The sequence below is a fragment of the Callospermophilus lateralis genome, chromosome 13, assembly GCF_048772815.1.
Source record: "Callospermophilus lateralis isolate mCalLat2 chromosome 13, mCalLat2.hap1, whole genome shotgun sequence".
NCBI lineage: Eukaryota > Metazoa > Chordata > Mammalia > Rodentia > Sciuridae > Callospermophilus > Callospermophilus lateralis.
This window is the reverse complement of record NC_135317.1, coordinates 8596349-8668437: the sequence shown is the minus strand read 5'-3', so window position 1 is coordinate 8668437 and position 72089 is coordinate 8596349. Positions and strand designations below refer to the sequence as shown.

Here is a 72089-nt window from a genome sequence, read left to right as displayed (position 1 = left end):
GTTTAAGTAACTGCTTTTACTTAAGTGATTATACTTTTGTTCCAATTGATGCTTAATAGAATTATAATTCTTAAGATAAAATGTTGTAAATAAAGATGGCTTATATATGAATCTGATGAGTAAATTTGTTTCCATTTTATCTTATTCTAGAGAGTATAACTTTTAATTTGATTAATCCACTATTATATGAGCAACAAACAGAGTTTTATATATGTAATCTTGCAGTGGAGGATATTTTAAACTCCAATCAAAGGGTGTCCCTTTATACAAAAAAAACATATTTACTGTGATTGTTGCAAATGTGAAAGTAACTCTATGCTAAATGAAAGATCTTAATTGATTTAAAGTCTTTTTTGGCATTGAAAATGCCAATAAATCAGCTAGTTTTTCCATTAAAAAAAATAATAACTAGAGCATATTAAGAGTAAACCAAAAAACACAATTAAACATGTCATGGAAATAGGAGGTAGTCATAAAATGACTCTGCTAAACTACTATAAAATGCTTGAAGTAATTACTCTCAATTTCAATATCACTGCAAATAAGGAGCAATTTGCAAAACTGCACTAATCCAGAGATGACACTTCAAACAATGTTTCCCTGATAGAGACCAAAAAAGAACATTTATTAAAAATACCCTAATTAAGAATTAGTGGTTAAGGTTTTTTCAAGTGTTAAATATGCTCCTCAGTTTTTTGTGAAGAGTATACATTTTAGACTAAAATAAATGCAGTAATATAACTTTCTTCTTAAATATAAGAAGCAGCTTTATCACAAATAATGGCCAGTGAATACATTTTTTTTTCTTTTATTTATTTATTTACTTTTATTGGTTGTTCAAAACATTACAAAGCTCTTGACATATCATATTTCATGCATTTGATTCAAGTGGGTTATGAACTCCCATTTTTACCCCGTATAGAGATTGCAGAATCACATCGGATACACATCCACATTTTTACATATTGCCATACTAGTGACTGTTGTATCCTGCTACCATTCCTATCCTCTACTATCCCCCCTCCCCTCACCTCCCATCTTCTCTCTCTACCCCATCTACTGTAATTCATTTCTCTCCCTTGTTTTTTTTTATTTTATCCCTTTCCCCTCACATCCTCTTATATGTAATTTTATATAACAATGAGGGCCTCCTTCCATTTTCATGCAATTTCCCTTCTCTCTCCCTTTCCCTCCCACCTCTTGTCCCTGTTTAATGTTAATCTTTTTCTCATGCTCTTCCTCCATGCGCTGTTCTTAGTTGCTCTCCTTATATCAAAGAAGACATTTGGCATTTGTTTTTTAGGGATTGGCTAGCTTAACTTAGCACAACCTGCTCTAATGACATCCATTTCCCTGCAAATGCCATGATTTTGTCATTTTTTAGTGCTGAGTAATATTCCATGGTGTATAAATGCCACATTTTTATCCATTCATCTATTGAAGGACATCTAGATTGGTTCCACAGTCTAGCTACTGTGAATTGTGCTGCTATGAACATCAATGTGGCAGTATCCCTGTAGTATGCTCTTTTAAGTTCTTCAGGGAATAGCCCAAGAAGGGCAAGAGCTGGGTCCACTGGTTCCATTCCCAGCTTTCCCAGGAATCTTTATACTGCTTTCCAAATTGGCCACACCAATTTGCAGTCCCACCAGCAATGTACAAGTGTACCCTTTTCCCCACATCCTCGCCAGCACTTGTTGTTGTTTGACTTCATAATGGCTGCCAATCTTCCTGGAGTGAGATGGTATCTTAGGGTGGTTTTGATTTGCATTTCTCTGACTGCTAGAGATGGTGAGAATTTTTTCATGTACTTGTTGATTGATTGTATGTCCTCCTCTGAGAGGTGTCTGTTCAGGTTCTTGGAGCATTTGTTGATTGGGTTATTTGTTTTATTATTGTTTAATTTTTGAGTTCATTGTATACTCTGGGTATTAGGGCTCTATCTGAAGTGTGAGGAGTAAAAATTGTTCCCAGGATGTAGGCTCCATATTTACCTCTCTTATTGTTTCTCTTGCTGAGAAAAAACGTTTTAGTTTGAGTAAGTCCCATTTGTTGATTCTTGTTTTTAACTCTTGTGCTATGGGTGTCCTATTAAGGAATTTGGAGCCCGATCCCACAATATGTTGATCAGAGCCAACTTTTTCTTCTATCAGATGCAGCGTCTCTGATTTGATATCAAGCTCTTTGATCCATTTTGAGTTAATTTTTGTGCATAACGAGAGAAAGGGATTCAGTTTCATTTTGTTGCATATGGATTTCCAGTTTTCCCAGTACCATTTGTTAAAGATGCTATCCTTCCTCCATTGCATGCTTTTAGCCCCTTTATCAAACATAAGATAGTTGTTATTTTGTGGATTGGTCTCTGTATCCTCTATTCTGTACCATTGGTCCACCAGCCTGTTTTGGTACCAGTACCATGCTATTTTTGTTACTATTGCTCTGTAGTACAGTTTAAAATCTGGTATCGCTATACCTCCTGATTCACACTTCCTGCTTAGAATTGCTTTTGCTATTCTGGGTCTTTTATTTTTCCATATGAATTTCGTGATTGCTTTATCTATTTCTACAAGAAATGCCATTGGGATTTTTATTGGCATTGCATTGAACCTATAGAGAACTTTTGGTAATATCGCCATTTTGATGATGTTAGTTCTGCCTATCCATGAACAGGGTATATTTTTCCATCTTCTAAGATCTTCTATTTCTCTCTTTAGGGTTCTGTAGGTTTCATTGTATGAATCTTTCACCTCTTTTGTTAGGTTGATTCCCAAGTATTTTAATTTTTTTGAGGATATTGTGAATGGGGTGGTTTTCCTCATTTTCATTTCAGAAGATTTGTTGCTGATATACAGGAATGCCTTTAATTTATGTGTGTTGATTTTATATCCTGCCACTTTGCTGAATTTATTTATTAGCTCTAGTAGTTTCTTTGTAGACCCTTTTGGGTCTTCTAGGTATTGGATCATATCATCTGCAAAAGTGATAATTTAAGTTCTTCTTTTCCTATCTTAATGCCTTTAATTTCTTTTGTCTGTCTAATTGCTCTGACCAGTATTTCGAGAACTATATTGAATAGAAGTGGTGAGAGAGGGAATCCCTGTCTTGTTCCAGATTTTAGAAGGAATGCCTTCGGTTTTTCTCCATTTAGAATGATGCTAGCCTAAGGCTTAGCATAGATAGCTTCTGCAATTTTGAGGTAAGTTCCTGTTATCCCTAGTTTTTCTAGTTTTTTGAACATAAAGGGATGCTGTACTTTGTTGAATGCTTTTTCTGCATCTATCGAGATGATCATATGGTTCTTATCCTTAAGTCTATTGATGTGGTGAATAACGTTTATTGATTTCCGTATATTGAACCAGCCTTGCATCCCAGGGATGAATCCTACTTGATCATGGTGCACGATCTTTTTGGTATGTTTTTGTATCCGATTTTCCAGAATTTTATTGAGGATTTTTGCATCTAAATTCATTAGGGATATTGGTCTGTAGTTTTCTTTCTTTGAGGTGTCTTTATCTGGTTTGGGAATCAGGGTGATATTGGCCTCATAAAATGAATTTGGAAGTTCTCCCTCTTTTTCTATCTCCTGAAATAGCTTGTAGAGTATTGGTATTAGTTCTTCTTTAAAGTTCTTGTAAAACTCTGCTGTATATCCATCCGGTCCTGGGCTTTTCTTCGTTGGTAGTCTTTTGATAGCTTCTTCTATTTCCTCACTTGATATTGGTGTGTTTCGGTTGTTTATATCATCCTGACTCAATCTGGGTAGCTCATATGTGTTAAGGAATTTATTGATGCCTTCACTATCTTCTATTTTATTAGAGTATAGGGTTTCAAAATAATTTCTAATTATCTTCTGTATTTCTGAATTGTCTGTTGTGATGTTGCCTTTTTCATCCTGTAAGCTAGTAATTTGGATTTTCTCTCTTCTTCTCTACTAGCGTGGATAGTGATCTATCAATCTTATTTATTTTTTCAAAGAACCAACTTTTAGTTTTGTCAATTTTTTCGATTGTTTCTTTTGTTTTGATTTCATTGATTTCAGCTCTGATTTTAATTATTTCTTGCCTTCTTCTGTATTTGCTGCTGATTTGTTCTTTTTTTCCTAAGGCTTCAAGGTGTAGTGTTAGGTCATTCATTTGTTGGCTTTTCCTTCTTTTAAGGAATGATCTCCATGAAATGAATTTTCCTCTTAGTACTACTTTCATAGTGTCCCAGAGATTTCGATATGTTGTGTCTGTTTTTATTTAAATTTCTAAGAATTTTTTAAATTTCCTCTTTGATGTCTTCTGTAACCCTTTGTTCATTCAGTAGCATATTGTTTAATCTCCATGTGATGTAGGATTTTTTTTTCTCATTTTATTATTGATTTCTAATTTAATTCCATTATGATAAGATAAAATGCATGGTAGTATCTTTACTTGTAATTGCTAAGATTTGCCCTGTGACATAATATATGGTCTATTTTTGAGAAGGATCCATGTTCTGCTGAGAATAAAGTGTATCTGCTTGATGTTGGGTGGTATATTCTTTATATATCAATTAAGTCTAAGTTATTAATTTTATTATTGAGCTCTATGGTTTCTTTATTCAACTTTTGTTTGGAAGATCTGTCCAGTAGTGAGAGAGGTGTGTTAAAATTTCCCATGATTATTGTGTTGTGGTCTATTTGACTCTTGAACTCGAGAAGAGTTTGTTTGATGAACATAGCTTCACCATTGTTTGGGGCATATATATTAATGATCGTCAAGTCTTGTTGGTGTATGATTCCCTTGAGCAGTATGTAGTGTCCTTGTTTATCCCTTTTGATTAACTTTGGCTTGAAGTCTATTTTATTTGATACAAGTATGGACACCCCTGCTTGCTTCCGGGGTCCATATGAGTGGTATGATTTTTCTCAACCTTTCACCTTCAGTCTGTGTATGTCTTTTCCTATCAGATGAGTCTCCTGTAGGCAGCATATTGTTGGATCTTTTTTTTAATCCATTCTACTAGTCTATGTCTTTTGATTGGTGCATTTAAGCCATTAACATTTAGGGTTACTATTGAGATATGGTTTGTATTTCCAGCCATATTTGATTATGTATGTTATTTAACATGATATGTTTTTCCTCTATGATTAGTTTTTCCTTTACTGTACTACCTCCCGCTGTTGGCTTTCATTGTTATTTTTCATTTCCTCTTCCTGTAATGTTTTGCCAAGGATGTTTTGAAGAGCTGATTTTCTAGCTGCAAATTCTTTTAACTTTTGTTTATCATGGAAGATTTTTATTTCATCTTCAATCCTGAAGCTTAATTTCACTGGATACATGATTCTTGGTTGGAACCCTTTTTCTTTCAGTGTTTGAAATATGTTGTTCCAGGATCTTCTAGCTTTCAGAGTCTGTGTTGAAATATCAGCAGTTATCCTGATTGGTTTACCCCTAAATGTAATCTGCTTCCTTTCTCTTGTGGCTTTTAAGATTCTCTTCTTATTCTGTGTATTGGGCATCTTCATTATTATGTGTCTTGGTGTGGATCTCTTATGATTTTGTACATTTGGTGTCCTGTAGGTTTCTAGTATTTGGATTTCTTTTTCATTCTTTTAGTCTGGGAAGTTTTCTAGTATTATTTCATTGAATAGATTGCTCATTCCCTTGGTTTGCACCTCTATACCCTCTTGTATCCCAATAACTCTTAAGTTTGGTTTCTTTGTGTTATCCCATAATTCTTGGATGTTCTGCTCATAATTTCTTAACATTCTTGCTGAGCTGTCTATGTTCTTTTCAAGTTGAAAAACTTTGTCTTTGTTGTCTGAAGTTCTATCTTTTAAGTGTTGTACTCTGCTGGTAATACTCTCATTTGAGTTTTTAATTTGGTTTATTGTTTTCTGCATTTCCAGGATTTCTGTTTGTTTGTTTTTTATATCCTCTATCTCCCAATAGAGTTTATCTTTTGCTTCATGGATTTGTTTATGTAATTCATTGTCAAAGTGATCTTTCATTATCTGAATTTGCTATATAATGTCTTCCTTGAGACTCCACATCATCTGAAGCATGTATATCCTGAACTCTTTATCTGACATTTCATCAGCTGCATATATTACCTCATCTAATGTTGAATTGACCTGTGTTGTTTGTGGTCCTTTCTTTCCTTGTCTTTTCATACTGCTCATGATTCTCTATAGCTTTGTGAAACTGTTGTGTTAATGTTTTTCCCCTTATGTATTTGCATTGTTATTGTATACCTCCAAAATCCCTCTTTTGTGGAGAAAGACAATGTTAACAGTACCCAATATCAACAGTACATCATCTAAGCACAAGTTTTCATTATTAATACATTTATACTTAGATTCTAAGTCTATAGATATTGGTTTTAATTATTATTTAAGAATATAGTCATTAGTTTCATAAAAGGCATACCATATCTGGTGGCATATAGAAAACTTAATTTCAGACGAAGGATGTTATACTTAGAGGGAAAGGAGTGAGGGTATGAGGTTAAACTAACTTAGCACCTTTGGAGAACTCTAACCAATAGGCTGGTAATTTATGGAAGAATGTATAGACTCAACCTCCTTTCTGTATTTAGATAGTTACCCTATGTAGTTAGAAGATTGAAAGTGGGATACAGGGAATACAAATGAAGAAAAGAAAAAAATAACAAGGAAGAAAAGAGAAATAAGAGAGAAGAAAAAGGAAAGTAAGATAGAAATAAAGAAAAATATGGGGGGAAGGTGGGGTATATGTAATTCCTATATATTATATTACTTTCGTAAATCGGTTGTGCATGCACAGTTCTTGGTTTCACATATGTTGAAGTTGTGGAAGAGAGAGAAGAAAAGAGAGAAAGAGAAAAGAAAAGTCTCTCAGAACACAGTTTTCCTTGCTTCCAGTAGGTGACGATGTCTATTCCTAGCTTGAGCCTCTGTTTTCAGGGTGGTGGGTATAGCCAATGTGAAAGGACATGAGCTTCCACCTGTATCTTCCCTACTCTAGTCTCTGAGGTAGATACCAGGTGCCTGTACAGTTGTTGTTTTTCATTGATAGCTACACCCCCAAAAGCTTGTGGGAAATATTTTGAGTTATCGGAGCTAAGAGTGGGGGACTTGGAAACCGGGTACCTGGATCAGCCACAGAACCGTGCTGGTAGCCACACCCCCTTTGATGGGTTTTAAGGGTTGATGGGCTTCCTCCAGACTAGCAGGCGGGGCGGGACTGGGCTTCCTCCTCCCGTCTGGGCATGGCGCCAGGTTTCCTCCTCCAGTCTGGGCTGGGGTGGCGCTGGGCTTCCTTCTTCTGTCCCAGTGAAGACTTTTAATGATACTTGAGCCCACAATTAATTTAAATGAGAAAAAAGTTGAACCTTGAGAAAAAAACTTTACAAGTTCAATAAATCTAATCTGTTTTCACTCAAGAGTAATACTGGTTGTTAAATCAATCCTACAAATAATTTTCACTTTCCAGCATAAAACATTACTCGCTCTAAATGAGTGGATGGCAGTCTATATCCATGGTCCGTCTGTATAAAACAGAGTGATGATCCCCCACTGATGTGAATCCAGAACTCTTCTGCCCTAACTACTATGGGAGAATAGTTGCTAGTATTGTTGTTTTACAGCAAGAAACTGGAAATAAGGTAATTCAAGTTGAAAACAGAACTGAAATGCCTGAATACCATGATATAGTCCTAGAAAAAGTTATAGCTTCAGAAGAAAAACCTGAAAGGCCCTTCTAAATATGACACAATTTATTGAATCAGGTTCCAACTTTGTTTACAGCTCTAAAAATGATAGTTAAATAAGATAAAACAATATTTAAAATTGGTAATTTGTATGGGCTGGTGTTATAGCTCAGTGGTAGAACGCTTGGTTTGCACATGTAAGGCACTGGGTTCGATCCTCTGCACCACATAAAAATAAATAAAATAAAGATATTGTGTCCATCAAAAATTGGCAATTTATAGAAAAATAAGGAAGTTTTAAGTCTAAAAATGAAGTCATATATATAGTACATATTTATATGTAATTTACCTAAATAATTTGGCTGTTATTGTAACAATCAAAATTCACACAACTTAAGAAGAATCCTCCTCCTGATATTTGAACTGTCATAATTAAAGGAATAATCTTTTTTACAAGACTTATGTGGAGAAATATAGCATGAGTGAATGAAACTAATACATATATGATCAAGTGTTTTATTTATAAACATTTTTAGTTGTTGACATTTATTTATATGTAGTACAGAGAATCAAACCCAGGGCCTCACACATGCTCTTCCACTGAGCCACAACCCCAGCCCATGATTATTAATAACTATGAACACTAATCTAAAAAGGAAATGAGTATATCTCCATTATCAAAGAAATACAAGCCAAAAATAGATAACCAATAACAATTAGACCTGAATTATTTTCTAATGTTCTATTCATTACAGGGATTCTTTGATTCTATAGTAGTTTTACCAAAGGCCTGAAATATTTCCTAGCACTTGATCAGCATCTACTCTTCTACAATAGAGGAAATGGGTATGGTAGAATTTTGCTTAAATGAGTTAAATTCATATATTCAGGGATCTCAATATTCCTCAAATATGCTATGGACCTGAGAGCATTGATACTGAGTAAAAGAATTGTGTTAAAAAAATTGAGGGCTGGGGTTGTGACTCAGTGATAGAGCACTCACCTAGAACTATGAGGTCCTGGATTTAATCCAGCTCAAAGCCTCTGGGTTTGGAGGCCATTCAAGATCTCTGCAGCTCAGATACTAGAGATGCTGCCAGGGAGTGGGTTAGGATAGCCAAAGAGGAGGGGGATCCACCAAGAGATCCAGAAGTCAAGCTCTGGCCCACTTCAGGCCTTTCTCCACCAGGAAACATTCCTCACAATGGTGACCTGCCAGGCAGGAACACCTGTGCTTGCAGTCAGAGAGCTGTTCACTGCTAACATCACTTGAAGTTGTTCTTTGTTTCAGAAACAGCTCTTTTGAAAAGATCTGGAAGAACCAGCTTAAACCAGCAAAAGATAGAAGCTTCTCTTCTCGTTGATCCAAGTGACCTAGGAGAAACTTTGCTCACTCTGATTCATTATAATGCTAAGTTCTCTGCCCTAAATGAAATGCATCTGCCATTTGTTTGATTTGCTTTGGTTTGGTACTGAGAATAGAAGCCAGAGGTGCTTTACCACTGAGCTACTTCCCCAGACCTTTTGTTTTTGTAGTAGAGATTTCTCAGAACAAAAGAAAGGCTCTCAGTATCACTGTGAGCCTTCCACAACTCAGTTGTAACATTTTTTCTACTTTGTAGTATAGAAATAGAATGCCCAAACAGGAATGTGTATTACCTCATTTGAGAGACCAAGAACTAATATGTAAAAGGAAACTAATAAGAATGTCTATGGCTATGACTCCCTACACCAAATGCTCAACCTTTACAAAAGAATCCACTGAGGCTGTATCTGCAAATAAACACTGCTTCCTGCTGATAATCCTGGTGTCCTCTATCTCTGTGCGAGAATCCCATGCAACATTTTATTTTGAGGCAGGATATCACTAAGTTACTGAGCTCCTTGCTCTCTTGCTGAAGCTGGCCTCCAACTTATGATCCTCCTGCCTTAGCCTCCAGAAGAACTAGGATTACAAGTGTGCACCATCATGTGACCATCTGCCATTTGGAAACATGCCATGTATGAAAAAGTGTGACCTTGAACTGCACATGGGAAGGTATGTGCCCACCTCTGTGGTGTTGGAGTCCAACTCCAACAGGGGGTCTCAGGAGATGAACCGATGGTGAGGAGTCGGTGAAAGGGGGGTGGAGAAACAACACAGACACCAAGTGAAGGTGCTGAATCCCAATCTTTACTTGTGAAGTTAATCATATGTACTTTTCATTTTGGCAGGCTCACAGTACTTTGTGGTTACAAAACAGGAATCATTATTCAAAGAAACAAAATATTAGGTAGCTACAACTAGATAAGAAGAATGTATCTTGGCTTTGCATAACAAGCATTTTTACTTTCAGTTCACATTTTGCTTTGAGCTGTTTCTGCTTAGTTAACTTTTAATAATAGTTAGAAGTCCCAGACTATTGGCCTATACCTTGACTATTCTTTCTTGACTTACTGACTAGAATTGGCACCATGGTTATGACAAGTGGTTAACTTGAAAAGAGAGGCTACTAATTTTAATCAAACAAGAATAAGAGCACAAACCATTGTGCACAGGAACAAGAACGAGTTGCCCAGTACTAAGCACTAATCTGTCTTCTTAACATTAATTCTTCTTCTATAGATTTTAATTTAATTTCTCAAAAACTTCCTTGACTGTTTTTCCTACAGGGGGGTTTTCATTTAACATTAACAATTAATATTCCACAGTTGAATCATTGCATTTAGAGGAAACAGATCTATTCTTTAGAAGTAGTTGCATTAATTGGGAAAGTCATGTTTTTTCCTTCATACTTAATGGTCATATGAGAAGTCCCAACTATACTTATTAAAGAAATACAAAAACAAACCAGCCCATTCCCAGAAACATACTGCACTCCTCCAGAGGATGGATGCCTTGTGCCTTCCACCTCAGTAGGGCCTTGCCATTGCCTGAGTCAGGGGAGGAGCGCAGCACTCTGGGCCATAACAGGTCTCACTAGCACAAACATGCATAGGTCCCCGGTAACATTCCCATGCTCCTTTGTTCCAGGACATACTGCTTAGGTACTTCTCCAGTGCTCTACTTACTTGTTCTGAGTAATGACCCTCCCTCACTCTTCTCTCATGGCTGTGCTTACAGCTTTGACTCCCTAAGGCGTAAAACCCCCTGATTGGTTAACAAGTTTCCTAAGTTAGAAAAAATAACAGATGGATCCAGTCAAGGTGGACTAATGGGGTTTTTCAGTATTTTTTAGCCCTGTCCAGGAGACAAACTTGCCATTATGGATCCTCCTGGACAGGTGAGGAAAGGAGTGTTGCAGGAAGACCTCTGCAGCCTGTAGGATAAGGTCTACTCCATGCAGGAAGTGGCTCAGCCCACTCACTTGTCCACTCAAGCTGGCTGCACTCCCTGCCCTCCAGTAAATCAGCATCCTTTTAAAGCCACAGGACTGGGATTAGGTATACCTGCCACTCTTGTCTTTGTTCTGGAGGTGGCTACAGGAACCCTGGCAGCTGGTGATAGAAGTGGTTCATGACACCCTCCCATGGGCTGACCCCATGGGCCCTTTTCCCAGACACTTTAAGCCCCTCCAAGTCCTTGATGACCAAGCCTGGGTCTGCCAAACAGTGCCTCTCAGATATCCATCCTCTCATCAACCATGCAAGCAGCCTGGCATTGGGTGCACACTGCTGGGATCACACACCATAACCTACTGATCAGGCTAGCAGAATTGGTGGAATGGTAGCTCTGGAAAGTGTCACCTTATCAAAAGAGCCACTGGAAGGACAGGGGCTGGGCCTCAGCTGACAAGTCATGTCCACTTTCCAAAATTTAGCCTCTTACTTTGCACAAACCTGACCATTTACTGGAGCCTGAGAGTCACGAATGATTAAGAACTATCAGTCTATGAAGAACCAGAAGAATAAGGGCAACCCTAGAAACCTCCCACCTGTGCCTTCCTGTGGGTGACTTGACATGAATCTGGAGGAGAGGGCCACAAATGTCCTGCCCTGTGATGGCCTTGGCCTGGAGAGGTGGCCCAATGGCTCCAGGCACTCCTCACATCTGCACAGGCTCTGGCAGTAAGGGTGGGGGACCACAGAATCTCTCACTGGCAAGAGGGTGCCCCCTCCCAGCACCCATAGTGGTTCTCACACAGGGCCTCTAGGACCTACACATCCCTGTCCACCTCAGAGCCTTTTCTATCTGCTGCTCTGTGAGGTTAATCCAAGGCACTGTAGCTTTCATCGTGACCACAGGGGAGGGGCACAGGTACCCAGGTAGCCCTCAAGGGTGTGGAGAGGAGGGCTGTTCTGCATTCAGGGTAGTCAGCAGAGGTGCAGGGTAAAGGCTAAAGTGTCAGAGATCCTGGGCTGTTTACCTTGGACCTGGGCTACATGGAGTCTTTGCTGCAGAGAGCTTAAAGCTCACTCTGAGGCCTGTTCAGCATCACCATATACTAGGCCATTGGTCCTAACACCAGCCATCTAGGCCAGGGAAAGGGTAAGGCAGGGCTGGAGAGGGGGTGTAACATTGAGTGCTCCCAGTGCTTATGGCAGGACCCCAAACCCAAGGCCCACCCAGAGAGCACCTGCCCAAGTGAAGGGGAGGCAAGTACAGGCATCTGTGCAGGGCTCAGGTCCTCCAGGGCTGCCAGGTGTGCCTCCCAAGAGAACCTGGCTGGCAGAGCGACCTCACCAAGTACTTGTTGTGCTGAATTGTGCAGTTGGAGCGGGAATTCCTCAGGGTGAGAATGGGCCCTAGTTCCAGGCAAAGGTAGGGATGTATATGTATGTGTGTGTGTATGTGTGTGTGTACGTGTGTGCGCGCACACACACATGCGCACATGCACAGCACATGCAAGGCCCAGATGTAGCCTTTTTGGCCTAATGTGTGAAATTCAGGGGAGGGGTGAACCCCAGAATGTGGGGGCACATTGCTGCACTTCTAGAAATCTCTCATTGCCATGCATGCAGCTCGGCTGTCTTGGTGCCCCGCTGCCGAGGGTCCTGAACACACTGCCCCAGGAGGAACATTTTGGAGGCAGAGTGCTTGCCAGGTGTCAGAATGGAGAGCCAGGGCTGAGGCCCCAGGTGTGGAATCCCACCCTAAGGCTGCGAGGATGGAGGGTGTGAGGAGCTGATGCCCGAGTCTGGGCAGGCCCAGCACTCTGGGGCACTGCAGTACAGAGTGTGTCCCACCCCAAGGAGGCCAGCTAACCAGTTCCCAGGGAACACAGCCTGGCCAACTGATGGGGCCAGTAAGGAGAGACTGATCATCTTTTCTCCACATTTATTTCTTCATTTTCACCCTGCCTGCCTCGAGGTGATCTGGGAAGCACCATCAAAGGAAAGAAGTACATGAAAACTCCCCTCCCTTCTGATCACAAATTAGATAAAGGAGGAAGAGCTCCATTCTAACAACCTCCATGATGTAGTGATCCACGCAGGGACACGTACCCCCAAGAACTGGCCAGGTGCCTGAAGGCAAGGAGTGAGACCCTTAAGATAGGGGAGCAGCTCTGAGACCCCATGAGTCAGCCTCACCCACTAAGAAGCCAGCCTTCTCTAGAGGTTCTATCAAGGATGGGGAAGCTCTTTAATGTTTTTCTTAACCCTTTAGACAGTGACCATGGGAATGAACTTATGCAGCCAAATGTTCCCACATGAAGAGGAACAGGGCTCACACAGAAGAGATAGAAGGCCTCCTGTTTTAGTCAGCTTTTTTACTGTTGTGACTTAAAGACCCAACAAGAACAAATTTAGGGAGGAAAAGTTGATTTGGGGAATCATGATTTCAGAGGTCTCAGTCCAAAGGCAGCTGGTTCCATTCCTCAGGTCTGGAGGTGAGGCTGAACATCATGACAGAAGAGAGTGGCAGAAGAAAGCAGCTCACAAGATGATCAGGCAGCAGATAAAGAGAGACTCCACTTACCAGATAACCAAATATATACCCCAAAGACACACCCCCAGGGACCCACCTCCTGCAGCCACACCCTACAAGCCTTCAATTACCACCCAGTTAATCCTACCAATTGGGTTAAGGCCCTCATAACCCAATCATTTCTCCTCTAAACCTTCTTGCATTATCTCACACATGAGCTTTTGGGGGACACCTCATGTTTAACCATAACACCTTCCCACTGAACCTGCTTCAAGGGCATCCCTCACTGCTCTAGCAGCACTCCACAGTGTCACTTCTGCCTGGAAACCACTGCCCATTTCGCCACAACAGAAGAAGGTGTTGGGAGGAGAAAAGAAGGAGAGCAAGAGAGAAGTAGATGGTGGATGGGCTCACAGAGCCTTTACATCTTTCTCTCCTCCCTCCATGTGGCCTCCCACACTTCCCCCTTGTACCCAAGCTTCACTGACAGAGGTGGGAGAGCTGGGGATTCAAAAGCTGCTCAAGGGATGTTTTTGGTGGTAGCAGCAGGAACAGCATTCGGGTAACCCACAGGAACATAGAGCCTGGGAGATTACTCACAGACACAGCCTGTCAAGAGCCACCCATTAAACATGTGTAGACCTTTTCAGCACTGAAGTCATTGAGGAGGAAGATATGGAACTTACAGCAGCAATACTGATGGCGAGATGGCCTGATACACATGAACTCCCACTTAGCACTGCCAAAAGGTCCCACACAGCACCGGAGATGGGGTGACCTACTGGAGCCACACAGCCACACAGCCTCTCAGGGATGGGTATAGCCTGCCAAGATGCCAGTTAACCTGTTGACTGCAGAACATCATGAAGCAAGATCTACCCCTGAAATCTTATCCTTGCCTTTTATGCTCTCCCTTTAAATAAAGAATCAAAGCCATTTTTAAACTGGTCTGTTCCAGCTCCTACCAGGACTGGAAGAAGCTATCAGGTGCTCTGCTTTAAACACTAATTCTGACTTTGTCTCTTATTCTTCACTAATTACTTCAGACTATATTTTTCTCAGGTGGCTCACCCTGTCTTGAACATGAAGAATCACCCTGGTGAGGTACTGGCCACTGGTAATAATAGCCTACTTCTCTGCCAGCTTGTCCCCTGCAGACAGCAAAAAGGAAGGATATGATTCAATACTGTGGGTTGCTGTCTGTGGTGCTGAAGGCCAAACAACTTCAGCTGGTGGGAGCCAAGAGGGTTACTGTAGATCACTTTCCCCCAGTGCCCCAGTGTTGATGAGAAAGCAGAAGCATAGACAAGGACAGTGATTCAATCAAGGTCACACAGACCTTTAGAATTGGTCTGGTAGCAGCCTTTAGCTGTTTCCTCAGACACAGTTCATTTCCTGAAAGAATCCCTGCGTGACCTCAGCTGGAGAGAATCACCATTGGTTCTGAAAATCCAGAGAGGCATTTCCAGGGTACATTGGAATACATGCAGCTCCAGGTTGGTCCCCAAGGCCAAATGCATGGGCCACTGTTCCTCTATCTGATCCCATCCTCAGGGGCTCTTCCCTACTGCCTTGCTCCCTCACTAGCTGCCTTTGCAAACCTCTGCCAACAAGAGTGTGCACACTAGAGACTCTGGATCGAGTACACCTTCTGGTGTTTTCAGGCTTTTCAGGTTTGTTTATATACTAAGAACAATAAAAAGAAGAACACTGCCTCATGACAAGTGAAAAATATATGAAATCCCCCCATTTAACATCCATTTAGCAAGCATTCTTTGAGCACATCCACCCCTGGTCATTTAGGTGTTGCCAATGCTGGTTTTGAATGACAATGGCAGAACTGAACAGTTGAGACCAAGGACTATGGCCCTCAAAAGCTGGAATATTTACCATCTGGCTCTTGACAAGTATTCACAACCTCTTTTCAGGAACCCCACGGTGCTCTAACATCAGAAATTTTGAAGTAGCTGCCCTCAGAATGGGCCACTCTTCCTCTGATGGCCACAGGACATGACCTTACTTCCATTTGGCACCTCCTCATAAGGACTGTCTCTGTCCACCTCCCTGTACTTCCATGAATGCTATTAGATCCATTTACCCCACTCAATTTATTTCTGTTTTCCCTAGAGACTCAGTTCCTTGAGGGCAGGAATACCATCATTCCTTAGGATCCCTGTCCTCACAAACAGCATATGCTCAGTGAATGTTTGCTGACTGAATAACTGATGCAACAAAAGAAGCAGGCCTAGAAACCCAGAACAGATCCCAGATTCAACCTTCACACAGGAAATCTTAAATTTTTGGTTGTGAAATGGGTGTGAGAAGGGAAGAAGTACTGCTGTGAATTCCTCTGTGAAGAGAAACTCTGGGGTATGTCAAGAACAGTATAAATGGGCAGGGCAGAGAGAAAACAGCATCTCCATTGTGAACCCTGCCAACAGGCATGTTAGGCTGTGCCACCTGGAAACAAGGTAAACTGCTTTCAAGGCAACTGGGAGAGAGAGGTTAGGTAGCTGCAATCTGGCCAAACAGCAGAAAGGATCCTCCCTGTCCACAATTATTACCAACTGTATTCAATCACACTGCATAGGCTGGGCCCAGAGCTAGAAGCATTGGGGGAGGGATGCAGAATGTGTTAGTGGCCATTCTGTCACCTTGAAGGCAGGGCCCTCTGAGGAGTGACACCCATTCACAGTTCAGCAAGCAGGTCAGAAGAGGTGATTCTTGCTGACATCACCCAGCTCCCAGATACAGACTTGTTTCAGGTCATCTGCCATTGGACACTTTAGTTTCTCTGATCATTCTCCCTGATTTTTTTTTGCTGGCTTGTCTGTGATAATTTAAAATCATTTCTGTCACTTTCCAGCCAAAGAGTTCTATAGTTTCTACCAGTTCACTAAACAGAGAATCCTGGAACTCCAAGAGCTTGTACTTAGGCTATCTTCCAAAAGGAACTTCTTAATAGCACTTTAGGGCTCCTAAACTGATGTCCACTGGGCTCTAATTGGAGAATCCAACACATTGAAGCAATATCTTTGATGGGATGACTACTGGCTGGCCTATTTGTGTTGTCAATGTGACTCCTCAAAGGGTTAACCCTGTTAAGCCACTAGTTCACATCTGCCACTTTAGAGAACAAAACTGACGTTCATGTCCATAATCCCAGGGGCTTGATAAGGGGGTTGCTGAGTCAGGAGGATCACAAGTTCAAAGCCAGTTCAGTGAGACCCCATCTCTAAATAAAGTACAAAATAGGGCTGGAGATGTGGCTCAGTGGACGAGTACCCTGAGTTCAATTCCTGGCATTAAAACAAAAAACAACACACCCTGAGGTTCAGAGAAGGAAAAAAAGAGGCCAAGAGCCATCATGTGTATATCAAGATTATAAACCCAGCTTGTGTTCTGCAAATCCACATGCCGTGGGAGTGTCTGTTTGATGGGGATTCAGGCATCTGGCCCACTCCCCTCACTGTGGATGTCTAAGCCTGTAGCCACCATGGAACTTGGTTGAGATGCCCAAATGCATCCACGCTGAAGGGAGGTGGGAAGAGATGTGAGTCTCCACATGATATTCCCTCACACCCAGCCTCGCTTTGCCTCACTTTTCTTGACAATGACAGTCATGCTTATGACACCACAGGGCTGGCTGAGCCTTCATCCTTCAGCAGATGTTTGGACATCCCCTCACTCTGGGTCTTGTGGACTCAGTGCCCCACTGGCATGCCAGAGGCCTTGGGAAGTGGGTGAACCCTCCCCATCCTCCCACATCTCCCTTGACATTCAGCTCATGCATCCCCTTCCCTGCAGGGTAGCTTCCACAGTTGCTTCATGAGACACAGAAGAGCTGATGAGAAATCAGCACCTAGGCCCCTGTAGGGATGAAGGGGCGAGATTTGACTGCAAGGAAGCTCCTGTGACCAAAGAAGACAAAAGACACAGTTTTCAGACTGACAAGGCTGGAGAAGCCTCTGGAGTCTAGCTCCAGTCATTGGGCCACAGGGGATCCAGAGGCTGTGGAGAGTTGGAGGCTTCTGGCCACAGGGGAGTACAGCAAGGCTCTGAGATGAACTGCAGGAACAGTGTGTGCAGATTCCAGAGCACACAAAATAACAGGCAGAGCTCTCACCCCAAGATCCACACAAACCCCATGGCACAGGCCAACAGTCAGTGCTAGACAGGCAGAATGGACTGATGAGCTGCTTCAATATGTGAGGGCAGGGAAAGGGACAGTGCCCCAGGCTACTAGAGAACTATTTATTACTACACCATTTGTAATTAAGTTTGTTTATTTGTTTTTTGGTACCAGGGATTGAACCCATGGGTGCTTAATCACCAAGCCACATCTCCAGCCTTTTTTAATATTTTATTACAGACAAGGTCTCTCTGAGTTGCTCAGGGCCTCACTAAGTTGCTGAGGCTGGGTTTGAACTTGTGATATGTTGAGAGCCCCAGGGGTTCCAAACGCTGCGTAGAAGGCAAGGCGCCCTCGGAGGGAGAAAGCAGGAGGCTTAGAAGGGCATCCCCCTCCCCACGTTCCTGGGCCACCCTGAACATTCCCCAGATGCCGCAGACTGACTTTGATCAGGACCACAAGGCACAAGGGGCGGCTGTCTGAACAGCCGCGGCCCCACACAGAACCCCCTCCGCATGTCCCACACCTCCAGCGAAGCATGTGCATTCGGTGCCATGGCGCTGCCATCGGGCGTTCCCTTCTGGGTCCCTTTCTGCAGGGAGAAGTGACCCAGTGACCTCTCCAAGTGCAGGAAGTGAATCCGTGCGCAGGAGCCTCCAGATCCGAGGGAAAAGGGTGGTGCGAGTGTTGAGAACCATGGCCAGGTAAAGATGGTTCCTGGCATTTTGCCAGAAAGGGTGGCTCCTGCTGCCTCAGGAGGCCACTACTTTTGAGTTCTCATGGAATTCCCGTTGAGTTCGCGTGAGTTTGGGAATAAAGTTCATTCCTGCTTGATTCTACAAGTGGCTCGTGACCTCCAAGTTTTTTGTGCCCAGCCAGACTGCGGCATTTGGTGGCCCATACGGGGAATGCCTGAAGCTTGGGGGTAAGTGAAACTGCTCGCCCCTGAGGGCAGGGCGAGAGAATGGGTGACCATTTCAAAAAACCATGTGTTCTTGTTTTGATTTGTTTTGTTTTTGTTTCAAGCTGCCTGCCCCTAGAACTTTCTTAGGCAAACTGGGGAAAGTGGTTGGCTCAAGGTTTGAAGTTGTTTGGCCCTGAGGAAGAGATAAAGATAGACCATGGATACACATGTCCAGAAAATAGAAAAACTGATACAACAAATTTTTGTTCCGCTTTTGTTTCATTTTGTTTCGGTTTTGTTTTGTGTTATCTTGTTGGGTTGCATTATCTTTATAGCAGAAATGTGGAATTAAAAATTAGTAAAAACCAAACCGAAAGGGTGTTAAGTAAATTACTAGAGGAAGGAGGCATCTCAGTAAAATCAAGAACAGTTAGGGCATACATTAAGACAATACAAAGGTGTAGCCCATGGTTAATTAAGGAGGGGTTGTTAAATATATCACAATGGAATCATCATGGTGAAGATTTTAAAAGGATAGAAAAGGAAAGCCCAGGAACTCTGCCAGTTGGCATATTACCATTATGGACATTGCTACAATCTTGTTTGCTTAGTCAAGGAGAAGACATTTTAGATCAAGTAAAAGAGGAAGTCTCTCGAGTTAGACAGGGGAAGAAAGTTTAGAGAAGGAAAGGCTATCAGGGGACAAGTTACAACAGGAGGTTGCTACTAACACCTTTCTATCACCAAAGGGCATGGGTGTCCAACCAACAGCTCCACCTATGGAGACAACATATGCTGAGTGGCCCTCAACCCCCGTAGTTGATAGATGGGATCCTGTGACAGGACCTTAAAGATTAGCATGCGCTGTATTTGAGGAGGCAGGAGGGCAGTGAATTCACCATGCTTTAGATTTCAAAACAGTGAAGCAGATGAAAGAGGCTGTAACAACCTATGGTCCTCAAGCACCCTTCACTGTAAGAATGGTTGAATCCATTGCCAACTTGAACATGATGCCAGCAGATTGGACTAGTATGTGCAAAGCTGTGCTAAATGAAAGACAATATCAGTTATGAAAGGTTGCCCATCAGGAATTTTGCACAGAGACAGCTAGGCAAAATGCAGCAGCCGGTTATCCTCAGAAAAATCTAGATATTTGTTAGGAGAAGGACCTTATGAGGGTCAGCTGCAACAAATTAGATATGATCCTGCCATATACTCACAAATCACTTCAGCTGTGGTTAGGGCATGGAAAACTTTACAGGGGAATGGAGATTTACAAAGTCAATTATCTAAGGAAATACAAGGACCTAATGAACCTTATTGAATTTGTAGATAGGCTTATACAAACAGCTACTAGAATCTTTGGGGATGTAGAACAAGTGATGACATTAATAAAACAACAAGCCTACTAACAAGCAAACAGATAGTGCAGGGAGGCCATTACACCATGGAAACATGGAGATTTAAACACATATATTAAATTATGTAGAGACATTAATGAACAGGGGCAAGCCTTGGCAGCTGCAGTACAACAGGCTTTAGATGGCAGGCCAAAAACATGCTACAATTGTGGACAAACAGGACATTTTAGAAGGAGTTGCTCAATAGGAGGAGGGTTTAAGAAAACTGGATATGATCAAAGGGGTAGAATACTGGGTATTTGCCCACGATGCCATAGAGGAAGACATTGGGCTAATGAATGCCATTCTCAAACCACCGTAGAGGGTACTCCATTATCAAAAAATGGACAAGGAACAGGTATTTACCCATGATATTGTGGAGGAAAAAATTGGACTCCATTGCCAAAAAATGGACAGGGGGGCCCAATGCTCCAGGGCCCATGACCACAAACTTACAGGGCAATGGAGGAACCCAACAACACCATCAGGGTAGTGCCCAGGACACATTATCCATTAGATCTCTCATTAGACAAACCAGAGGGAGTGCAGGGTTGGACATCTGTGCCTCTGCCAGAGCAGTACTAACTCCAGAGATGGGAGTTCAAATCATTCCCACAGGGGTTAAAGGACCTCTTCCCCAAGGAACAGTAGGTTTATTATTAGGACACAGCTCTTCTACTCTAAAAGGACTTATGATAAGTCCTAGGGTAATTGATTCCGATTATGAAGGTGAAAAAAAATTATAGCCAGTTGTCCAAGGGGTATATCAGTAATTTCACCAGGAGATAGAATAGCACAGTTACTAATACCCAGCCTACATGATAAATTTTCCAGTTGTACTATAGAAAGAGGTTCCAGGGGATTAGGCTCCACAGGTGTAGATTGGGCTATACTTTCTTTAAATTTAGATTCTCGCTCCATGCTAAAACTAAATATTCAAAGACATGAATTTAGTGGGCTACTGTATACAGGTGCAGACCTTAGCATTATCTCTCATCAAGAGCCACTCAAACACTTCAAGGCCTAGGAGTGGCAACTAATCCCCATAGAAGTGCGATGGTATTAGATTGGAAGGATCCTGAAGAATGTGAAGGAACAATACAGCCATATGTATTGGATCATATTCCTATAAACTTATGGGGATGAGATGTCCTAGATCAATTAGGTTTGACATTAACAAATAACATCAATCCAAATGCACCCAATATTATGGCTAGACAAGGTTTTAGGAAAGGAAAAGGATTAGGAGAAAAAGGACAAAGTATAGTGGCACCAATACAAATAGATCAAGAAGTAGATAGACATAGATTGGGTTTTCAGGAGGGGTCACAAAGACAATAAAAATTACTTGGAAATGAGAAAACCAGTATGGGTTCCTCAGTGGCCCCTGACTAAAGAAAAGATACAAGCAGCCCATGACCTGGTCAAACAACAATTAGCAGAGGGACATATACAACCTTCTGTATCTGCTATAATATGCCCATTTTTGTCATCAAAAAGAAATCTGGTAAATGAAGATTACTGCAAGATTTAAGAGCTATTAATAACAAGATGGTTATTATGGGACCTGCTCAATCAGGGATTCCTCAATTGTCTGCTTTGCCAAAAACCTGGTATGTTTTAGTTATAGATATTAAAGATTGTTTTTAATCCCAATTCATCCTGAGGATAGTCCACGTTTTGCATTTACTATCCCTGCACTGAATCATGAAGGTCCTGATCAGAGATATGAATGGAAAGTACTCCCTCAAGGGATGGCTAATAGCCCAACTATGTGTTAAATTTATGTTAACAAAGCAATCCAGCCACTTAGAAATCAAAATCCTGAACTACAAATATTTCACTATATGGACGATGTATTATTAGCACACAAAGATAAAAGCACATTGCTAGAATGTTATGCCACACTTACAAACTTATTAAAAAATTATAATCTAAAGATAGAAATAGATAAAGTACAATTAAATTTTCCAATTAATTATTTAGGAGTTCTATTAACCTCAACCATGGTTCGTCCACCAAAAATTCAAATATGAGTAGATCAACTCAAATCACTTAACGACTTTCAAAAGCTATTAGGAGACATAAATTGCATAAGGCCTTTTCTAGGCATACCAACAGGAGAGTTGGGACCTTTATTTGATATCCTAAAAGGTCCAGCAGATCCAAATTCACCCCACATGTTAACACCTGAAGCAAGAAAGACATTAAAAATCATTGAAATATATATGGAAAATATGCATTTGGATAGAATTGATATAAGTTTGCCTTTATTATTTATTGTACTACCAACAAAAAAATATTCCTACAGGAGTATTTTGCCAAGAAGGTTCATTATTATGGATACGTGTACTTTATTCTCCTAACACTATTCTTACTAGGTATCCTGAGGCTGTAGGACAATTAACACTCAAAGGAAGAAAAGCTGCAAAGGGAGTGTTTGGAATTTCTCCCAATAAAAATTTTACTCCATATACTATGGATCAAATTGATGAGTTAGCTAATGAGTTAAATACTTGGACAATAATCATGTGCAAATCTAATGTTTCATTTGATAACCACTTACCATCTAATCCTTTGTTGTCTTTTCGGTCTTCGCATCCTGCAGTTTTTCCAAAAATGACAAGAAAAACCCCTATCATGAATGCTCCAAATATATTCACTGATGGGTCAAATAGTGGTACAGCAGCAATAGTTACCCCTGATCAAACTTTTACATTTTTAGTACCCAAATAATCAGCTCAAAGGGTGGAGCTTAATGCAGTATTACAAGCTTTTGTGATGTTTAAAGATTCTGTATTTAATTTATTTTCCGAAAGTCAGTATATAGTTAATTCTATAGTCTCCCTTGAAGATGCTGGTAGGATTTCCCCTTCCTCTGCTGTTTTCTCTTTGCTTTCCACTATACAAAGTCTAATCTGGGACAGAAAAGATCCATTCTTTATAGAACATATCAGGGCACATACAGGATTGCCTGGAGCCCTTAGTTTGGGCAATGATTTAGCAGATAAAACTACAAATGACATACATATTTTTTCTACGCTAGAAGAAGCTACAAATTTTTATTAATCCTTCCATGTCATTGCAAATACTTTAAAAAAGCATTTTAAAATAACTAAGGAACAAGCTAGACAAATAATAAAACAATGCCAAAATTGTGTGACCTTTTTACCACAAGTTAATCTTGGAGTCAATCCTAGAGGACCGATACCTAACCATATTTGGCAGATGGATGTCACATACTTGCCAGAATTTGGAAAATTAAAATATTTGCATGTTAGAGTTGATACTTCTTCCAGATTTTTGATGGGCTCCCTTCATGTCAGAGAAAAAACTAGAGATATTATAGCTCATTGCTTACAAAATTTTGCCACTTTGTTCATTCCAAAACAGTTAAAAACAAATAATGGCCCTGGCTATACTTCTACCTCTTTTAAACAATTTTGCTCATCATTTGGCATTACTCATATAACAGGAATCTCATACAATCCACAGGGATAAGACATAGTTTAAAGAGCTCATCAAACTATTAAATTGTACTTATTAAAGCAAAAAGAGGAAATTGGGAAAGGGTATATATCCCCCAAAAATAAACTTAAAATAACCCTTTTTACTCTAAACTTTTAAAATTTGGATTCATCAAGGCTTAGTGCACCATAAAGGCACGTGTGTCCAAAAGATGTACATAAGCCCAAGGTACTTTGGAAGGATATTCTAACAGGACAATGGAAAGGTCCTGACCCAGTGATTGTCTGGAGTTGAGGGTCTGTTTGTGTGCTTCCACAGGGAGAACAGCAGCTGATTTGGATTCCAGAGAGACTAACTAAAGCAATTTCTACAGACTAAAAAGAAGATGACTTGGGTCAAATCCATAACGGCTGATATCCAGAACTTCAGTTTAGCTATCCTTACCTCTGCGACAGTGTTTCTACCACACCTGGAGGCTAATGAAAAAGGAATACCATTAAGGCCTATTTCAAATGTAAAAAACCTTAGGGCTTGCTTGTGGGAATATTTTCAGACCCATATGCAAGTTACATGAAGAAGGATGGGATATCAAAGAAGAGTCAAACCCAGGTGGTAACCAGGATGTAATTTTCAATATCTATTTTATTATTGCCCTTTCCCACATCATGAAGTTCTCTTTTGTTTTTTGAGCTCATACAGACATAGGTTAATGTTTTTCTTATCAGTTCTATTTTTTGACTGTGGAGTTTTTAAACATTGCAATGGAGATTTCACCTGTAAAAAGCTACAAGGCCTTTACAATTATTTTATGTGTTGTATGTATTGTGTTATCTGTGCACACTTGTGTTTTGTGTTGTATGTCTGTATGTGTGTATGTCCATATGTCATATATGAAGAGTGCTCATGAAAAAATGGATCCAAATATTTTTTTTATTCACGTGATTTAAATTGTTTAATTTAAATTGGGTAAACATCTGTTGAAGATTGTTTTAAAATGTGAACAAAAAAGGTGGTTAGCAGATCTGTTTGTTTACTTTCACCTTTCCTTTTCATTATATCTAATTCTATTCAGGATACTAAATTGTTTAGAAAATTGCTTTTTTTAGTGCCTGCTGGAATGTTACATATATTTTTTAGCCATCATTGCCAGAATTTCTATCTTCATCCCAGTGTCGGTGAAGACAAAGATAAAACCTAACTACAGCTTCTGTGATAGTTATCACAACAAACTCTATAAACTGATGCATGAATGAATAATGTAACTCAACAAGTGATACTCTATCAAGGAGTCGATTTACTTTGGGAGAAAATGGACATATTAATGGATTCCTCTGCTTTGAACTACTTGCAAAGCTTGCCTGGACTATGTATCACTTGTATGCATTGTGAATTTTCTGTTGGTGCAGCGAATTGTGGTAGTACCAGGGTATCTTTGCTGATGGTGTCATTGATGGTACAATTTTTCCAAAAGGAGCCGTCAATGGCTTGATATTGTGGCATTTTGTATCCTCCCCTTTCTGCTTGTAGCAGGTTGTTTTTGGTGTTTATGTAAAAACCACTGTCCACAAGTATGGCTAAATAATTCTGGGCCGGTAATCAATGACTGGTAAGATCCAATTGCAATGGTAACAACCTAAGACAGGAGGCTGACCCCTTGAGGTCAGCTCATCTGATGATGGGTAAGAACCATATGTAGTATTAGACAACCTAAGACAGGCACGGTTCCTAAGCCACAGACTTGTTGTTTAATTAAACAAAAGGGGAGAGAGGTTGAGAGGCCACAGGTGTTCCAAACGCTGCGCAGAATGCAGGGCGCCCTCAGAGGAAGAAAGCAGGAGGGTTAGAAGGGCGTCCCACTCGCAGCGCTCCTGGGCCACCCTGAACTTTCCCCAGATGCCGCGGACTGACTTTGATTGGGACCACCAGTCTCAAGGGGCGGCTGTCTGGCCAGCCGTGACCCCGCGCAGAACCCAAGACGCCTCCGGCGTGGTGTGCGCACCTGGTCCATGGTGCTGCCATTGGGCATTCCCTACCGGGTTCCTCTCTGCAGGGAGAAGTGGCCCAATGACCTCTCCAAGTGCAAGAAGTGAATCCATTTGCAGGAGCCTCCAGATCCAAGGAAAAAGGGTGGCACAGGTTTTGAGAGCCACGGCCAGGTTAAGTTGGTGCCTGGCATTTTGCCAGAAGGGATGTGTTGGAGACCAGCTCCAACAGGGGGTCTTAGGAGATGAACAGATGGTGAGGAGTCGGCGAAAGAGGGGTGGAGAAACAACACAGACACCAAAGTGCAGGTGTTGATCCCAATCTTTACTTGTGAAGTTGATCATATATACTTTTCATTTTGGCAGGCTCACAGTACTTTGTGGTTACAAAACAGGAATCATTATTCAAAGAAACAAAATATTACCTAACTACAATCAGAATAGAAGAATGTATCTTGGCTTATGCATAACCAAACATTTGTACTTTCAGTTCGTGTTTTGCTTTGAGCTGTTTCTGCTTAGTTAACCTTTAATAATAATTACAAATGTCCCAAACTATTTGCCTATACCTTGACTATTCTTTCTTGACTTACTGACTGGAACTGGTGCCATGGTTATGGCAAGTGGTTGACTTGTTATTAATTTTAATCAAACAAGAGTAGGAGCACAAACCATTGTGCACAGGAACAAGAACAAGTTGCCCAGTACTAAGCACTAATCTGCCTTCTTAACATTAATTTTTCTTCTCTAGATTTTAATTTAATTTCTCAAAAACTTTTTCATTAGACATTAACAATTTACACTTCACAGCTGAATCATTGCATTTAGAGCAAACAGATCCATTCTTTAGAAGTAGTTGTATTAATTGGGAAAGTCATGTTTTTTCCTTCATACTTAATGGTCATATGAGAAATCACAACTATACTTATTAAAGGAATACAAAAACAAATCAGCCCATTCCCAGAAACATACTGCGCTCCTCCAGAGGATGGACGGCTTGCGCCATCCACCTCAGTAGGGCCTTGCCATTGCCTGAGTCAGGGGAGGGGCGCAGCAGGTGTGGCTCCTGCTGCCTCGGGTGCGGGCTATTTTTGAGTTCCGCGGAGTTTCCATTGAGTTCACATGGGTTCATGAATAAAGTTTGTTCCTGCTTGAATCTACAAGTGCCTAGTGACCTCCAGGTTTTTTGTGCCCAGTCAGACTGTGGCAGTGATCCTCCTGCCTCAGCCTCCTTGTTGCTGGGATTACAAGCATGCACCACTGCAGTCATCCGTAATTGAGTTTTGAAGGCTGAATCTGGTATGAATACATTGGCTTGAAGTACCATAAAACCTCCTAACAATGGCTTAGTCTGCAAAACCATCTGAAGTATGGTATTAATGAGGAGGTGTGAAGGGAGGTCCAAGATAGGCAGCTCTGTGGATGGTCAGGTGGCCCAAGAATATTCTTAGTAGCCCAGATGCCACCCACTTCTGCCTCACTAACAGGACATTAGTGGCACTGTTTCATGATTGCACTTTGGCTGACTCCACTCCAACCATCACACCAGGAGGCTCCTTTATGCTTAACACTTCTTTCTTTTCAGAAGAGCCTATCACACAAGTCCCTGTAGATGCCTCTGATTGTCCAGAACTGAATCACAAACATCTTTCCCAACCAATCTCTAGCAAAAAGGAAAGAAATGGCCATGACCCACGTGGGCCAAACCTGATTCCTCCACATTGACCTTCCATAGCAAGAAGTGAGCAGGAGGTCAAGACTACTGTGTGAGCTCCTAACCTCCCTGTCCTCAGGAGTCCTGTGTTGATAGCCACAGCCGAAGGGGCCCCAGCAAACTTCCAGCTGCCAGCAAACTTCCAGCTGCCAGCTGATGTTTGGCTCACAGTGGCCCCAGCAAACTTCTAGCTGCCAACTGATTGGCTCCTCTGCGGTGATGCTCATTGGGCTGTTTCCCCGCCCTTTCAGACCACAGAGCTGCTCATTGGGGGACTTTTTTTGGCTCTGCCCACATGACCCAATCAATCGGCCTCAAGAGCAGAAGGAGTGGTGGAGGTTGAGAGGCTTGTGAGAAGCCGGTGGTGGCAGTTGGGCTCTGAGGGTTTTTCCCGAAGAGCTGTGTGGTGTGGTGTGTGTGTTCTAAAAATAAAGTTTGTTTCTTTTGACAAGTGGCTCCTGAAATGTGCCCAACTAGACTGCAGCATTTGGTGACTCGCACAGGGAACGAATAAGGTTGAGTGATAAGGTAAATTGTTCGCCCCTGAGGGCTGGGCGAGAGGATGGGTAGCCATTTTAAGATTCTTCTTTTGTTTTACTTCACTTTTGTTTTAAGTTGCCTGTCCCTGGAGATGTGTAAGATGAAAGAAAAACTGCTCACATCTGAGGAACAGATAGGGAGAAAGGACGGATGGACATTTCAGGACGATAGAAAGGCTATAATGATTTTCTGTTGTTCCACTTTTGTTTCATTCTGTTTCAGTCTTGTTTGGCATTAGCTTGTTGGGTTGTATTATAGTTATAGTAGAAATATTCAAATAAAAGAGAAGTTCTCTCAAGCTAGTCAGACAGAGAAAAAAATTCAAGTAAAAAAGAAGGTCTCTTGAGCTAGTCAGACAGAGGGAAAAATTCAAGTAAAAGAGAAGGCCTCTCGAACTAGTCAGACAGAGGAAAAAATTCAAGTAAAAAAGAAGACCTCTCAAGCTAGTCAGACAAAGAAAGAAAGTTTAGAGCAGAAAAAGCCATCAGGGGAAATGTTACAACAGGAAACTCCTACTAACACCTTTCTATCACCAGAGGACGTAAGTGTCCAACCAACAAGGCCACCTCCATATGCTGGGAGGCGCCCAACCCCCACAGTTGATAGTTGGGATCCTGAGACAGGATCTCAAATATTAACATGCCCTGTATTTGAGGCAGGAGGGCAGCGAATTCACAATGCTTTAAATTTCAAAACAGTGAAGTAGCTAAAAGAAGCTGTAACAACCTATGGTCCTCAAGCACCCTTCACTGTAAGCATGGTCGAATCCATTAACAACTTGAACATGATGCCAGCAGATTGGGCTAATATGTGTAAAGCTGTGCTAAATGGAGGACAATACCTGTTATGGAAGGTTGCCAATAAGGAATTTTGCAAGGAGATGGCTAGGCAAATTGCAGCAGCTGGTTATCCTCAGAGAAATCTAGATATGTTGTTAGGAAAGGGCCTTATGAGGATCAGCAGCAACAAGTTGCATATGATCCTGGCATATACGCACAAATTGCTGTAGATGCTGTTAGGGCATGGAAGACTTTACAAGGACATGGAGGTTTACAAGGTCAATTATCTAAGGTAATACAAGGAGCTAAAGAACCTTATGCTGAATTTGTAGATAGGCTAATTCAAACAGCTACCAGAGTTTTGGGGAATACAGAACAAGCAATGCCATTAATAAAACAACTGGCTTATGAGCAAGTGAATCGTTGGTGCAGAGAAGTCATTAGACCATGGAAACATGAAGATTTAAACACATATACTAAATTATGTAGAGACATTAATGAACAAGGGCAAGTCGTGGAAGCTGCAGTAAAACAGGCTTTAGATGCCAGGCCAAGAACATGCTACAATTGTGAACAAACAGGACATTTTAAAAGGAATTGCCCCATAGCAGGAGGGTTTAAGAAAACTAGGTATCAAAGGAGTAGAATACCGGGTATTTGCCCACGATGCTGTAGAGGGAGACATTGGGCTAATGAATGCTATTCTCAAACCACCATAGAGGATACTCCATTATCAAAAAACAAAAAAGGACCAGGTGTTTATCCATGATATCGTGGAGAAAGGCATCCGGTTTCATTGCCAAAAAATGGACAGGGGGGCCCAATGCTCCGGGGCCCCAAACCACAAATATACAGAGCACTGGAGGAACCCAGCAACCCCATCAGAGTAGTGCCCAGGACATATTGTCCATTAGATCCCTCATCAGACAAACCAGAGGGAGTGCAGGATTGGACATCTGCAACTCCGCCAAAGCAGTACTAACTCCAGAGATGGGAGTTAAAATCATTCCCACAGGGGTAAAAGGACCTCTTCCCCAAGGAACAGTAGGCTTATTATTGGAACATAGTTCTTCTACTCTAAAAGGACTTATGATAAGTCCTGGGGTAATTGATCCCGATTATGAAGGTGAAATAAAAATTATAGCCAGTTGTCCAAAGGGTATATCAGTAATTTCACCAGGAGATAGAATAGCACAGTTATTAATAATACCCAGCCTACATGATAAATTTTCCAGTAGTAGTATAGAAAGAGGTTCCAGGGGATTAGGTTCCACAGGTGTAGATTGGGCTATGCTGTCTTTGAATTTAGATTCTCGCCCAATGCTAAAACTAAATATTCAAGGACATGAATTTAATGGGCTACTGGATACAGGTGCAGACCTTAGCATCATATCTCATCAAGAATGGCCAAAACATTGGCCATTACAACAAGCCACTCAAACACTTTGAGGCCTAGGAGTGGCAACTAATCCCCATAGAAGTGCATTGGTATTAAATTGGAAGGATCCTGAAGGATGCGAAGGAACTATACAGCCATATGTATTGGATCATCTTCCTATAAATTTATGGGGACGAGATGTCCTAGATCAATTAGGTTTGACATTAACAAATAACATCAATCCAAATGCACCCACTATTAGGGCTAGACAAGGTTTCAGAAAAGAAAAAAGGTTAGGAGAAAAAGGTATAGCAGCACCAATTCAAATAGATCAAGGAATAAATAGACATGGACTGGGTTTTCAGAAGGGGTCACTGAGGCAATAAAAATTACTTGGAAATCAGAAAGACCAGTATGGGTTCCTCAGTGGCCCCTGACTAAAGAAAAGATACAAGCAGCCCATGACCTGGTCAAGCAACAATTAGTGGAGGGACATATACAACCTTCCGTATCTCCCTATAATACTCCCATTTTTGTCATTAAAAAGAAATCTGGTAAATGGAGATTATTGCAAGATTTAAAGAGCCATTAATAATGAGATGGTTATTATGGGACCTGCTCAATCGGGGATTCCTCAATTGTCTGCTTTGCCAAAAACCTGGTACGTTTTAGCTATAGATATTAAAGATTGTTTTTTTTTCAATTCCAATTCATCCTGAGGATAGTCCACATTTTGCATTTACTATCCCTGCACTGAATCAAGGTCCTGATCAGAGATATGAATGGAAAGTATTCCCTCAAGGGATGGCTAACAGCCCAACTATGTGTCAAATTCATGATAAAAAAGTAATCCAGCCACTTAGAAATCAAAATCCTGAACTACAAATATTTCACTATATGGATGATGTATTATTAGCACACAAAGATAAAAAAAACATTGCTAGAATGTTATTCCACACTTACAAACTTATTAAAAAATTATAATCTAGAGATAGAAAGAGATAAAGTACAATTAAATTTTCCAATTAAATATTTAAGGTTCTATTACCCTCAACCATGGTCCGTCCAACAAAAATTCAAATATGAGTAGATTAACTCAAATCATGTAATGACTTTCAAAAGTTATTAGGAGACATAAATTGCATAAGGCCTGATCTAGGTATACTAACAAGAGAGTTGGGACCTTTATTTGATATCCTAAAAGGTCCAGCAGATCCAAATTCACCCCGAATGTTAACGCCTGGAGCAAGAAAGGCATTAAAAATCATTGAAACATATATGGAAAATATGCATTTGGATAGAATTGATATAAGTTTGCCTTTATTATTTATTGTACTACCAACAAAAAATATTCCTACAGGAGTATTTTGGCAAGAAGTTTCATTATTATGGATACGTGTACCTTATTCTCCTAACACTATTCTTACTAGGTATCCTGAGGCTGTAGAACAATTAATACTCAAAGGAAGAAAAGCAGCAAAGGGAGTGTTTGGAATTTTTCCCAGTAAAATTATTACTCCATATACTATGAATCAAATTGATGAGTTAGCTAATGAGTTAAATACTTAGACAATAATCACGTGCAAATCTAATGTTTCATTTGATAAAAAACTTACCATCTAATCCTTTATTATCTTTTGGGTCATCACATCCTGTAATTTTTCCAAAAATGACAAGAAAAACACCTATCATGAATGCTCCAAATATATTCACTGATAGGTCAAATAATGGTACAGCAGCAATAGTTACCCCTGATCAAACTTTTACATTTTTAGCATCCAAACAATCAGCTCAAAAGGTAGAACTGAATGCAGTATTACATGCTTTTGTGATGTTTAAAGATTCTGTATTTAATTTATTTTCCGATAGTCAGTATATAGTTAATGCTATAGTATCCCTTGAAGATGCTGGTAGGATTTCCCCTTCCTCTGCTGTTTTCTCTTTGCTTTCAACTATACAAAGTCTAATCTGGGACAGAAAAGATCCATTCTTTATAGGACATATCAGGGCACATACAGGATTTCCTGGAGCTCTTAGTTTGGGCAATGATTTAGCAGATAAAACTACAAATGACATACATATTTTTTTTTACGCTAGAAGAAGCTACAAATTTTCATAAATCCTTCCATGTCAATGCAATACTTTTAAAAAGTCTTTTAAAAATAACTAAGGAACAAGCTAGACAAATAATAAAACAATGTCAAAATTGTGTGACCTTTTTACCACAAGTTAATCTTGGAGTCAATCCTAGAGGACTGATACCTAACCATATTTGGCAGATGGACGTCATACACTTGCCAGAATTTGGAAAATTAAAATATTTGCATGTTACAGTTGATACTTCTTCTGGATTTTTGATGGGCTTCCTTCATGCCAGAGAAAAACTAAAGATATTATAGCTCATTGCTTACAAAATTTTGCCACTGTGGGCGTTCCAAAACAGTTAAAAACAGACAATGGCCCTGGTTATATTTCTACCTCTTTTAAACAATTTTGCTCATTATTTGGCATTACACATATAACAGGAATCCCATACAATCCACAGGGACAAGGCATAGTTGAAAGACCTCATCAAACTAGTAAAATGTACTTATTAAAGCAAAAAGAGCGAATTGGGAAGGGGTATATATTACCCAAAGATAAACTTAAAATAACCCTTTTTACTCTAAACTTTTTAAATTTGGATTCATCAGGACTTAGTGTTGTGGAAAGGCATATGTGTCCAAAAAATGTACATAAGCCCAAAGGACTTTGGAAGGATATTCTAACAGGACAAAGGAAAGGTCCTGACCCAGTAATTGTCTGGAGTCGGGGGTCTGTTTGTGTGTTTCCACAGGGAGAAAAGCAGCCGATTTGGATTTCAGAGAGATTAACTAAGGTCCTGACCCAGTGATTGTCTGGAGTCAGGGGTCTGTTTGTATGTTTCCACAGGGAGAACAGCAGCTGATTTGGATTCCAGGGAGATTAACTAAAGTGATTTCTACAGACCAAAAAGAAGATGATTTTGCTCAAATCCATAACAACTGATATCCAAAACTGATGTTTTGGATATCAGTTGTTATCATCTGTTCTGTGGCAGATGTAAGGATAGTTTGACTATCCTTACATCTGCCACAGAACCAGAATGCTTTATTCAATATCTATTTTATTATTACTCTTCCCCACATCATGAAGTTCTATTTTGTTTTTTGAGCTCATACAGACCTAGGTTAATGTTTTGCTGATCAGTTCTATTTTTTGACTATAGAGTTTTTAAACATTGCAATGGAGATTTCACCTGTAAAAAGTTATAAGGCCTTTACTATTATGTTATGTGTTGTATGTATTATATTATGTGTGCACACTTGTGTTTTATGTTGTATGTTTGTATGTACATATATCCATATATCATATATGATGAGTGCTCATAAAAAAAATGGATCCAAATATTTTTTTTATTCACTTGATTTAAATGGTTTAATTTAAATTGGGTAAACAGCTGTTGAGGATTGTTTTAATATGTGAACAAAAAGAGGTTAACAGATCCGTTTGTTTACTTTCACCTTTCATTTTCATTATATTTAATAATTCTGTTCAAGATAATGTAAATTGTTCAGAAAATTGTTTTCTTTTAGTGCCTTCTGGAATGTTACATAATTTTTTTCTTTAGCCATTATTGCCAGAATTCCTATCTTCATCCCAGTGCTGGTGAAGACAAAGATAAAACCAATCTACAACTTCTGCAATAGCCTGGACTATGTGTCACTTGTATGTATTGTGAACTCACTTGTATGCATTGTGAACTATCTGTTGGTGCAGCGACTTGTGGTAGTGTTGGGGTATTTTAGCTGATGGTGTCATCGGTGGTACAATTTTTCCAAAAGGAGCCGTCAGTTGGCTTGGTGTATCTTCCTCCCTTCTGCTTGTCATGTTCGATCAGCTAAAATTTGGGGGCCAACAGAGGTGAGGCAAAGAACCTCACCCCCCCCCCGCTGGTACAAAGACCTATCCACAGGTGTGGCTGTATGCTGGACCGGTAGTCAATGACGGGTAAGATCCAATTGCAATGGTACCAAACTAAGACATGAGGCTGATGCCTTGAGGTCAGCTAATCCGATGATAGGTAAGGACCATATGTACTATTGAACAACCTAAGGCAGGCACGGTCCCTAAACACATGTTTGTTGTTTAAACAGAGAAGGGGAGATGTTGAGAGCCACAGCCGAAGGGGCCCCAGCAAACTTCCAGCTGCCAGCAAACTTCCAGCTGCCAGCTGATGTTTGGCTCACAGTGGCCCCAGCAAACTTCTAGATGCCAACTGATTGGCTACTTTGCGGTGATGCTCATTGGGCTTTTTCCCCACCCTTTCAGACCACGGAGCTGCTCATTGGGGGACGTTTTTTGGCTCTGCCCACACGACCCAGCCAATCGGCCTCAAGAGCAGGAGGAGTCGTGGAGGTTGAGAGGCTTGTGGGAAGCTGGTGGTGGCAGTTGGGCTCTGAGGGTTTTTCCTGAGGAGCTGTGTGGTGTGGTGTGTGTGTTCTAAAAATAAAGTTCATTTCTTTTGACAAGTGGCTCCTGAATTGTGCCTAGCCAGACTGCGGCATTCCTGGACAAATTGCTGGTGTTCAAAAGATTCAAATGGAGACCAATGGAGGGATGCTGTGTATGAACATGCAGAGATTCAGTGAGCTCCTGGTGCCCAGGGATTACAGGTCACTCCTAATTGGGGCTAAAGCACTGGTGGGGAGTAGAGAGCAGGGTTCCCATGGCATTCTGTCCTGGAGTGGAGCTAATGCAGTTGTTGAGCAATTATGTAAGGACACAAAGTCAAGGGACATTGCCAGACTGGGGGAGGGGGGGCTCCTATTTTTTAGAGGCTGAGCATACCTGATCTGTGACAAGCAAATGTCTCTAGTATACTCCAGAGGACTTGGCACGAACACCTGAGCCCACTGAGAAGAGGGTTAACTGGACCTTCCTGGTGATTTGCTGTGGTCTCCTCCTGTCTCTGAATATAAGAACTCTCTCTCTCTCTCTCTCTCTCTCTATATATATATATATATATATATATATATATATATATATATATATATATTTCTATCTCTACCTCTATTTCTCCCCGTCTCAGCCAGTGTGCCAGATGGCTCCAGTGTCATCTTTATAATGCTGGGGCCTCATGGGTCCCCCTGGCCTTGGCCCTGTCTCCTGACCTCACAGCCTGGGTGTCTGATATAGCCCATCACTTTGTGTGCCCCACTGGAGGGAGGAACTCTGAAGGTACCTGTGATCAAGCTTATGGAGGAGAAACTGAGGCTGGAGGGGAGAGGGAGAACTGGGGGTGTGGCACAGGGTTTGAACCCAGGGCCACTCTCTCCCTAATCTACCTGCCCCTAGTCCAGGAATAATAAGGATAAGGAGGTGGTGGGGGACTCTCCAGGTAAGCTTATTCTGCCCAGGAAGTTGTGTGGACTCCATCAGCTCAGGAGGAACCAAGCTCCTAGTGAGGGAAGGCCCAGGCTTGAGGAAGGACACATAGCCAGTATGGCAGGGCAGGTCTGTGGATGTTCACCAAACTCCAAGCCCTGGTTTCCATTCTGCAGGGCTCGCAATGTAGCACAACACACTTTAAGCCCATGAAGGGTGCTGTGAAAGTATCATTGCCCTTTGTGACTTTAGAGGGCCACCCCTACACTCCATGGGCAGGATGTGTGCTAACAGAGGGGGATTCTGCCACCTGAGTAGGATTAGAGAGGGTCTCCTCCCAGGGTGATGCTTACCTAGACAGCGGGGAAAGCATGTGAACCCACACACACACCCCTAGTCATGACATTGGAACCTCCTCTTCCCCCTAATAGATCAAGTGTAGCACCCTATGTCCACCAGGACTACATGCCATAGTGTGAACACATGATCAGGGCTTCTGTGGGCAAGGGCCTTACAGTCCAGGCCTGGCCAGTAGTTGGGTAAGTGACCACCAGACCCAAACAATGGCCTCCTGGAATTCAGGGATGCCCAAGCTCATGTTTGGCTAACTCTGGCCTTAAAGGTGCCTTCCTTTATTAAATGACACATCTAATAGTTGAGTCCCTCCCCAGCCCTCATTTTCTGAGCTTTCTTTTCTCTCTGGGACCCAGTTGTTAGAATTATAGGAAGATGCCTTCAAGGGCATAAATACTGTTCCTCCAGGTGTCAACCTCATTAGATGAGCCCACCCCTTCCTGTTGCTGGATACTGCCCAGCAGGTGATCAGGGCTCTTTACTACAGTTCTGAGGGTAAAATACATAGAAGAGATAGGTTCTGAGGAGACATCCAATGGGCAAGGTGACAGGAATGCCTCAGCCACAAAACCCCAGTCTGCTGAAATGTCAGGCAGCAATAACAACTGCAGCCAAAGGTGAGGACCTCAGTAGGACACATCAGGGCACTTCTGATTTGTTGTTGCCTGGAGCCTTTTCTACATAAAGGAACCCAAGTGTGGAAGTAGAGGCCTAGAGATGCAGGGAGCAGCAATCAGAGTAACCACTGAAATCTGAGCATTGGGGATCAAACCTGGCTCAACCATGTGGCAAATAAACAAAAGCAAAATGAGCCTCAATTTTCTAATCTGTAAATTGGAGTATTACATCCTCTCTCAGAAGGTTGGGGGCAAAGAATTAGAATAAAAGGGGTGACACCAGGAAACCCCTGGAGATGCCTGGCTAGAGATGGGAGCCCCACACTGGACAACTTATTGCTCCTGTTACCATCACTAATTTTAGATCAGGGATCCAACACTTTTGCTGTAAAGAGTCAGAATATGTCAGGCTTTGAGGGACACATAGTCTCTGTCCCCACCACTGGACTTGGTTTTCCTAGGGTAATGCCACCAGAGAACACAGGTGCATGAGCTCACAGGTTGTGTACCTACCAACCTGCACTTAATATTGGAATACAAAATGTCTACACCTGTTTCAGATGATGCATGGGTGGAGGAGGGGTGCTTTTCTGAATTCAGAAGGCAGGTGGGCCCTGCTCTGCCATACATACTTTCCAGTCTAAGTGGGATAGTAAAATTGGCACATGCTGTCCCTAGAGGGCTTTGAAGCAAACAGAAGAGAGAATGTATTCTGTTCCTTGCTGGAAAAATCTAGAGGGAATTCTCCTTAGTTGGGAAACATCAGGGTTTATTTCCTCATGTCTGTAGTCTGGGATGGCCGCCTACCAGATACAAGTCAGTTGTTGGGTGTTTGCTGCAATTTGAGTCTGAAATAAACCTCAAGTCCCTGGTGTTCAAGGCATCCTCAGTCTGTGGTGCTATTGGGAGGGGTAACATTTAGGCCTAGTGGAAGGAAGGAATATCACTGGGGGCATGGCCCTGAAGGGGATATGGGACTTTGGTCCTTTTCAGTCTCTACTTTTCCTACATTCACCATGAAGTGAGCAGTTTACTCCAAAAAAATGCTTCTGCCACAATGGCTGTGCCATCACAGGCCCAAAATCACAGGTCTAAGCCACTATGAGACCATAAGCCCAAATCAGCCTGTACCCCTTGTGAATTGGTTCCCTAAGGTCATGGGCACAGTGAGGGAAAGCTGAAGAACACAGTGCTCCCAGGGAGGAAAGGATGATGCTACTGGGAGAAAAAAAGATACCTGCACCTCACCCCTTTAACATCCCCTCTCACTCACCAGAGGCCACATTACATGAGAGAATACATAGGATGAATTCCACTGAGAAGTTTATCATGGTGAGACCAGCTGAAAATAACACCCCAGGGAGTGCTGTTCATGAGATGCACTGGCAAAACTCCAGTAGAAATTCAGCCCCAGAAATGAGTCTCTTAGGCAGGAGGAGCTGACATGTCAGAGACTTGGAGGAACAAAGCAAGGTTCCCAGTTGACACAGGAGGAGTCCCAGGAAGCTACATCCATTTTAGTTTCTTCATATCTATTGTGAAATGATGCTCTAGATAAAAGGTACTATATATATTGAACTAAGAGCAGCATGCAAAGGCCACAAAAGTACAAGCTCAGTGACCTCCAGCATATGTTCATCCTAAGGTAATACTGTGTGTGTGTGTGTGTGTGTGTGTGTGTGTGTGTGTGTGTGTGTGTGTTTGGGGGGTGATGCATCTATGGTTCAGCAAAACCACATTGAAACCCAAAGAAAGAGTCTCCATTTTGGCTTCCCACTAGTCACAATGCCAGGGACATTGCACCTGATTTGAGCAGAAAAGAATACCTGTTGCCTATGCACCCAGCAAGGATTCACACCAAGTATGAAAGTCCAGATGGTGCAGTTGCTGTGAGCCCATCAATCCTCTACACTGCTCTTGGATAAATATTTCTATATGACACCACTACTATGAATTATTTTACAATAGATATGAAGAAACTGAAAAACGTACATAGTATTTACTCAGTAAGTCTGCCTCTGGCATATTGCCAGGATAATAGCCAGAGATGTTGACAAAGACTTATATGTTCACTCCAGCATGACTTACACTGGCCCCAAGTAGAAAACAGCTTAAGTGCCCAATCAACAAGGAACAGCAAAGAAAGCAGAGGTACTACCCAAGACATCTCCTATGACATTAAATTTCATCTGCTGAATGGTGTTTGGCTGCCTGAAAAACTGAAGCTTTCTGCTGAAGCCTAGCAGGCTTTGTAGACCCCAAGGACTCTCCTGGTTTTCATACTCCCAGTGACATGGTTCCTCAGCTGCCCATCTGCACAGCCAGCCTACTGGTTCTGCCAAGAAGCGATAGCAGAGGGGTGGAATGGTGGAGTGGAAGGTGGGTTGGAGTTTGGGGCAAGCATGGCCCATGGCCACATTGGGCCTACCATAAAGGTGTGGCAGGCCTGAAGTATAGTGTGCCAGTGCCAAGCCAGAGCAATACAACCCATCACCACAGAGAAACACGGCTTGTACACAGTGGCATGTCCACTGCGGAATCACACTCTGCACCGCACTGCAGCCCCACCCCACAACCTCAAACCTCCTACTTTCTGCCCTGCCATGAAAAAATGAAAGTGGAGAAGACTTGAATGAAATTTGTGACTCAACAATGGACTAATAGCATTAGTATGTTTCCAAGCCCTAAGTCGCATAAATTTCATCCAGCAGTTTAGTACATTTCCAAATCGTAAGTAGCATAAGTGGACCAATAGTAGTGATCCAAGTGCTATCTAAACCGCTATATAAGCACACTCAGAAGGAAAAAAATCTGCTATCATGTCCCCTCTTGCACTGCAAGGGTTCTGTTCCTGTTCTTAGATAAATCCTACTCTTAAACTCACTCATCTTGGTCTGTGGATTTCATTCTTCAAATCCACAGGACAAGATACCAGAAAGAATCCAGAAAAAAGAAATTGATAGTGAGCTGTTTGGGTCTGTTGCAATACTGGAGAACATGGCCTACATTAAGAGCTGCAGCCCTTCTTGGCTACAGAGCTCTTGCAGCTTGTGCAAAACCCACCTGCCAGCAGAAACAGTGAATTCAGTTTCAATTCAAAATTCCAAAACTTTTATCTTTTGGTGCCCAGCGTTGGGCATTTTTGAAAGGGTGAGTGAAATGGACCAAAGAAAATTTTCTCTTTTTTCCCAGAGTTCTACATGTTTTTAGAAGCATCTCTATGAAAAATATCAGGCACCTGTTGACCCATGAAAAGCAGAGAAAGCAGCCATCCATTTGAAGGCACAGGTGACAGGCTTATTCGAGAAGGTTTGCTCAATCCCCTTCATCCCTGGTCAAGCTCTTCTTCAGATTCTCACTATAGAACACAAACCAAGTCAAGTGTCTGCTTCTTGCTTTCACTTTCAGATTGACGTGGCCCAATGATGGAGGGTATCCTCACCCAATGTATCTTGGATCTTAAGACAAGGTGTTAGTCTGACCCAAGGACTTTGGGAAAGAGGTGACCCACTAATCTCCTGAGCATGAACCAAGCATTCTCTGTATCTTTCTACACTCTCTTCTCATACATACTGAAAAACCATGTAGACACAGCTTTCTTTTACCCCTCTGAACCACAATTGCTTCTATAGGACCCATATAAGGTTACAGAGAATTTTTAAGTCCTTGAGCACCTTTTGGGACCCAAACATCATGTTATCTCTGGTGAGTGCTGACCCACAAGAATGGAAGATCCCATTCCCTAGGATTCCAATTCCTGCCAATTTTCCTTTGGATAATTGTAAACCCATCAAAGAGAAAACAAATACAGTTGAAACAAAGACCCTTGAGCAATTTAAGTTCAAATATTTACAACAAATAAAACAGCAGTTTGAGTGGCAAGTAAGAATGAGTATCATGGCAAATATTTCAGAAAAGACTAAGAACGTTTCTGGAGCACATGACCCTTGGGTAATGTCCCCCCTCTTAGCATAATAATTGAGTTTCTCCATTACATGCAACCCTGTCTATAGTGTTTCCATAATTAAGGGTAAATAGAAAAGAAAAATAGAGTTTCTTCTTTTGAGATGGAAATCACAAAAAGCAAACAAATTTGGGATCATGCATTGGTAAGAGCAACTAATCCAACCAGCCCAAAGGATCACAGGAGTTAAAGGAAACTTTGAATAGTAGGAAGACCCTGTTTACTGTTCCCCTGTCAATGCTACTTTACAGCCTTGAGTAGCCAGAGTAGTCATTGCCCTTTTCCCTTAATGCCAGTTAGGGGTACTTCTGAGAGGGGAGTGACATGGTTCCCAAGCTGTGAAACCATGCAGCCAGCCTACTAGATAAGAGGCCTGCAGCTTGTGCAGACCCAACTTGCAAGCAGAAGTAATGAATTCAGTTTCATCCCAAACCTCCAGATTCACCAGCAACCTCTTTCTAGCCTCCCCTCCTTAGGGAGACAATAGAAGGGCTGTCTCTCCAATTCTTCAAGTCAATAATTCATAAGGATTAGGAGTCTCCAAGCCTTCCCATACGATCTCCTGTGACAGCTGTTCCCCCTGTGAGTTCCCTCTGTGAGTCCTGCAGGGACTGTCTTTGAGCCATTACCTCTGGGCCACCCCATCCTATTTGTTACCCACCCTTGCCTCTATCCTCCCATGTATATAACCCCTTATTTCTATGCAACCCCTTTTCCCTCTACTACTCCCTTTCTTTGTCCTCCTCCTCCTCTTCCTGATCATCTCCCTCCTTTACCCCCACCCACCCATTGGCTCCCTTTATACTCTGCTCTTTCCCTCTCCTGAAGGGCTTCACTTCCACTTTCCCTCATGTTTCTGCTTTCTCTATCTTCATTTCCCACTTCTCACTCTACTGCCTCTCTCCCTTCACCTCCCCTCACTTTCTTCCTTCTCTCCCTCTTTCCTCTCCTGACACTCCCATGGCCTCCCCCAGAATCTAGTCATAAGATTTCTCCTCTCTTGGGGATGACTTTGAGTATTCTCCTACTGGGAGTATTTACACTCTCAACCCAGACTTGTAGAAAGTTTTGTTCCAAGTCTGTAAGTCTGTATTCACGATTGCCTTTTAAAGACTGTATCCTATCTACACTCAGAGTATTCAATTCCTTTTTCTTCCAAATCAAAATGATCAGTGTCCAGAGGACAGTAGCACTTATCTCACATCCTGACACTGTCACATAATGCTCTGTTCTCTAAGACACCATAGGCCAAGTAATTCACATCTAGCGGGGTGAGAGGAATGTCACCTTCATCATTTTTTTACCATAAGGTCTTCATCACATTTCTCCTCAAAAACCCTACAAACCAGAAGGTAGTGTGTTGAAACATTCAAAGTGATGGACAACCTGTCAGCCCATAATCCTATTGTCAAGCAAAGTGCCCTTCCCATAGTAGAGAGAAACAGAAGTGTTGACAAGTGCTTTATATATGTTTTTATACTTGTCAGTGGACCTTTATTTTATTTATTTATATGTGGTGCTGAGAATTGAACCCAGTGCCTCATACATGCTAGCAAGCACTCTACCACTGAGCCACAACCCCAGCCCCAGTCAGGGTTATTTTTAATAATGGAAATTGATTTCTCAAAGTGGTGGGTTCTAAGGAGTCTGACAAGTCCAAAGTCAAGGTGCCAGGAGATGAGGTATGTGGAGAGGGCTCGCTTTCTCTGACATGGGGCCTTGTTGCTGTGCCTTCAGGTAGCAAAGGAGACAGAAGGACTTAACCCACTCCCTCAAGCCTACCCCTTTCTTTGTTCCTTCCCCTTTTCCTTTAAATTATTAATGGTACTAGGGCTTAAGACATGCTGGCAAGTTCATAGAGAATTGTATTAGTCAGGTTGCTCTAAAGAAACGGAACCAACAAGAGGTATGATTATAAAAAGAGTATTTATTAGATAGGCTTATCCAACCAGAAGCTGGATAGTCCACAAGGCTGTCTGCAGGCTGGAGAGATGGAGGAACCAGTAGCTACACAGTCCAAAATGCTGAAGCCTCAGAACAAGAGGGATCAATGATGCTATCCTAGTTCAAGACTGAAGGTTTCTGGAAACTCCCTGAAGAATCATTAGTCTGCTTTGTAAGAGTGAAGAGAAGAGGTCTGAGGTCCTCAGGCAATTGCAGAAGCAATCAAGAACCCATTCCAGAAGAATTGAGTTTGCATCTGCTGTTGCTTTCTTGTTCTTCCAACCTTTATTCCATCCTATCTTCCAATTTATTGGATTGTGCTTCGCACACTAAAGGAGTATATCCACTTCAATTCACTACCCCACTTGCCAATCATCCTAGAAACACCCAGAAGCCTCTTAATTTTTGACATCTCTTTATTGATAAAATTGACAATTAAAATTAACCACTAAAACCCCTGAGCTCCCTCCCAGCTCTTTTTAATACATTTTGAGACTGGGTCTCACTAAGTTACCAGATTGGCCTTGAGATTTTATTCTATTGCCTTAGCCTCCAGAGTAGCTGGGACTGAGTCTGGGGAGCACAGTGTAGTCCATGTAGGTAACAAATAATTGAGTCAGTTTGGGACTATGGGGGCTGGTTCAAAACTAAAGGGAATAAAATGCTAATACCTCTGAATCCCTTCCCCTCCTCCTCAACCTGTTGCCAATGTTACCTGCTTTCAGAGAATTGTTCCTTTCTACAAACAGGTGTTAATGAATGCTTCCCCAACCTCTCCCTTCATGTCTGTACCCCTGGGTGGCTTAATTTTTACCCTTGGATCACTCCATATTTTGGGTCACACAGGCAGGATGCAGGGAGGAGAGAGAATGAGAGAGAAAATTTAAAATGTAAAAAAGGGCAGGACACCCCCACTTCCTCAGACACCCAGCTCTGGGTCCCCTTCTCTTTGTAGAAGTCTATCTCTATTTTATCCTTTAAATAAAACTTGCCTTCTACACGGTCTCAGCATTTCTCAGGTGTTCAATATTTATATCAGGGGAACAAGACTTGGCCCTGATTCTCATCACCAGTATCAGTATTACAGATGTGCATCACCATTCCTGGCTTAATAAGCGTGCTCATATCTGTACAAGCTTGTGTGTGTGTGTGTGTGTGTGTGTGTGTGTGTGTGTGCATGTGTGTGTTTTGCTGGGGACCAATTCACAGCCTCATACATGCTACACAAGGATTCTTTACTAAAGGCACACATCTGCTCATAATGTCTGAGCCTCATGGCCTGACCACCTCGTCAGGCCCATGTCTCCCAATACTGTTACATTTGGCTTGATCTTTCAACAGGAACTTTGGAGGGACACACATAAAATTGAACTAGAACACTGAATAAACAAGGGCTAAGGGACTTGGTCACCACTGGACATGTGGAGATTTCCTTGAGTTGAACTGAAAGACATTCAATAGGATTTTACAGCTTAATAAAGACAGAAAGTGCTCTGGTAAAGGCAAATTGATGATCACTATAAAAACTAATGTTACTTTGGTTTTCTACATGACTAAAGAGACTAATGAACAAAAAACTCCAATTATTATTCTATGTTACTGAGCACATGGTGCATGCACATGGAACATTGTGACATTCATAACTGAGTGGGAACAGGGTGGAGCTGCTTACTATAGCATTTAAAATCTCATGGAACTCACACTTCTCTTGATCCGCATAGATAAGATCACTTTCGCATGTCAATGGAACTCCATGGGAACCACAAAGAAATACTTAATGTACATGATGACAATGAGACAGATGGGAATTTAAAAATCAGCTATGCAGGAAAGAAGATAAGCATATAGGAATTTAGGGACAAAAGAACTACAGGAAGCAAACAATGAAAAGACAAGAACTCCTCCCTTATTAGGATGTGTTTTAAGTGAAAAAAATACATGAAACTCCCCCATCCAAAGACAGGGAGCAGCATAAGTAAAAGAAAACAGAATCAAATTTCTCTCTAAATGAACTAGCAGTGAAGGTACCTCCAGCCCTGGATGGATCTATGAGCACGCTCTAGACAGAGTGCTTATCTGGGACAAAGGTTGTGGACATAAATTGGCCTAGAGGGAGGAGGTACAAGAAGGCCTAAGTGTGTGAACCCACAAAAGGTCAGGAACACATGGGAAGCCAAGTACAGGTCAGATCGAGGTCAAATTGAAACCTGGGTAGTTCTATTTCCCTTTTGTAGGGGAGGAAACTGAGGCTCAGAAAAGGTGAGCCATCTTGTTCAGTCCTTCTTTCACACCCTGAGTTCAGAGGCCTCACTCCCCAGTATACGGTAGTAGATCAAACTGACACATACACGGAGGTACCTGCCTCCTAGTTATTTATTGAAGATGATGATTGCAATACACATAGATATTCAGACAGGCTGATTCAATATAACTAGTAATTCAGTGCAGTACCCCCTCCTCAAGTACATCATTAGGCTGCCTACTCCAGCAAATATCCCTGACCTATTGTCTAAAGAATCACCAGAGGGCATCTCTAAAGCATCTAGTCAGATGGTTGTTTGGGTCATCTTGAATTTGACTTGAGTCTGATTCCTGTTTCTACCTCCTGTGTCAGGAAAGAAACAAGGCCCTCCAGAATGCCCCAGACACAGTCTGAACCTGAGTGAGTAGAAAGCATGCATCAGAGCACTCTCCAAGCTGGACTAGCACATCCTGTTCTAGATACCATGGTTTACCTCAGACCCTCTGTCGACATTTGTAGAGCTGAGTCTCCTGAAACTAAGGTGGTGGAGAACAAAGAATAGCAGGAGGAAATGAATGCTAATTGAATGTTGACACATGTCACATGCTGTCCCATGATCTGCCTCATTTACATAGTCCATTGGCTGTGAGGCTAAAATCTTGGCTTCCATTTTGTCATGAGGCAGGAATTCGCTTTATCTCATGGGTTGGTGTGCCCTTGAGGGTTAGGACATAGAAATAAACACAGCAATTGCTCAATAAAGACTCTTGAAAGATAATGAACTGTGAGGCTTGTGGAGTTTAGTGTCATATCCAGTTTGCACAACAACTTTTAGAGTAAGTGGAAGAAATGGATCTGAATTGAGAACCATTTGATCCTATGCCTGCAATGAATCCACATTCTTAGCAAAGAATGCATTCTTCCTGCTATGGTTTGGATCTTAAAGGTCCCCTGATAGCTTATACTTTGCACTGGGACAATAGGAAAGCTCCTTTGAGGACCTCTCAATAACTAGCCATACCCTCTATCCCACTCAAACATAAAAGTATAAGCTCATTTGAAAGACAGTTCCAGGAAAGTGCCCCAGGGTACCCTGTTGGCACAGGGCTCTGTAGAGAATTGTTGCCCCAGAATTTTCTTCCCATTCTCCAGGTATCTAGACACTTGAGGCAGCTGTTGGCACATTCAAGTTGTGGGTGGGTATTGCTTCCATGGTGGCAGACCATGATGTCCTCTCAATGGTGCTTTTTTTTATAGGTATATGCAAAGCAAAAGTTATAGAATCCCACAAATTTCCACCAAAGATGTCAAAGGAAAGCCAAAGAGGAGACTCAGTGCATGACATAGTGAGAACCCTTGCGTACAACCTACAAGTGGGCGATCTGAGAAGCTGTGAAATGAAGGGTGAGCAGCTGTGGAGATCTGAGGAAGTTAGAGATGCCAGGAATGTGGAATGTGTGCCAAGGAAAGCTCAAGGCAATGAGCAGAGACAGCCCAGGATAGTGGTGTTGCAAGGTAATTGCGATGGGACACTGTAAAAGCTCTTTGGAGCTCAAAGCATGCCATTGTGTGACACGAATGCTCAACTGGACTTACAGGAATTGATGTTTGACCCACTTGGTTCTGGTCATGCTTTGGACTATTCCTCCTTACCATTTTCCTAATCTTTCCTTTGGGAAATGGATCTTTGCCCTGTGCCTTGTGTCTGAGGAGTATATTACTTGTGCTTTAACTTTCTTTTTTTCTTGTAGTTATAGATGGACAGAATGCCTTTTTTTATTTGTTAATTGTTATATGGTGCTGAGGATCAAACCGAATGCCTCATGCATGCTAGGCAAACACATTTCCACTGAGCTACAGCCCCAGACCTTGTGCTTTAAATTTTACAGTGGCTCACATCAAAGAGTTGGCCTTGAATTTCAGAGGAGACTTTGAACTTGGATGTTTTAGCTATGTTGAAACTATTCACTACAGAAATCTTGGAGAATAACCAAATACAGTTTGTATTATCATGTGGACATCAAGACTTCAGGAGCTATGGGCAGAATGTTATGTTTTGAATCCCTTTTTATTTGTTCTTTTTAGTTATACATGACAGTAGAATGTATTTTGGCAAATTATACATACATAGAGTATAACTTATTCCATCTAGGATGCCATTCCTGTGGTTGTATATGATTCAGAGTTACATCTCCAGTAATTAGAGAAATGCAAATTAAAACCACAATGAGATTCCATCTCACTCTAGTTAGAATGACAATTATCAAGAATATAAGTAACAATAAATGTTGGCAAGGATGTGGGGAGGAAAGCACTCTCATACATTGTTGGTGAGACTGCAAATTGGTGCGAACACTATGGAAAGAAGTATGGAGATACCTTAGAAAACTTGGAATGGAACCACCATATGACCCAGTTATCCCACTCCTCAGTCTATATACAAAGGACTTGAAAACAGAATACTACAGTGACACAGCCACATCAAAATCTAAAGTAGCTCAACTTACAATAGCCAAGATATGTTTTGAATCTTCAATGCCCCCCCAAAGCCCATGTATTGAAGACTTGGTCCCCAATGCAGCAATGCTCACATTTGTGGCCTTGGGCAGGTGACAGAATCATAAGAACTCTGACCTCATAGATGGCTTATGAGATTAACAATGAATTCATAACTTGATGGGCTATTTGGAAGGGTGAAAACCTCAGAATCTGGGAATATAGTTGGAGGACATAGGTCATTGGAGAAATACCCTAGTGGGTGCATTTTACCATTTTATCCCAGGCTCCCTTTCTCACTCCTCCTAGTTTATGCTTCCTGGCTACCATGAGGTAAACATCTTTGCTCCAGCACATGCCCCCTGCCATAATGTCCTAATGTGCCAGAGGCCCAAACCAATACGGTCAAAGTACCCATGGACAATAAACAGAAACAGTACAAAGGTACCATTATTCAGCACAGTGACAAGAGACACTACCCAGATACTCTGACCATGAAAAGTAACCAGAGACATTACAGAGACACTGGGACCAGGTAAAGAAAACACTAACAACACCCAGATACTGTGGCATTGTCCAGATACTGTGCCTAGGTACAATCACAGAGACAATACCTAGATACTATGATCAGATACAGGACACAGAGACAATATGCAGATATAATGAGCAGGAACCAAAGACACTAGCCAGACCAGGTACAGTAATCAGACATGTTAGCTAGATTTTCATGCCCAGGACTAGTATTCTGAAACAACAAATAGATTGCGAGATCAGACACAGTAACCAGAGGAAATAATCAGATACTGTGATTGCGAGATCAGGCACAGTAACCAGAGGAAATAATCAGATACTAAAGTAATCAGAGACAAAACACAGGTTCTGTGTATCAAGGTACACTGACTAGAGTCATTAGCTAGATACCTTGATCAGGTATGGTAGAGATAATCCCTAGATACTGGGAAATAATACTAGGAAAATAAGATGAGACACTATACAGATGCTGGGACAAGGTAGAGTAACCAGATGCATTAGTTAGATACTTGAACAAGTAGAGTAACCAGAGATATTAGTCAGAGAGCACAGCCAGGACCAGGAACAAGAGATATTAGCCAAGTACTAAGATTAGGTAGAGAAAACAGAGACAATACCCAGATATGGTAACCAGAGACATTGTCCTGGTACCATGGCCACTTAGAGTAACTAGAGACATTAGTCAGTTATTGTGGTCAGGTACAGTAAACAAAGACATTTGTAAAACATTAGTCTTGCTAATACCAGAGACATTAGTCACTTACAGGGACCATATACAGTAAACAGAAACAATAATCAGATGGCATAACCAGGTACAGTCAACAGAGATATTAGCAAGCTATTGGGACTAGGAACAGTACTAGAGACATTAAGGAGATACTGGAATCAGATAGAAAAACCACAGACATTAGCCATATACAGTGACAGGTAGAGTAAACAGAGACATTTGCCTGATACTGTGACCAGATTCAGTAACCTAAGCCATTGGCAAAGAAATAAATCACTACTCTAACCTTATCTGACCATGTATGTCAGAAAGCTTTGGAACTGGGTTGCAGGAAGAATTTAGAAAAGTTTGGAGAAGCAAGCTAGAAAAATCTTAGAACTCTGTGAGTGAAGTTTAATAGGTGACTGGTTGTGGCTCCAAAGAACAGAATGCTGGTAGGGATGCAAGAGTAAAGACTGTGCCGATGGGGTTCTGAATGGAAACAAGGACTCAGGAATAGGAATAGAGCATTTTCACTCATGTTACATTCCAGCAAGGAACTGTGTGTTGGGAAACTCTGTGAGGCTGAGTTGCAATGTCACAGAATAATCTGGAGAAGAAAATTTCCAGACAGCTCAGCTACAAGACATAGAAACAATATGCAGATACAATGAGCAGGAACCAAAGATACTAACCAGATCAGGTACAGTAATCAGACATGTTAGCTAGATTTTCATGCCCAGGACTAGTAATCTGAAACAACAAATAGATAACAAGATCAGGCACAGTAGTAATGTGGGTAGTGCTAGCTGATTTTAGCCAGGTTCACAGAGCAGAAAGACTTTTAAATCTTGCAGTTTGGCAAGAGAAAGTAGAAGGTTTCAGATTGAGCCCAAGGAAGGTGTGGTTGCTTAAGAGATTAGTGCCATTAAAGAGAAACCAAATATTTTTAATTGCAACTATAGAAAAGAACTTTTGAGCATCTCTCAGGAACTGGCCATGTTCCTCCATCCTAGTCAAGTGTATAAAAGTATAAACCCATTTCAAAGATTTTGTTTTAGGAAGAAATCCCCAGGGCACTCTGGGGATTTGTAGGTATGTGTAGAGAATTGTTTCCCTGGGATTCATTCCTCATGATCCAGCTGTCCAGGCAACTCAGTAGCTGCTGCAGCCACTTTCCAACTGGTCCTGGCTATTACTCCTGCCAGTGGCATGCCCTGGCATCTTCTGCAGGGTGCTCATTTTATTGGCATGAAGAAAGCACAAGTGACAGGGTCCTGGAGGCTTTCACCAAGATAGCAAAGGAAAGCCCTGGAGGCCAAGCAGTGCATGCCATGGTCAGAATCCTTAAGAACAGCCAATAAAAGAGTGATGAGAGAAGCTGTAAGAGTGAAGAGTGAGCCGCAATAGAGACCTGAGGATGTTAGAAATGCCAGGAACATAAAACCAATAAAAGCTGTAGGTAGACTGCATAACCAGCCCAAAAGATTGTCTTGCAAGGTGATAGGGATTAGGGCTGCTGAAGTCCTTTAGAGCTCACATTATGCAACCATGTGACCCAGATGCCAAACATAGAGCTACAGGAATTGATGTTTGCCCTGCTGGGGTTATGGTCTTACTTTGGACTAGTTCCTCCTTATCACTTTCCTAGTCCTTCCTGTGGATATGGGGATATTTAGCCTGTGCATTGTATCTTGGGAGTATTTAACTTGCTCTGTGGTTCACATCAGAGAGTTTGCCTTGAGTTTGAAAGAATACTTTGAACTTGGATGTTTGAACCATGTTGGAACTATTGATTCATAGGAACTCTTGGAAATGGACTGAATACAATTTGCATTGTCACAAAATAAGGTGGACATCAGATTTTGGAGATTGGAGGTTGAATGCTCTGGTATCAATCTTAAATGTCTCCCCAAAGTCCATGTGTTGAAGACTTGTTCCTCAGTGCAACAATTATCAGATCTAGGGCCTTGGGCAGGTGACTCAATCATAAGGGTTATGATGTCATAAATGAATTATGAAGATTCATGATGGATTTGTAACTTAGTGGGCTATTGGGAGGTGGTGGAAACTTCAGGAGGTGCGCCCTATTTGGAGGATATATGTCATTGGGGGAATGCCCTTGAAGGGTACATTTTGACTTTTGTCCCAGATCCCCTTTCTCAACCCTCCTACTCTGATTTCTGGCCACCATGAAGTAAACAGTTTTGACCCATCACATGCTCCCTGCCATGTTGCTCTAACTTGTCAGAGGTCCAAAGCAATAGGGCCAAGTAACCACAGACTTTAACCTCTTAAAATTATGAATCAAAATAAATTTTTTCTCCCTTTAAGTAACTTTTCTCAGGTACTTTGTCCCAGTGATGGAAAGCTAACTCATATACCACCCAAGGCCACCTCTGAATCCTGAGTCTACCTCTTTTGTCTAGCTCTGTTTACCCAGATCAACAAATATTCCCATCTTTGACTTCTAAGTTTAGCAGTTTTCATATCTCCTTGCAAACAAAATGAAATGTACATTCTCAGTTGGGTTTAGGCCAAAAAGGCAGAGTTAATTTGAAAGGCTATCTTGTCTCAGTGTGAGGAGTCAGGGAAATGTCCACAGAAAAATAGATCCATTCTGTCCAATTTTTTTTTTCTTATACATCTGAGTCCCAACTAGGGCAATATTGGTAACCAAGTATCCCTTTCCCTGGGAGCAACCCCCTGTACCCCATGAACCTGCATTTCTCATGCCCTAAACCCTGCTCCCATTCCTACACTACTTTCTAGTTCCTTTAAAAAATGTCAGCCACTAATCACAGTCTCAGGGGAATGAGCTGCAGGACTGCTTCCTTCAATTTCTCTAAGCTTCTCAAGCAAAACTCCTACATGTCTATCTGCTCACACTTATAAAGTGGGCCTGTCCAACCCGGAACATTGGCTTGCTTGAAGAATTTCTGTTGCCTTGAGAGGTGCTATGTTCAGGCTGCCCATTAGAATCACACAAAAACTTGTTAAAAATAAGCGTTACTGGGTCCCATCTGGGAACTACTGAATCAGACATGAGAAGCATGGGGGCCAGGGACCTGAGTTTTCAACAAGCACCACAGGCCATTCTGCCTTGCAAAGGCTTTCTTGTGGACATCCCAGCTCAGAGCTGGGAAGCTGTTATCTTTGGCCAGCTCATTTTCTATTTCTTGGCCTCAACTTCCCAGAGCTGAATAAATGAAGCAATAATTACTCTCTTGAAGAGTAGGGTTGGTATTGGAGATGAGATGGCCCCCACCCAGAGATAATATTCAGTAAATATTAATTATATTATTTATTAATTTTTCGTAATACTCAACATAGCTGTGTTCATTTCAAGGATTTGATGGGGGAGATGGGGGAAGTTGCCTATTTTTACTGCAGAATCTGCTTGCATTTTAAGTATAGTCTCAGTGCTCTTTCTAGCCTCCCCACTTCTCTCTATTCTTCTCAGAATCCAAACTCTACAAAAGTCTTCTCCACCTTTGATCCTCTCAGAAATACATCATTAGAGGATGCCAATTTGGGAACTCTAGAGCCTCCTTCTGAACAGAATCAAAAGCAGAAGCACCAGCCTTAGCATCAATGAGCAGAGCCTTCTGTTTGCAAAATGGCCCAAAACGAGTCATTTCATTTGAGGCAAACTAATATGTCTGATTTTGTAAATGTTCTACCTCAGCATGCATGAATTTAAAAACTGGTTTTATTCAAGTAAACAACTATCCAAGAAAATGAAATGCCCAACTCCAGCCCATCTGATCCTTCCAATCCGACTTGAGAGGAGGACAAACCTGGGAAGCTCTTACAAAAACAAACCCAGTGACAGAGGTTCACTAAAAGCCTGAGACTTCATCCCAGCAGTGTACCGCCCCTCCCCTCACCTACCTCTTACAACCACATCACTGACTGTATCTCTGCCTTATTTCCTTACCCTATAAGTCACAACCATCTTTATGATGAATACTAAAAGCAGAGATTGAAGAGACAGAACAAGTATCAGAGCCACACCAAGATAGGCAGGGATGTTAGAAATATCAAACTAGGAATTTCAGATAACTGTGATATATGTGCTAAAGACACTAAAGAAAAAAAGTAGACAACATGCAAGAACAGACAAATAATATAAACAGTGATATGAGTAGTCAAAGAAAAAGCAAAAAGATACACCAGATGTCAAAATACTCTATCAGAATTAAGAACTGCCTTTCATTGGATTGACAGTAGACCACACTTGATGAAGGGAAAGACCAGAAAGCTTGAGAATATATCAGCAGAAAATTTCAAAACTGAAAAAGGGAAAAAAGCCTGATAATAAAAATTGCTTGGGGTGGTGGCACACACTCATGATCCCTGCTACTCAGGAAAATGAGGCAGAAGCATCATAGGACAGCCTGGACAACTGAGGGAGATACTATCTTAAAATGAAAAATAAACTAATAAAAGGACTGTGGATGTAATTCAGCGGTAGAGTGCCCTGGGTTCAATCACTAGTAACACCAGAAATAAAAATAATAATAATGATAAGTTAAAGCAAAATGACTAAAAATTTCCCTAAATTAATGTCAGACACCAGACTACAGGTCCAGGAAACTCAGAACACTAAGAAGAATAAATGCCAAATATATACTAGAAAATATATATTTGCAATATTCAAATTATGTGCCCTTAAATGTTATAAAGTTCTGGCCCCCAGTACTTCAGACAGGGACTATATTTGAACACTTTTAAAGAGGAGGATAAGTTAGAATGAGGATGTTAGGGAGAGTCCTAACCCATCTGACTGATGTCCTTACAAAAAGAGGAAATTTTGACAGACACACCAGGGAGACCCACAGAGAGAAAAAGCTATGTGAGTGCAGAGTAAGAAAGGTGGCCTTCTGTGAACCTATGAGAGAGACCTTAGAAATGAAAGCTATCAATGCCTGATCTTGTGCTTTCAGCTTCCAGAATGATAAGAAAATCATTTTCTGCTGTTTAAGCCACCCAGTTTGTGGTATTTTTTAAATAGCATCTCTAACAAACCAAAAATATTGAACCTACAGATCATTTTCAGGTGAGTGCACTCAAAGCCTCACAGCAGATGTGTGTGTGTGTGTGTGTGTGTGTGTGTGTGTGTGTGTGTGTGAGAGAGAGAGAGAGAGAGAGAGAGAGAAGTGTTGATTGGAAGAATAAGTTTAAGTTTGTTCAATTACGATGTTTTTAAAACTATACACAAATTAAAAAATAAAATGTATAGGAAATTTTATCTCCATCTTCATCAGAGAAATACATGCAAAATATAATTTAACCATTTAATTTAGCCATTCATATATTAATAAAAGCTAAATGAAATTTTTCCACTAATAAGTAGTACTTCAAGAAGAGTAATATGAAGACAGACACAGTGGCACAAGCCTATAATCCCAGCTACTCAGGAAACTGTCACAGCAGGATTGCAAGTCTGAGGCCAACCTGGTCAACTTCAAGATACCCTAATTTCAAAATAAAAAGTAAAATTGAGAGCTGGGGTTGTGGCTCAGTGGTAGAGCACTTGCCTAGTGTGTGCAAGGCCCTAGGGTCGATCCTCAGCATCACATAAAAATAAAGAAAAACAAAGGTATTGTGTCCAACTACAGCTAAAAAAAATAAATAAATATTTTTTAAAAAGTAAAATTGGATGAGATTGTAGCTCAGTCATAGAGCACCAGAGTTAAATCCCCAGTTCTGGAATAAAAGAAGAGTAATATCAGCAAGATGGTGGACAACAAGTGACCTATTCATGTCCCACCCATAGCAGCTAGAATTTGGCAGCCATTTACAAATGAATGTGCCCTATGGAACTGCATGTTGTAGGTTATGGAATCCAAGACAGAGGGACACCATTTAGAAAGGACAGGTTCACATCCAAGTGGCAGGCCTGCCAAATGTTGTTCTGGCTATGGACCCAGTAACAGCCTGAATCCCTGCACATTGAACAACAGGCTCTCTTGTCCTCAGTTCTACTACCAGCACCATTGCCATGGGTTCTAGGAGGGGTCATGCCCACTCTTGAGTGACTAGCCTGCCAACCTCAGTTTCAACTGCGTATCCTGAAGCAGTCCTGTAACTTAGCCCCAACCCCTGTCTGCCTTAGCTGCAGTCTGAGAGCAACCCTGACCAACAAGGGACCCACTGGAAGTCATGTCTGTGTCCACAGAGGCAGACAGTAGGCAGCTCTGTCCCTTAACAGGGCCTCAAATAGCTCCATCCCTACAAGTTGGCTCCAACCCCCACCCTAGCCACAGACCAGGAACAAGTTGTTTTGCTCACCAGGGATTGACAGGGACACATACATATCCATACTCCTGGAGGCAGGCCAGCCAACTGTGGTCAGACTAGACCACCATGTCCCAGTTCCAGACTTGCTCAGCTGTAGTCCAGAGGTAGCCCTTGCCTGCCCAGGAGACCAGCAAGTAGTATGCCCACCTGTGCTCTCAGAAACAGGCCTTCATCACAGCTGAAGCAATGCTGTAACCACTGTAACTCAGTTCTATCTCCTCTCTGCTGAAGTCTGGAGCCAGTCTGCCAGGGCAGGGACCCATTCAGGGAACCAGCAGGAGCTCTCCCAGGGACCTAGAGAAGGCCATACTAATTTGTAGACCTGGAAAAAAATTTGACCAATGAGATGAAAGGTATGTATACTGAAAACTTCAAGATGTTGACTAAATAAGTTGAAGAAGACATAAATAAATGGAAAGATATCTCATGTTGACAACTTACAAAAAATTAATATCATCATAATGGCCATATTGGGATTGAATGCAATCCCAATCAAAATTCCAACAGGATTTTTAACAGAAATAGAAAATCTTGAAATCTATATGGGACCACAAATAAATAAAGCAATCTTAAGAAGAGAGAACAGAGGTGGAGGCATCAACTTCCTGATTTCAAACTACAATCATCCCTTGGTATCCATAGGAGACTGGCTCCTGGACCTCTCATGGATACCACGATCCATGGGATGCTCCTGCCCCTTACAGGCATAGTATTTGCATGCAGCTTATGCACATCCTCCTATATATATGAATCATATCCAGATTACTAACAATACTCAATACAATGTAAATGCTATGTAAATAATTGTTATGTTGTTTAGAGAATAATGACAAGAAAAAAGTCTGTGTATATCTTGTAAAGATGTAATTTTTAGCATAAATAAAAACAATTTTTTAATTTTATTTTTAAAATTTTTTAACTTGAAATATTTTGGATTGATTTCATTTGTCAAAAATGAATATCAAGTAGGCATCTTTTCTAAGGTATTGCATATACTAGCCTACTTTATGCTAATTAGGAATAAAATTGTTTATATCATTTAGTGACAAATGGGTTTTTTAGGAGAGGTTAGCTTTTTTTACCATTTTTTATTATTTTTTACATGACAGTAGAATATATTTTGAAATATTATACATACATAAAATAACTATAACTTGTTCTAGTTATTGTGGTTGTAATTGCTGTGGAGTTACATTGGTTGTGTATTATTCATATATGAGGATATGAGGATAGGAAAGTTGTGTCCCATTCATTCAACTATCTTTCCCATTACCAGCCCTCCTCCCTTCCCTTCAGTCCGCTTTCTCTAGTCTGATGAACTTCTAATCTTCCCCTCTCTTGTTGTAAGTTAGAATCCACATATCAAAGAGAATATTATGCTTTTGGTTTTCAATGTTTATAGCAGCTCAATTCATAACAGCCAAGCTGTGGAACCAACCTAGGTACCCTACAACAGATGAATGAATAAAGATAATGTGATATATATATATATGTATATGAGAGAGAGAGAGATACACACATACACATAATGGAATAATACTACTCAGCCATAAATAAGAACAAAATTATGGCATTTGCTGATAAATGTATGGAACTGGAGAATGTCACGCTAAGTGAAATAAGCCAGTCCCAAAAAGATTCAAAATTTTTAACACTTTCAATTTGAGAGAGGTTGAAAATGCAGATGCAGAACTCAAAGATACAAAGGGTCAACTGTATATTACAAAGTGAGCAATAATTATAACAAAAGTATGGCACTGGCATAAATATATACAAATAGAACAATGTAACAGAGTAGAAAGCCCCAAAAGAAAGCAATGCAAATATGGTCAAGTCATCTTTGACAGGGTCCTGATAATACACACCATAGGAAAGAATAACCTCTTCAGTAAATCATGTGGGGAAATCATGAATGGGATGGTTGTGATTGCTGCACAATATTATGGATGTATTTAATGACACTGATCTATACATTTAAACTGTTAAGATGGTAAATTTTATGTTTTGTATTTTACTATGAAAAAATTGAAAAGAAATTCAAAATACTTTTTTGAATTCCAAATTTTTAAAAAATCTGGAGAAAAGTTTTGAGTCTTCCCTACCCAGCTATGTAGTGACTCTGGGTGTGTGTTAGGGTAGGAAGGAGGTAAGGAGAGGCTTCCATGGCTCAAAGATCCCAAGCCATATTTCATTTTGCTGGGCAAGAGAGTTTTCTTTCATGATTTCAATTACATTTACATTGATCTCAAGAAGTCTATTTCTCTTTTCCATAAAATAGATTAAACTATCAAAAAATATATAATTGAGCTAGTTACAGTGGTGTACACCTGTAATACCAGCTACTGGAGAGGCTAAGGCAGAAGCATCACAAGTTCAAGGCCAGCCTGGATAATTTAGGAGACCCTTCTTAAAATTTTAAAATGGGTTAAGAATGTAGTTTAGTGGTGGAGCCTTTCATGCACAAGGCCCTGGGTTGAATCTCCAATACTGCAAAAATAAAATAACATTTTATATATTTTCATAAAAATATACAATATATACTATATACATGAAATTATATTAAGAATGTAATACACATATATTATATTCTTATATATAAGAATGTATACATATATTACATTTTATATGCATATGTATATATATATATATTACATTCTTAATATATTTTCATGTATTTTATAAATTGAGAAGACCTGATCATTGGTATTGCACAACATGACAGAGGGTTTTCTTTCTTTTTTTTTTTTTAATCCCACTTAGAGTTTATTTCATGTGATCCTTCTCAGCATGCAGTTTACTTTCCTGAGAATTTTTTTTTCTTTGCTTCTCTGGTTCACATTAAAAATTTATAAATATAGAGTTGTGCTAGAAACAATATTTATAAAAGTTCATATGCTTGCTCACATTCAAAATATCCTTAGAAACAGTTTTCTGTACACACAGTAGGAGAGTAGCTACTCTTTTTGGTTGTCTTTCTGTATAATGGTTAAAAAGTAATGTTGACATAATCATAATGATTTTTTTTCCACATCCTATTTCAAAATAAAGATTTTTAAAATATTTTATTTTAAAGATAATATTCTGCTTTTCCCTATTACACAGGGAAAAGGCTTTTTGTTTGTTTGGTTGGGGTATTTTTTTATAATATGCATGTGATCCTCTTTCTATTTTTCTAGACCCAGTCTAAAAATGCTCAAATCAAAGTCTAAAAACATGACACAAAGGTAACTCATTGGATGCTATCTCCATCTGAGTGGAATGCTCATAAATAAATCCAACAACCACTTTTTTAAAAATATTTATCTATTTATTTATTTATTTTTATGTGGTGCAGAGGATCCAACCCAGGGCCTCACACATGCTAGGTAAGTGCTCTACCGCTGAACCACAACCCCAGCCCCTAACCATTCATTTTTAATTAACACTTTTTAAATTACTTGCAATTCAACAAATAATGGCCCAGTGTTTGCCATGTAATGTACCAGGTCTCTGCTGGACACTGGGAGGGTGACCATGAGAGTTATTTGGGGAAAATGCCTCCAATAAGTGAAAGGGAGTGCTAAGATAATAAAAGCATTTATTATTTTTAAATTTTTTGACCACAAATGGCAGCACACTGATACAAACCATATTAAAAACTATGAAATTCCATTTTAAAACTATTTTTAATAAAATTCTAACAATACTTTGTTAAAAAATGAAATAACCAGGACAGGAGCTAAGAGGGACAGGATGTCATCAACTGATTAAGCAGTCACCGCAGGCCTTGAACTTAGGCACCAGGAGTGAGGCAGAGCTGGTGGGTGTCACCCTTTCCTGCTCGGGGGAATATCACCAGGGATTGCTATTTCAACCAGAGTCTTTGGTAGAGCGAGATCCAGCTCCTGCTATGCCTACTTACTCATGTCTGCCGATGATGCAGTTTGTTTTAGCAGCTAGGATACGGGTTACTAGCACCAGCCCTGGAGCCAGGGCCCAGCTCCACCATTTCCTCTCTGGGACCTTGGGCAAGTCACTTCTCATCTCAGAATTCCATATCCATTGCATGGAAAGAAAGCATGGGACAGGGCTCTCCCCTGCCACTCCTGCAAGGTGAGGATTCTGTGGGCTAAAGATTGGTGCCCAGGCTGCCTGACTGCACGGTTTTATTGCAATTAGTACTTCACAAGTACCAGAGTTGACCTGTGAGCTGGGTACACCTCAAGGATTTGTAGTGCTCCCAGTGGGCACTCTGATACAAACCATAACTGGGGGTCAAAGACATAAAGTTGAAGGTCTCATAATAAAGAGCTAACTACCTGTCTTTTCTAGAACAATCAGAAAGCTGCTAGACAGGAGACAGCCAAACAGCTGCTCTGCAAGCCTTTGGCTGGTGGGTCCAACCACCTGCTCCAAGTGCCAGATGCTTCGTTTCCCACCTAGCGACTTCGGGGCTTGTTCCAACTGCCTAAGTACCTCTGAGCCCACCACCTGGCATACAGCCACAAGCTGGACAGACCCAGTCCCTGCCCTCACAGGGCTCACAGGCTACCTGGGTCAGAATGCAGATGGATTTCTCCCCAGAGGTTTATCTCCAGGAAACCTGTAAAAGCTTGCTGGGTTCTAGGAGTTCCCTGTTCCACCTGGTTCCTCCACTGTAGTAACAGAGAAACACAGAATCTCAGCCCCACACCAGACCCAGCACTGGGAATCCGCACTGCAGCGACCTCAGATGTGCTATGAAAACCTGAGAAGCACGGCCCTACACCTCAGAGGCCTCCCAGGGATAGATGTTGACCATGCGGAAGTTGTACAGGGGTCTACTGAAGGGGCTGCTCTGGCGCCCATGGGTGCTGGTAGAGAAGAGGCTGTAGTAGGAAGATCACTGACTGCTGCCATTACTGGTGCTCAGCTAAGGTATCTGCGGAGGCCTCAGAGGTGGAGGTGGTGGGGGAAGGCACTACTTGAGGGCAGCTGAGCTCCTTGGACCCCCCAGGTAGCAGTTGCTGGGGCTACGCGTTTGATGTTCCCGCTGCTGCAGACGCTAAAGGTGCCAAGGCTGCTGAAGAAGATGCTGAGGCAGGAGCCAGAGGCCAGCACCGGGCCCCCTGAGAGGACACGGGATTCTTGGCGCCCTCAGTCTTGGGCGACTGGCCACAGCACTGAGGAGGTGTGTATCCCTCCGGTGTGCCACCCACTCAGGTCCGCAATGCCGAAGACTGGTGTTCTGACTTGGAAGTCCCTGCAGTTAACACAGAGCTGCCGCTGGCCTCAGAACACTTCTTTCGCTTCCGACGGAAGTTTCTATTGTCAAACATCATGTTGCAGTTTGGATCCAGAGTCCAGTAATTACCTTTCCCTGGGTCGTCCTCGTCGCGGGGCACCTTCTGGAAGCATTCGTTGAGCTACAAGTTGTGGCGAATGGAGTTCTGCCAGCCAGCCTTGCTGCACTGGTACAAAGGGAAGCTAATGGCCAGGAACTGGAAGATGTGGCGAACGTGAGGTTGTCCTCCGTTGCGCTGTGGATGGCTATGGCGATGAGCGCCAAGTATAAGTAGGGTGGCCGCACCATTTTCATTAGATCCTTCCTGGTGGCGAAGGACAGCCAGCCCAGCTGTGAAAGAGGATTTTCTATGGAAGTAACTCTGGGCAGTTTATGCGTCATGAACAGACCGTCTATGTTGGATCAACGTTTCCTGCTAATCCAGCTCATCCTTCAACATGTGCAGAAGGTTTCGGATGGAATTTGAATAAAACACACTTTCAGTTGGAGACTTGAACTCAGAGCCCACTAATTAAACAGATCACAGGAAAAAGAAAATCTGTTGAATATTAGAGTTACTGGTTAAACTAGGTTTGACTGTCAATATGAAAAACATAAATAACATTCCAGGTTGCACTGTGAAATAATGTAAAATGACCTACTAGGCACCCAAGAACTTTGGCTTGTTTGGTGCTGGGAATGGAACCAGGGGCCTTGTGCATACTGGGAAAGCGCTCTGCACCCAGCGCCAGAAGACTACGTACTGTACTTTTTTTTTTTTTTTTTTTTTTTTTTTTAATCTGGAAAGGCATTGAGGCCACAATCTGAATCTGACATAAGAAATTTAAAATTAAGTAACGGGAATTTCAAGTGTCTGTTTTGAGGTCCCGCAGTGATCCTGATGGGAAAAGCACAGCCACTCCCGGGAACACCCCTATGGCTGCACATGGCTGGGCCAGACTGTAAAGCATGGCGGCCTCAAGCTCTCTAGGACCCCGCGGCTGAGTCTGGTGGAGCCCTGCAGGGCCTGGACCCTGCGCTGCCGGGGTCTCCTAGCCCAGACTGTCCCTCTCAGGAGAGGCCACCGCAGAGGACAGGCACGGTGGTGAGAAGGGCAGCGCGGGAGCGCAGCGGAGGCTGTCAGCCCCTTCCAGCCCAGAGAGGGCAGAGGACGCCCTGACAGCTGCCGTGGGTAGCGCCTTGGGCTACTGGTCGTCGAGACCTCCCCACAATGGACAGAAGCCTGAGAGGTCCTGGAGTGGGAGCAGACACTCTGAAACCAGAGAGAAAAGGCGGCGGACAAACCCTAACTGGCCAATTCCAAGCCCTGGACCCTTTGGGAAGATTTACTGGCCCTTAGCCTAAGGCCTGTGCATGTAACATGGAAAGGCTGCTCTCAACTTTCCCCCGACCTTTTAAAAGAAAACTTTTGCTACATCTGGACTTTCCAAATGTAAAAGGGTAAATTTCATTTTAAAATGAAAAGTAACCAGAATTTTCTTGCAATTTGATATTTTCAATTTTGTCCAAAATTACTTTGGGAATATCCTGAAGCAGAATAGACTGAAAATGTTGTTGATCTGAATTATGAATAAAACTTTTGACATGATTTTATTTTTTGGCATAATTTTCTAATTATTTGATTTTTTAAGATATTAAAACTTACTGCCTCAGCCTCCTGAATACCAGGAATTATGGACGTGCTCCACTATACCTGGCTTGAAAAAGAATATTTTAAAACTTACCATTGTGCCTAAATCATGTTAGAATCTCAGAAATTTTTGTTGGAAATCAGAGTGTGTCAAAGTGAGCTGAGGGATACCAATTTGGATATTGGTTGATGTCTGGCTATGGATTATATTAAATGGTATTTTGAAGGGGTCAGACTTAACTGTACAATGGGAAGCCACTGCAAGTGTTTGATTATGAGGACAATATGAGAAGACCTGTGATTTAGAAAGAGCGTTATAATAGCATTTAGGAATAGGCATTGTAGGAGAGAAAATTGAATTGAAAATTTAGATTATGGCTATGGAAAAAAATAAAGTGAACTCTTATGGGTATTAATGTTATAGTTAAAGCTTCATCCCGGGGTTTCATAAACTGACTTCCAGACCACTCACATATAATCGAATCAAGCCTTTATTGAAGCACACCGGAGGCGGCTGACCAGAACATAAAGCTGTTCCCCTGATCAGCCCAGAAAAATTGCAAGGGCACTCCTTATAAGCCTGAAAACCACAAAAGGGATGTTCAGGGGGTCCAGCCAATGCAAGCAAGCCAGGTTACAGAAGTGGGACAGTGCAATCAAGAGGAGGGAAGCCTAACCAATCACAGTTAGCCAAGTCACCCCAGTTACAGAAACAGAGCCCCATTACCCTAGTTACAGAAACAATACCCCATTAGGTAGTTCCATGTTCTTAAAGGTTTCTATAGCAAAAGGAAAAGAACATCTTGCCTCAGTCATGACTCTTCTACTTGGCATGGTTGTTTTACAGGATGAAGTCATAAAACAAAATGGAGTCACATTTGCTCCTACTATCACACTATTATTTACTTAATTTCATTGATTGAATTAAAAAAAGCATTTTTATACCTGGTATTAGAATTAACCTTCTTGTTATAGGAATGTCTTGAATGTACATCATATCTTTTGACAATTTTATCTTCTCTCTTGAATCTGTGCTATGACTTTCCTTTGAGTGTAATGAATCTTCTAATTTGAGATAATATTTTGTAATCCTAGTAAATACATCCTTACAGTTTACAGCTTCAACTTTTTTAATTAAAATGGAATTATATGAAATTCAATTGTATTATAATTTCAGCATGGTATCACTCAAAATTGATAATGAACATTCAATTTGAGTGTTGACTTTATACAACAAAATCAGTTTTCCAAAGTGTGTTTTGAGGAATGTTAATTCTATGAGATGTTTCTAGAATAGTTCTGTGTGCAGAAAAGTGCAGCAGACATCTTTTTGTGGTAGTTTGGTTCTAAAGTCATTGTAGAAGGTAAAAAAAAATATTATGTATATACAAAATGGTATGTATGAATATTGGTTTTGGAAATTCCTTTGCTGCATCAAATAGCATAAATATAATTTAGTAGGGTCACATTTTTCTCCAGCATTGTTCAATTTTGCTCGGTTTTGTTGTTAATTTTGGTTGTTTCAAGTGACGCAGGATGCTGCCAGTTACTATGTGATTGGCAGTACATCCATTCAGAGTTCATCTTAATTGCATACACTGTATCTCTTGTTTTCAGAATAATTTTGACCCCTCATTGAAACTAACATGTACATGCACCAGATGTTCTTCCTGTGACTTTGTCCATTCTAATTTATCACCATAACCACCCTGGGAATTGTGTACCACTAGAATCTTCATCTAATAACATAATCACAGATGGTCTTAAGTGTTTGGGGGATGGGGAGAAGCTATAAATCACTTAGAAAACTTTGTGAAAGCCTAGGGATACTTTGGGAACAAAAATATATATAATGCTATGATACACACACAATCTATATAGTTTCAGGAACCCTGTAAGTCCATAGGTGAAGTCATATATGAACTTGAAGATAAGAAATTGTGAGTAAGAAAGAGACTCAGAGAGTCACGAGCATCAGTCACTTAAGGGGCTAGGTTGATGAAACACATCTGCTTAGCCCCAAGACTGCTTCAAACATCCTGGCGTCTCTCAAGTGGTAACTGTCAAAACAAACCCACGAACAACTAGATGGAGCTAGAACAACAAGACGGAGTTAGAAAGCAAGCTCATGAAAAGACTACTGCAGAACATGAAAGAAAATCATCACAACTATCAGCAAAACTTTTTTAACCTTGGGGAAAGGACATTTGCTTTGCAACACAGGAAAAATCTGAAGGCAGGAGAAGTCCAGCCCAGAAAACTCACACTACCCATTGGCTGGGGCATGTCCCATGGAAATGCAGTCTGCATGGTCCACGGTATGGTCCTGCACCATCCTGCCTTGGCCTCCTTGGTCTGCACACCCAGCACAACAAAGCCAACTCCCTCTGCCATTGACCTCCATGGCTCCTTCCAGGCTGAGCAGGAACTAAGCCCCGAGCTGCTGATGACCATGTCAGAATCAGATGCAGAACATGAATAGCAAGGGGCTCCAGACTGTGCCAAGCAAAGGCAAGACTTGTCAGTTTTTATGATGTGTTCATCTGAAGTGCAGAGAGAGCACTGTGATGAGCCCTTGACTGAGAAAATTAAACGAATTTATCTCTAATCTAGTCAACTTTAGAGAGGGTAGGCCTCTGGGCTCTTTAATTTGTTGGTTTCACCCCATGCAGGTAGTTAAATGATAGCAATGACCATTTTTAACAGGAATTTTTTTAAAAAAAAATATGGAATTAGCATGTCTTTTACACTATAAGGAAAATATTCTTTCCATTGTTTCAATAGCTTGAAATTTTAATTATACCTAATTAATATTCAAACATAGTTGTTTTATGATTCCCAGTTTTTACATACATTTGAATAACAGGTAATTGGAACACTGAGTTCTACATACGCATATACAGATATATTCATTTTATTTTTTTTAGTTATATAAAACACAATGATACACCCTGAAATAATCACAGAAGCATGAAACACAGCCTGCTTCAAATCAGTCCCCAGCACTTGCCCCGTGCTACCCACTCGCCTCCCTCCACTCCAGCCATCTGTCTTCAATCCATTTATACTTCATTTTGTTTTGTTTTGTTTTCTTTTTTTCATTGGTGTCCATGGATACACCTGATGCTGAGACCCACAGGGCCACATCTGTGTATGCTCATGTCAAAGTTGGTCAGATTCATTCCACAGTTTTTTCCCTTTTGCTGTCCCTTCTTTCTCTCATTCACCTTCATTGCCTTTACTGATATGTCCTCTATTTTGATGAAATTCCCTCTCCCTTTATTTCCCTTTCTCTCTCTTTCTTTTTTATCACTCCTGCTTATTTTGAATTAGCTTCCACATCAGAGAAAACATTTGACCTTTGATGTTTTGGGACTGGTTTATTTCATTTAGCATGACACTCTCCAGTTTCATCCATATATTTATTGGCAAATACCATAATGTCATTCTTTTTTATGACTGAGTAATTCTCCATAGTGTATATAAACCACATTTGTTTCATCCATGTATCTGTTGAAGGGCATCTAGGTTGGTTCCATGCCTGGGCTACTATGAATTGTGCTGTCATTTGGAAAAATAAGAGACCCAGAGTAGCCAAAGCAATCTTTAGCAAGAAAGTGATGTAGGAAGCATCACAATATCAGACCTCAAATTAAAAAAAAAAAAAAAAAAGCATGGTACTTGTACTAAAACAGGCATAAAAACAAATGAAAGAGTTAGAAGACAAACCCACATTAATACAATTGCCTCATACTAGACAAAGATGACAAAAATATACATTTGGGAGAAAGATAGCCTTTTTTAACTCCATAATCTATATTTATTCTCTCTTTGATTTTATTTATTTATTATTTATATATGACAGCAGAATGCATTACAATTCTTATTATACATTCAGAGTGCAATTTTTCTTGTCTCTGGTTGTATACAAAGCATATTCACACCAATTCATGTCTTTATATATGTACTTCGGATAATAATGATCATCATAATCCACCATCATTTATAACCTCATGCCCTCTCCTTTCCCCTGCAACAACTCTGCCCTATCTAGGGTTTGTCTATTGCTCCTATGCTTCCTCTCCCTAGCCCACTATGAATCAGCCTCCTTATATCAAAGAAAACATTCGGCATCTGGTTTTTTGAGATTGGCTAACTTCACTTAGCGTTATCCTCTCTAACTCCATCCATTTACCTGCATATGCAGGTAAAGATAGCCTTTCTAACAAATTATTCTGGTAAAACTGGAAATCCACATGTACAATAATGAAATTTGACCCCTATCTCTCATCCTGCACTAAAATCAACTCAAAGTGGATCAAAGACCTAAGAATTAGACCAGAAACCTGCAACCGCTAGAAGAAAGTGTAGGCCCAAGACTTCAAAGTGTCAACTCAGGAACAGACTTCCTCAACAAGACTCCTAAAGCAGCAGAAATAAAATTAAAAATCAATAAGTGGGATGGCATCAAATCAAAAAGCTTCTTCATAGCAAAGGAAACAATTAAGAGTGTAAAGAGCCAACAGAATAGGAGAAGATCTTTGCCACCTGCTCCTCAGATAGGCATTAATATTCAGAATATACAAAGAACTCAAAAAAACAAAAACAAAAACAAAAAAAACAAATAACCCAATAAATAAATGGGCAAAAGAACTAAACAACTTTTCAAAAGAATAGAACAGATGACCAACAAATATATGGGAAAAAATGCTCAGTATCTCTAGGAATCAGTGAAATGCAAATCAGAGATACACTGAGCTGGGCGAGGTGGTGCACACCTATAATCCCAGTGGTTCAGGAGACTGAAGCAGGAGGATCATGAGTTCAAAGCCAGCCTCAGCAACAGCGAGGTGCTAAGCAACTCAGTGAGACTCTGTCTCTAAATAAAATACAAATTAGGGTTGGGAATGTGGCTCAGTGGTTGAGTATCCCTGAGTTCAATCCCCAGCACCCCCCCCAAAAAAAAAAGATACATTGTGATTTCATCTCATTCCAGTCAGAGTAGGTGGCAATTATCTAGAGTGAAAATAATAATAAATTTTGGCAAGGATGTGAGAGAAAAGGTAAACACTCTTACCTTGATGGTGGGACTGCAAATTAGTGCCATCACTCTAGAAAGCAATATGGAGATTCCTCAAAAAACTAAGAATGGAGGCAACACATGACTCAGCTATACCCACACCTCAATACATATCCAAAAGATTTAAAATCAACATAGTACAATGATACAGCCACATCAATGTTTATAGCAGCACAATCCACAGTAGCCAAGGTATGGGTTTCAGATAGATAGAGGGATAAAATATATATGTATTATATATTTTGGTACCAGGGAGTGAATCAGGGGTTATTAACCACTGAGCCACATCCACAGCCGATTCTCTGTTGTTTTTTTTAATAATTATTATATTATTTATTATTTTTTTAATTTTTATGTGATGCTAAAGATTGAAACCATGCTTCACACATGCTAGGCAAGCACTCTGCCACTGAGCTACAGCTCCAACCCTTTGTTTTTGTTTTCAGACATTGTGTCACTAAGTTGCTTAGGGCCTCACCAAATTGTTGAGACTGGCTTTGAAACTTAAGATCCTCCTTCCTCAGCCTCCTGAGCTGCAGGGATTACAGGCCTGCTTCAGGGCACCTGGCTTTGAGTTATATTTTTAATGAGAAATGAGTTCAAGGCTGCATTTTGAGAACTGACCAGAAGATGGCAGTGCCTGACAGGAGTTTTGATGTTTTCTGCCTTTGTCCCCTCTGCACTCCCAATCTCAGTAGAAGTTGCTATCAAAAGCCACATTCAGTATGTTTTAAAAGACATTCTTCACTTCTTAGCATTGCACCCTACATCAGAAACCAGCTGTTTAAATCCTTTGTAAAAGTAAAATAAAATGGTCTTTTTTGTTTTTCTGCTGGGCTAGGGATTAAACCCAAGGCTTAATGCATGCTAGGCAAACACTCTGCATGAGCCACATCCCCAGTCCCCAAAATAGTTATTTTAAACTATTTTTTTTTTCTAAATACCCCAAATAGGGAGTTCGATTTATTTATTTCAATAAATCAGTACTATAATTGTAGACTGATCTATGGTAATTTAAATGAATTTGCAGAATCTTTTTAATAAAAAATGGATTTAATGGAGGCATTACTCATTTCTTTTTTGCCTCATAAATTTCCAAAAACATTATCATTAGATTTTGCTATTGTTTCAATTCAATTTACTATTATTGTGTGCCAGGTAATACATTATGCTGTGTCTTCCAGGCATCTCCTCTCCTGTAAGAACCAACTGCTAATAAACAGAAAAGAAAAAAAAATCAAGTGGTAAATGCAAAAGAATTTAGAGTCTGACAGTTTTGGTTAGATCCCCAATTTTAGTTGCTCTGAATATAATTCTTTCACTGCTTTTTAAATACTACTCTTTGTTTATATGCCTGTCTGGCTTAAATGATGTCTCAGAAACTGTGCTAATCACACCATATATAATGTATTATAATCATACACACACACACAAAATGACACCATTTTATTCCACAAATATGTCATGTATTATGCTAGTCATAAAATTTCAGAAGTGGTCATAGTTACTTACTCTACACCAAGTAGGTAAAAGAAATAGAAGTCATTCAGTATGTGAAACATATGATGTAAGGCAGAAATTGGTAGGAGACAAATGACTGAAGTAGGAAAAGGGGCAACTCTTGAGAGTTTTAGACTTAATCTGTAGGAACTGGTTTCCAAATACTGGTCTATGGACCAATTACAAATTGCCTGTTTTATAATTGTTAGATTCCTAGGCTTTGCCAGTATTCGCTGTTCCTAGGTGGCATTCATGTTGCTAATCATGGGAACCACACTTCAGAACCAGGCATAATGTGTTGCACCTCTGATTTTGGCTCCAATGAACTCCTTTTCCACCATTGAATACAGCCATGGAGGACCTGTTGTCAGAGTCCCGCCTTCTCTCATCTGCAGTAACCTAGCTAGGTTTCAAATAATGTTCAAAAGTTTGTTTCATAGAGCAGGGCATGTTGGCACTGTAATCCTGGTGACTCAGGAAGCTGAGGCATGAGGATCATAAGTTTGAGGCTAGCCTAAGTAATTTAGGGAAACTCTATCTCAAAATAAAAAATAAAAAGGGCTGGAGATGGTACCTCAGATTCAATGCCCAATACCCCTCCTCCAAAAAAACACACAGAAGTTGTATCATAGAAAGTTCCCCAGTTATCCTGATGAACTGCCCAAACTGGAAATACTAAATTATTTTCATCAGGGGATAAACGATCATGCATGTATTTTATATAGTTTACTCTGAACAATGTTTGGGAAATTTAAGAGCAGAACATAGAGATGAATTAGAACACTATGGAAATCATCTAGGCAAGAGGCACTAAAGGCTTACCTTAAATTAGGATGTAGAAGAAAAGCAGTGAGGAAGATAAAGGTATTTAGGTCAAGATAAGCAAGCCTTGATTAATCTAATCAACAGTTCTCAAAGTTTGGCTTCCTTCAGAACCACCTGAAAGGTGAGGGGCTATCTAACTTCACCTGGACTTTTTGAGTTTCTGTGCCTACCTAGAGTTCCTAACTCTGTAGGTTTGAGGTGGGGCCCATGAATCCACACATATGACAAGTTCCTAAGTGGCATTCATGTTGCTAATCATGGGAGCCATACTTAAGAACCAGGCATAATGTGTTGCATCTCTGATTTTGGCTCCGATGAACTCCTTTCCCACCACTGAATATAGTCATGGAGGACCTGATAGTCAGAGTCTCACCTTCCCTCAGCTGCAGCAGCCTAGCTAGATTTCTTATTCTGAATTTTCTTTATTTTTTATTCACTTTTTCCCCCTAAGTATTTCTATTTATTCTTTTTAGTTATATATACTATTAGGATATGGGATATGGACATAATCACAAAAGCACAAAATATAATTTGGTCTAATTTAGTCCCCAGCACTTGGATTTCCACTTCACTTATTCCTTAAGGTGGTCAGAGTTTTTCTGTTTCCAACCAAAAACTCCAACAAGAGAGTGAGGGAATCTTGGTAAGATGACCCTATTAGTTTTATATAGCTACTGTGATAAGTGACCCCAAACTTAGTAGTTTAAAGGGACAAAAATTTATTCTCTCACAGTTCTGCAGGCTAGCAACCCAAAACCAACATCACTGGGCCAACATTCAATATTCAGCAGGGCCACACTCCTTTGGAGATTTCAGGGGAGAATCTTCTTGCCTCTTCTTTCTGATGCTCACTAGTATGACTTCATTTTTGGCCACAGAAACCTCATCTCTGCCTTCATGATCATCTTTCCTTCTCTTCTGTGCAGAATTTCCCTGCCTCTCTCTTCTAATGTTACTGTGAGTCCATCTGGATAATCCTAAGATTATCTCCTGAGAGATAGATTAAATCCTTAACTAAATCACATCCACACAGTCTTTTTTTCCAAATAAGGTAACATTTATAGGTTCCAGAGATTAGGCTGTAGATACTGGGGGAAGGACACTTTTTTTGGGCCTAACACAGTGACCAAGAGTCATCTTGGTTTTAGTGCTGAAAATCTTACATTCTAGAAAAACTCTCAGTCCCAAAAAACTTGAACTGTTTTGCTTTTTCCTTAAACTTCTTTGCTTTTGTAATGCTCATTTTTTTTATTTTGATGGGAAAAGGTTAAAAATGCTGTATCAGGGGTAGCTTGAGCTGTGGCCTATAAAGATATGAGAATTAAAAAAAATAGGGCTTTGGGGGGCTGGGGATGTGGCTCAAGCGGTAGCGCGCTCGCCTGGCATGCGTGTGGCCGGGGTTCGATCCTCAGCACCACATACAAACAAAGATGTTATGTCTGCCGAGAACTAAAAAATAAATATTAAAAAAAAAATTCTCTCTCTCTCTCTCTCTCTCTCTCTCTCTTCCACTCTCTCTTTAAAAAAAAAAATAGGGCTTTGGGACCGATTGGAGTGTCATTTATTTGTCAGCCCATCAACCTCACTGCTAATGCCCTCAATATCCAACAGGGCATTCTTCTAGGGAAAGAGTAGGCTGCCCTGCAGTTTCCCATGACAAGCCTAGTCACCAGAATTTGCCAAAGACTGCAGACATCTAATAGATGCAATATATGACTGTGCCACCTCCAAGAGATCACCATCTGTCCTGGTACAGCAGGGACAACAGTGTGAGTCCTGGATGTGCATGAGACCACCAGCCTCTCCCCATTCCCAAGCTGAAGAAGTCCCTTCTCCCTCCAGCTGCTGTGAAATCCCCCACTCCACCCTGGCTTTCTCCCTTCTCCCCTCAGGACACCTGGGGTAGATAACATACCTACCGAGATTGGGTTTTCTCGAAAGAAAAAAAGAAAGGTTTTTCTTCTAAGAGCTGTTGCTCGGAATTCTACAAATGCCCTTGAGGTAGGAAACATAAGGGGACTAGCTACTAACTCGATATAGAAGACCAGGGTGGGGAGAAACAAACAACAAAAAAAAAACATTGACACACACATTAACATCTAACTAATACCCATATTCTGCTGTGTATTACCTACCACAAATCCACAGCAGTGAGGCAGTAAATCATGTAGGACTTTTAATCCTCTGAGTTGCACTGGGATTCCAGCTACTTATGAAGTGTGAGGAGGATGGAGGCCCCTAACCAACTACTCAGGCTGAGAGACTGCTGGCTCTGAGCTTAGCAAAGATCATAGCAGCAAACACTAGGTGCCAGGTCTCCTGCTAGTGCCTTATGCACACTATGCCTTTAACATGCACAATGTCCTCTGGCAGCAGGTGCTCCATATACAATCCCTTATCTGCAACCTTTGGAGCAAGCTCCATTTCATAATTCAGAACTGTCAGAGTTTTAGAAAGGTATAATGAATCTAATTTATATCACATAACACTCCAGGAGGGTCTGAAGCAGCTCTCAAACAAACTAATTAATGCTCCTTCAATAAAACAAATAATCAGCCTGTTTGGTGGTGCAAACCTATAATCCTAGTGACTTGGGTGGCTAAGCAGAAGGATTTCAAGTTAAAGGACAGCTGGACAATTTATTTAGAAACAAGGTCTTACTGAATTACTTAGTACCTTGCTTTTGCTGAGGCTGGCTTTGAACTTGCAACCCTCCTATCTCAGCCTCCTGAGCTGCTGGGATTACAGGTGTGTGACATGGCACCCAGCTTGGCTTTATTTTTGACTTAAGAATCAGCAACACTTCATACCAAAAAATAGAGTAAGTGGTCTGATGAGCCAAGTAGAAAAGATTAGTTTTCTAGACAAAAAGAAAAAAAAAAAAAGGCTGAAAACCAGAAACAAACTAACAAAACCTAAAAGTGAATTGGCCATTTCAAACTTACTTTCAGTATAAAGTAGGGATAGGGAGACAAACGTTAAATAAATAATTAGTCAACAAAAGTTTACTTTCCTGTGTAAAAATTAGGACACTTCATTATCATATCAATTGAATATAGACTGGGAAATTTGTCTCTTCTTTCTCTAATCCTGATAAATAGATGGCAGACATACATTAAGTGTGGCAATGTGAGGTTGGGAAGATGGTTCTGTGGACTGGGTGAACTGTGTTGACACCCACATGCTTTCTTTTGAAGGGCATTTGCCTGAGACCACTCTGGCCTTGCCTGGCTTGAGTTAGTGGGATATTCTTCATTCCTCAGAAAATAACCTGTTATCTGCAGGAGAAATGCAGGCCCAAGGACTCCTACCTGCCATTAAGAAGTGCATGGGTTTCCTTGAAGGGGGATTTTATGACCTTTACACAGACCAGATTCCAGGACTTAGGGAGACAGGATAATTAGAAGTGAAGCCTCCAAACATA

The 72089-nt window shown here is 41.1% G+C and overlaps 1 pseudogene; it reads right to left on the bottom strand.

The window, feature by feature from the left end:
* Positions 1–59108: 59108 nt before the first annotated feature.
* Positions 59109–60011, bottom strand: LOC143379516 (forkhead box protein I3 pseudogene; annotated as a pseudogene).
* Positions 60012–72089: the final 12078 nt, after the last annotated feature.